The 72,089-nt window shown below is 42.6% G+C and overlaps 1 protein-coding gene across 1 annotated transcript; it reads right to left on the bottom strand.

The window, feature by feature from the left end:
• Positions 1-37,463: 37,463 nt before the first annotated feature.
• Positions 37,464-62,954, bottom strand: LOC311146852 (myosin heavy chain, fast skeletal muscle-like; the record flags this gene model as incomplete). Its single annotated transcript, XM_084183457.1, has 39 exons — positions 37,464-37,484; positions 37,813-37,944; positions 40,617-40,712; positions 40,807-40,911; positions 41,152-41,322; positions 41,463-41,588; positions 41,696-41,899; positions 42,095-42,403; positions 42,720-42,844; positions 43,140-43,305; positions 43,429-43,612; positions 43,737-43,933; positions 44,051-44,169; positions 44,366-44,492; positions 44,614-45,003; positions 45,290-45,380; positions 45,542-45,687; positions 45,778-45,954; positions 46,610-46,852; positions 48,443-48,698; positions 54,159-54,295; positions 54,676-54,799; positions 55,884-56,001; positions 56,117-56,204; positions 56,298-56,362; positions 56,579-56,882; positions 57,062-57,232; positions 57,327-57,476; positions 57,651-57,769; positions 58,009-58,147; positions 58,548-58,651; positions 59,000-59,098; positions 59,628-59,688; positions 59,864-59,956; positions 60,083-60,191; positions 61,213-61,240; positions 61,732-61,888; positions 62,089-62,232; positions 62,739-62,954. The coding sequence occupies 39 exons, from the start codon at positions 62,952-62,954 to the stop codon at positions 37,464-37,466; spliced, it is 5,811 nt and encodes a 1,936-aa protein (XP_084039583.1).
• Positions 62,955-72,089: the final 9,135 nt, after the last annotated feature.

Below are 72,089 nucleotides of genomic sequence, written 5' to 3'. Positions count from 1 at the left end.
TTTTCCCGTTTGGCAGTGCGTCGCCCATATCGCCCTATTGAACACACCGCCCATGTTGGTCACATGCGCCGAATACAACAGGTGCAGACATTACAGTGAAATGCTTACTTACAGCCCTTAACCAACAGTGCATTTATTTTAAACAAAAAATGTAAGAATAAAACAACAACAAAGAAAGTGTTGAGAAAAAAAGAGCAGAAGTAAAATAAAGTGACAGTAGGGAGGCTATATATACAGTAAAATAAAGTGACAGTAGGGAGGCTATATATACAGGGGGGTACCGTTGCAGAGTCAATGTGCGGGGGCACCGGCTAGTTGAGGTAGTTGAGGTAATATGTACATGTGGGTAGAGTTAAAGTGACTATGCATAAATACTTACTTAACAGAGTAGCAGCAGCGTAAAAAGGATGGGGTGGGGGGGCAGTGCAAATAGTCCGGGTAGCCATGATTAGCTGTTCAGGAGTCTTATGGCTTGGGGGTAGAAGCTGTTGAGAAGTCTTTTGGACCTAGACTTGGCACTCCGGTACCGCTTGCCGTGCGGTAGCAGAGAGAACAGTCTATGACTAGGGTGGCTGGAGTCTTTGACAATTTTGAGGGCCTTCCTCTGACACCGCCTGGTATAGAGGTCCTGGATGGCAGGGAGCTTTGCCCCAGTGATGTACTGGGCCGTACGCACTACCCTCTGTAGTGCCTTGCGGTCAGAGGCCAAGCAGTTGCCATACCAGGCGGTGATGCAACCAGTCAGGATGCTCTCGATGGTGCAGCTGTAGAATTTTTTGAGGATCTGAGGACCCATGCCAAATCTTTTTAGTCTCCTGAGGGGGAATAGGCTTTGTCGTGCCCTCTTCACGACTGTTTTGGTGTGTTTGGACCATGATAGTTCGTTGGTGATGTGGACACCAAGGAACTTGAAGCTCTCAACCTGTTCCACTACAGCCCCGTCGATGAGAATGGGGGCGTGCTCAGTCCTCTTTTTTTTCCTGTAGTCCACAATCATCTCCTTTGTCTTGGTCACGTTGAGGGAGAGGTTGTTGTCCTGGCACCACACGGCCAGATCTCTGACCTCCTCCCTATAGGCTGTCTCATCGTTGTCGGTGATCAGGCCTACCACTGTTGTGTCGTCGGCAAACTTAATGATGGTGTTGGAGTCGTGCCTGGCCATGCAGTCATGGGTGAACAGAGAGTACAGGAGGGGACTGAGCACGCACCCCTGAGGGGCCCCCGTGTTGAGGATCAGTGTGGCAGATGTGTTGTTACCTACCCTTACCACCTGGGGGCGGCCCGTCAGGAAGTCCAGGATCCAGTTGCAGAGGGAGGTGTTTAGTCCCAGGATCCTTAGCTTAGTGATGAGCTTAGAGGGCACTATGGTGTTGAATGCTGAGCTGTAGTCAATGAATAGCATTCTCACGTAGGTGTTCCTCTTGTCCAGGTGGGAAAGGGCAGTGTGGAGTGCGATAGAGATTGCATCATCTGTGGATCTGTTGGGGCGGTATGCAAATTGGAGTGGGTCTAGGGTTTCTGGGATTATGCTGTTGATGTGAGCCATGACCAGTCTTTCAAAGCACTTCATGGCTACAGACGTCAGTGCTACGGGTCATACACAGTGCGTGAGTTTCAAGTTTGGGGAAGATAGTTTTCACCATAAAAATTCACCTTTATCATAAAAGCATTACATGCGTAATCGCATTCGCGGTCACTTTTGAGAATGGTGCCATGTGCTGCGCTTATAATGCGAAGAAATAGCCTAACAGTTTATTACCATCTTAAGCTAAACGTTCCGATTGGTGTGTCAGCCTCATTGCTAAAAAAATGTTTTTTGATGCTAGTGTTTGTATTAATATGGGATCTATCCCATCCCACAACTGTCCCAGACTATGTTTGGAATATTTATTTCTCGCACAGAATAGGTCGACTTTTGTACTATGGCCTATGTCAGTCTACTATCCCCCATAGTAGAAAAGTTGATAGGCTAGTGCTTTTGCCGTTCATTAGGCCTACTCATCTTGTGGACAGTTCTTCCAATATCTCCAATATGCGCCTCAGAATTGGATAAGAACGTGCGCAGTTGCGTCCCTGATGTGTCTGTCTTCACTTGTAGCCTGTGAGAAAGGCCCGATCACGTGGCGGTCATTGGCCAATAAGAATTGAGAGAGCCATGTGAGTGAGAGGTGCTTCGGAGCACGCGTCCGGCAGAAGGGAATTATAATTATTATATTTGGCCCAAGAGCACAACGGCCACTGGCCGCAAAAGGCATGTTTATTTTAGGGGGCGTTAAGGCCACACAAAGGGGATGCCGCCGGGAAATTAGAGGCATTATCAAGTGCTTGTCAAATCAACTTGACTGATGAAGTGTGTGCAGCCTGCGCAAAATAATGCCTTTCATGCAACTTTTTTCAATTAATCATTGGAGTCGCATCATGCAGCCTTAGAATGTATTAAAAATCAAAACATATAGCCCAACGTTTGTATCACAACTAAAGTTGCACAAATAACTCTAAATTAAGCATATAGGAGGACCTGTTTCTTTATTAACCGCTCAACACAGAATAGCCGCATGTGCGCACTCCCTCAAATCGTTTGGAGAAAATATCCTTTCTATTTTATTCAGCTTCAATTGTATTCTTCATACTATAAAATAATATCAAATAATGCCACGGAATTCTAAGCAAATCTTGTCTGCTAAATGAACTAATGTAGCCCACAGCCAAATGCCATAGACAGATCAGGACCTAACATAAGGACAACTCAGAGTATGCTATTCTGTTCTTCTGAAATAGACTACATTTTCTTCATATCATGTTTCTTTAGACATGTCTAAAATAAATAATGGATTTATTGTGAAGGTGTAGGCGATATTACATGGATTTATTAGACTTTTTTAAAATGTAGATGTTCGAAAGTTCTGCATCAGTGCCTTGTAGTCTATGCATGGAAGCCAGGAGATGCTAAATGTGTTTATGTTAATTAACGGTCAGTTACCGTTAGTGATCAGATGCCACGGCCTTAGTTGATAACCAGTGGAGGCTCCTCAGAGGAGGAAGGGGAGGACCATTCTCCTCAGTGAATTTCATAAAAATAAAAATGGTAAAACATTAAAAAAGTTATCCTTTTTAGATAAAACTATACTAAATATATTCACATGTCACCAAATAATTGATTAAAACACACTGTTTTGTAATCAAGGTCTACAGTAGCCTCAACAGCACTCTGTAGGGTAGAACCATGGTGTAGCCGGAGGACAGCTAGCTTCCGTCCTCCTCTGGGTACATTGACTTCAATACAAAACCTAGGAGAATCTTGGTTCTCACCCCCTTCCACAGACTTCCACAGTAACTGTGACGACTTCCGGAGGACATCCTCCAATCTATCAGAGCTCTTGCAGCATGAATTGACATGTTGTCCACCCAATGAAAGGATCAGAGAATGAATCTAGTACTGAAAGCATAAGCTACAGCTAGCTAGCACTGCAGTGCATAACATGTGGTGAGTAGTTGACTCAAAGAGAGAGAAAGACAATAGTTAAACAGTTTTGAACAAAATGTATTTCTTCAAAAATGAAGGAGAAGTGAGAGAGAGATTTCGGTAATTTGTTTTCACTTTCAGATTCACAAAGCTAGCGAATGCAGCTAGCTAGTTTAGCCTACTCAAAACACCAGGCTCAAACAGAGGGATGCTATGTTAGCTAGCTGGCTATGAATATCCAACACAACACTGGAACTCTTCCAAGTCAAGGTAAGCTTTTGGTTTTATTAATTTATTTCTGCTGGTGTAACCGCTATACTGTTTAGTGACTGTAACGTCACTGCATTATTGTAGGGGGTTTACTAACGCATTAGGTCTATTAGCTATGTTGACTAGGACGTTACTTTAGCTAATATGGTGACAACAATGTAGGTTGTGTGTAGCGGTAAGGATACGGTTTGGCTTGAAAATGTTTTTTTCGCCTGGTCACATACTGCTGATGCGTTGTGCATTGAAGTCCACAAACGAAGGGAACTGTGTTTACGCCTGATCAGGGGGTGTGTATTCATTCCGCCGACTCTATTGGAAAAACGTTTCTTAAACGGAAGCAAAAGGAACGAAACGGGGAGAAACATTTCTGAATTTGTCCAATAGAAACTCTCGTTTGCAACTGTTGGACTAATGATTACACCCTAGATCAGCTAGATGCAGGCGGTATTGAATGTGACGCTGACTGTCACCTCAACATTTTCTCTCGACCTGAGTGCAGCTACTTGTAAACTTTCATTCATAGGCTAGGTTGTAACAACCTCATGATGGGTACAGGGACAATTTGAGTATCATGTAGTAGCCTAAACCTATCGATGTTACATTGAACTGGGTGAATGGAGTATGAATGACAGTCATCCAATATGCTGTAATAGAAATAAGGCCATGCTCATAAAAAAAATTAAATGTTTTGTCCTCCCTCATCATAAACAGCACTGACCGCCACTGGATCAGGTCCTAACATAAGGACAACTCAGAGTATGTTATTCTATTCTTCTGAAATAGACTACATTTTCTTCATATCGTGTTTCTTTAGACCTGTCTAAAATAAATAATGGATTTATTTTGACGGTGTAGGCTATATTACATGGATTTATCAGACTTTTTAGGTCTGCATCAGTGGCTTGTAGGCTACTCGTGGAAGCCTGGGGATGCTAAATGTGCTTATGTTAATTAACTGTCAATTACTGTGACACCGGCAGTTATTTGCTTGACAATCACCAGCTGACAAAATTTCATGACCACCACAGCCCTAGTTTATATTTAATGATGTCAGGGCGTGCTGTAGGTGCAATGGTGGAATCAAACGCAGGACTCAGAACGATATTCCAATCACTTGTATTACTGCCCATACATAGGCAAAAAGGACAACTAGGCCCGAAGGCGAAAATTACGCCCAACGGCGAAAAGAAACAGCGCACAAACAGGTGCGACAAAATGTAACCGCGCACAAACAGGTGCGACAAAATGTAACCGCGCACAAACAGGTGCGACAAAATGTAACCGCGCACAAACAGGTGCGATAATACTCCAGCGCAGTGGAGAGGAGCTCAACCGAGCAATACACCCAACTGACGGAAAAAACCCACCTTAACCAGATCAAGCAGCATGAAGAAGAGAGAGGATGGACTTGGGAGCAGTTGAGTAGGAGTCTCGACTGGGCCAAGCCAAGAGAAGAGGAGAGAGGTTGGACTTTGGAGCAGTGGGGTGATAGTCTGGCGAGAACGATGGAGGCCTGGTCCACGAAGAGGAGAGAACCCCAGAAAATTTTTAGGGGGGGGCTCACGACGTCGGACCAGCAGGAGGCCGCGATAGAGCGGTCCAGTGGGTTGCCGGAGGAGGCCGCCGGGTTACGGGGGCCACTGGTCGAAGAGGGGATGGAGGAAGTAGAGGCACGGCGAGAGGTACTGGCGTGTGTTGCCAGTCCGGTCCGGCCCGTTCCAGATCCCGGTGTAGGGCCAGTGGTGTGTGTCCCCAGTACAGTCCAGCCCATCCAAGCTCCCCGCACCAAGCCAGTGGTGTGCGTCGTCAGCCCTGTCCGGCCCGTTCCTGCTCTCCGCACCAAGTCTATGGTGCGTTTCGTCAGCCCGGTCCGGCTCAGTCCTGCTCCCCGCACCAAGACAAGGGTGCGAGTCGTCAGCCGGATTCAGCCTGTTCCTGCCACTCGCACCAAGTCAAGGGTGCGAGTCGTCAGCCGGATTCAGCCCATTCCTGCTACTCGCACCAAGCCAAGGGTGCGAGTCGTCAGCCGGATTCAGCCCATTCCTGCTACTCGCACCAAGCCAGGGATGCGAGTCTTCAGCCTGGTGAGGCCTGTTCCGGCTCCACGCACCATGCAAAGGGTGCGTATCGTCTGCCAGGTCCGGTCCATTCCTGCCTCACGCGCCAAGCCAGGGGTGCGCGTCGGCAGTCCTGATCCAGCTAACTGGGTCAGATCGGACTGGGGGCACTACGGGGGGATTGTAGTAGGGTGGTGGTCAAGCCCGGAGCCGGAGCCGCCTCCGAGGAGCAATACCCACCCAGCCCTTCCCTATTTGGGGTGTAGGCGCGGTCGGAGTCCGCGCCTTTAGGGGGGGTACTGTCACGCTCTGGCTCCGGGACTGTGTATTTTGAGCCAGGGTGTGTTCATTTGGTTGTGTTTGGTATTGGTTGTGTTGTGTTTCCTTGTTTGGTCGTGTGACTCCCAATCAGTGGTAACGAGTGTCAGCTGTCGGCTCGTTATCTCTGATTGGGAGCCATATTTAAACTGTCAGTGTTCACCTTAGTGTTGTGGGTTTTTGTTCCTTGTCAGTCATTATAACTGAGGACTTCACGATTCGTCGTTGTTTGTTGTTTTTTTGTAGTGAGTACTTTAATTTAATAAAGTCATGTTCGCTCAACGCGCTGCGCTTTGGTCTCCCTCATTAGACGATCGTGACAAATGACCGCCAAAGGCCCTAGTTGATATTTAATGACCGCCAAAGGCCCTAGTTGATATTTAATGACCACCACGGCCCTAGTTGATATTTAATGACCGCCAAAGGCCCTAGTTGATATTTCATGATCACCACGGCCCTAGTTGATATTTCATGACCACCACAGCCCTAGTTGATATTTTGTGACCGCCACACCCTGGTTGATATTTTGTGACCGCCAATGGACCTTGTTGATAATTTTTGACCGCCACCGACCCTAGTTGTCATCTGCCAGGCTGTTTGTGTCGCCACCACTCTCTCTCTTATCTCTCCTTCCCTAACCCCTTTATTACAGAATGAAGTGTGTCTCAGCCCTGCGCAACCCCTCTTCTCAACAGAAATTAGATTGGAAAGCGATTCTGAAGCCCATCTCGATGATTGATTCAACTTAATAACATTTCATCAGAAGCTTTGGAGAGCCCCTCTCTATTTGTTGCGCCCTCGATAAGCGCATGATAAAGATTAAACGTATTAACCAGTCGCAGTAAACAGGAGCCAGCCTAAAGGATCAAATGAAATTACAGATTGATTATATTGTTCTGGCTGGCACAGGGAGGAGAGAGAGAGAGAGAGAGAGAGAGAGAGAGAGAGAGAGAGAGAGAGAGAGAGAGAGAGAGGAGAGAGAGAGAGAGAGAGAGAGAGAGAGAGAGAGAGAGAGAGAGAGAGAGAGAGAGAGAGAGAGAGAGAGAGAGAGAGAGAGAGAGAGAGGGGAGAGAGAGAGAGAGAGAGAGAGAGGGAGAGAGAGAGAGAGAGAGAGAGAGAGAGAGAGAGAGAGAGAGAGAGAGAAAGAAAGAGAGAGAGAGAGAGAGGGGGAGAGAGGGGAGAGAGAGAGAGGGGAGAGAGAGAGAGAGAGAGAGAGAGAGAGCGAGAGAGAGAGAGAGAGAGAGAGAGAGAGAGAGAGAGAGAGACAGAGAGCAGAGAGACAGAGAGAGAGAGAGATGGATGTGATAGAGAGCGATAATTGCCTTCATGGTACAACAAGGGATATGAAATCTCAATGTTCTGTAATTCTATCCTTTAGAACCCCAGGGAAAACCCGTTAGAAGATTAAGTAGCCTTATTAGAATGTCGTTATGGATACTGAAGGGAGGGATAAAATAACATAAACACATTTCCAAATGTGCATTATCATTCACCCATTTCAGAGAAGGTTACCCCCTCCCAGGGTACATAGCCTATACAGAGTTAGTGGTAACCATGGTGACAACGCCAACGTGCGACTACACTATATATGTATACAAGAGTATGTGGACACCCCTTCAAATTAGTGGATTCAGCTGTTTCAGCCACACCCCCGTTGCTGACAAGTGTATAAAATCGAGCACACAGCCATGGAATCTCCATAGACAAACATTTGCAGTAGAATGGCATTACTGAAGAGCTCAGTGCCAAGCGTCGGATGGAGTGGTGTAAAGCTAGCCGCATTGGACTCTGAAGCAGTGGAAACGCGTTCTCTGGAGTGATGAATCACGCTTCACCATCTGGCAGTCCGACGGGACGAATCTGGGTTGGCGGATACCAGGAGAACGCTACCTACCCGAATGCATAGTGCGAACTGTAACGTTTGGTGGAGGAGGAATAATGGTCTAGGGCTGTTTTTCATGGTTTGGGCTAGGTCCCTTGGTTCCAGTGTAGGGAAATCTTAACGCTACAGCATACAATGACATTCTGTGCTTCCAACTTTGTGGCAGCAGTTTGGGGAAGGCCCTTTCCTGTTTCAGTATTACAATGTCCCTGTGTACAAAGCGAGGTCCATACAGAAATGATTTGGCGAGATCTGGCCTGCACAGAGCCATGACCTCAACCCCATCGAACACCTTTGGGATTAATTGGAACACCGACTGCTAGCCAGGCCTACTCGCCCAACATCAGTGCCCGACCTCATGAATGCTCTTGCGGCTGAATGGAAGCAAGTCCCCGCAGCAATGTAGTGGAAAGCCTTCCCAGAAGGGTGGAGGCTGTTATAGCAGCAAAGGGGGGACCAACTCCATATTGATGCCCATGATTTTGGAATGAGATGTTCAACGAGCAGGTGTCCACATACTTTTAGTCACGTAGTGTATCTCATGAACTTTCACACTTTTCAGTCCAACTCAACTCTTCCTCCAGCAGACATTTCCTACCACGTTGTGTGTGCTATCAAAGGGCTAATGTAGACCTGGGGACGGACGGACGGACAGACATACATACATACATACATACATACATACATACATACAGACAGACAGACAGACAGACAGACAGACAGACAGACAGACAGACAGACAGACAGACAGACAGACAGACAGACAGACAGACAGACAGACAGACATACAGACAGACAGACAGACAGACAGACAGACAGACAGACAGACAGACAGACAGACAGACAGACAGACAGACAGACAGACAGACAGACAGACAGACAGACAGACAGACAGACAGGCAGACAGAGGACATGCTGAGACAGGGCTAATGTTGTTTTGTTGTTGTTTTATTTTTACTTTTTTTGTAAATGCACTGTTGGTTAAGGGCTGTAAGTAAGCATTTCACTGTAATGTCTGCACCTGTTGTATTCGGCGCATGTGACCAATAAAATTTGATTTGATTTGATTTGATTTGATAATGTAGAGATGTAATGAACAAGAGGGAACAAGCAGTGCGAAGGCGTATACTGTACCTCTCGGGCTGCTGATAACATGAAGAACAAGAACAGGCAATGCACCCGCTTGCCCTGTAGGAGCAAGACTTAAGACACCTGGCAACCAAACAGACATGGCCTCTTACTCTCCCCCAGTCTGCTCCCGAAGCCAACACTTAAACACATTCACCTTCCAGCCATAGTGCTCTTTAGCCTGGTCCCAGATCTGTGTCTGCTGTCTTATGATTTATGACAGTGACCATAGGAGTGAGCTAGACAGCAGCACAAACAGATCTGGGACCAGGCTAATAGTCGTGTTCACGAGTGGCGCGGTGGTCTAAGGCACTGCATCGCAGTGCTGGCTGTGCCACTAGAGATCCTGGTTCGAATCCAGGCTCTGTCGTAGCCGGCCGCGACCGGGAGACCCATGGGGCGGCGCACAATTGGTCCAGGGTAGGGGAGGGAATGGCCGGCAGGGATGTAGCTCAGTTGGTAGAGCATGGCGTTTGCAACGCTAACTGTAAGTCGCTCTGGATAAGAGCGTCTGCTAAATGACTAAAATTTAAAAAATGTTCACAGCAGCCAGACGAAACGGTTAAAACCAGAGGAAACGGTTAAAACCAGAGGAAACTATTAAAACCAGACGAAACGGTTAAAACCAGAGGAAACTATTAAAACCAGAGGAAACTATTAAAACCAGAGGAAACTATTAAAACCAGAGGAAACTATTAAAACCAGAGGAAACTATTAAAACCAGAGGAAACTATTAAAACCAGAGGAAACTATTAAAACCAGAGGAAACTATTAAAACCAGCGCTGTTGACCTCAGACGGTTGTACTATCCTGACATCAGACACCCATGTGCTTCGTAATGTTTAATAAAAAAATGATAAGCCAATAAGAACAACAGCCTTTCTGCTTCCTGCCTGTCTTTCTCATAAAGATTAATTTCTTATTAATTTCCTCTCTAGGCCACAAAAGGCAGGCATATATATTTTACTGACCCCAGCGGAGAGGAGCTGAGACAGTATGAAAAAAATAATGTATGCACTCACTAACTGTAAGTCGCTCTGGATAAGAGCGTCTGCTAAATGACTAAAATGTCAAATGAAATGTAAGGGCACAGAGAGAGGCTGGATAGTTTAACCAGCAGAGAGGAGCTGAGACAAGGGCACGGAGAGAGGCTGGAGAGTTTAACCAGCAGAGAGGAGCTGAGACAAGGGCACAGAGAGAGGCTGGAGAGTTTAACCAGCAGAGAGGAGCTGAGACAAGGGCACGGAGAGAGGCTGGAGAGTTTAACCAGTAGAGAGGAGCTGAGACAAGGGCACGGAGAGAGGCTGGAGAGTTTAACCAGCAGAGAGGAGCTGAGACAAGGGCACGGAGAGAGGCTGGAGAGTTTAACCAGCAGAGAGGAGCTGAGACAAGGGCACGGAGAGAGGCTGGAGAGTTTAACCAGCAGAGAGGAGCTGAGACAAGGGCACGGAGAGAGGCTGGAGAGTTTAACCAGCAGAGAGGAGCTGAGACAAGGGCACGGAGAGAGGCTGGAGAGTTTAACCAGCAGAGAGGAGCTGAGACAAGGGCACGGAGAGAGGCTGGAGAGTTTAACCAGCAGAGAGGAGCTGAGACAAAGGCACAGAGAGAGGCTGGAGAGTTTAACCAGCAGAGAGGAGCTGAGACAAGGGCACGGAGAGAGGCTGGAGAGTTTAACCAGCAGAGAGGAGCTGAGACAAGGGCACGGAGAGAGGCTGGAGAGTTTAACCGCAGGCGTCCTATCTCTGCTCAGGCTTTCCTTAATGAATCCACCCACTCCAATCCATCTGTCTCCACTACCCACTGTCCTTCCTCCATGGCTCCTACAGTAGAATGGAGCTTGTGGTAAAGAAGGTATTTTCTAATGTATATTCCTTTAGCACTAGATTCTTAGAAATTTTTTATTCTAAGTGTGGATGTTGTGATTTTTCCTGTGTGACCAAGTGCTCCTGTGTTCTGTGTTCTTCCTCATCACCATCATCGTATCATGATTGTGACCATCATCATTATCATCATCATCAATGGCTGATACATTCCTTTAGCACTAGTTTTGAACTTGAATGCATTCTTATAAAGCACTGGATTTCTCCACTACACTGTTCTTCCTGGCTTTTATATAATGTTACATACCTTTAGCATTGGAGTTAGATTGTCTTAGGTCGTGGTGATGTTGTGATTATTTCCTGTGTGACCAAGCTCTCCTGTGTTCATTGACTGTGTTCGTCATCCTCCTCCTCCTCCTCCTCCTCCTCCTCCTCCTCCTCCTCCTCCTCCTCCTCCTCCACCCTACACCCTCCTCCTCCACCCTCCTCCTCCTCCTCCTCCACCCTACACCCTACACCCTCCTCCTCCTCCTCCTCCTTCTCCTCCACCCTCCTCCTCCACCCTCCTCCTCCTCCTCCTCCTCCACCCTCATCATCATCAAATAAGTTGTGTCTGTATACTGCAAATCAGTGTTAAGCTGCTAATGTGTACAAGATCAAATAAGCCTTTATATCATCACAGTCTATGACGCCTGAATCCTTGTAACAGGAACCCTCCTAGAGAGTTTAAAATGAGCTTTCAACTTTTCAGCTGAGACTTTTAACTGTCAGAGGGCTATATAGGCCACTTTCACAGCACTAGCTTTCACAGGAAGTCTCTGCTTAGATTTTAGGAAGTGACACGGTCAGTCGAGCCGTACTAACCTGGGCCGTGCTGTTTCTGCACCATTTGAGCCATCTGTGCAGAGAGAGAAGCAATATCATTCACACACACACGTGCACACAGACGCACGAACATGCACACGCGTGTTCGTGCGTGTAGAGGTTTTCTGTTTCTTACATTTCAACAGTAAGAGAGGGGACCTACAGATAAACATACAAAGGTGATGTACTGTGCATTACCATCCCACATATCTTAGACTTGTGTTGACAATAACACAACAAATAATACGTTGAATTTAAAGCGTCGTTAAAAAAAAATAAAAAGACACCTTAGAGCAAAAACAAGGAAAGAAAAACTACGAAGAAAGAGCTTCTCATTTCGCATCCATTCATACATACATCTATCCATTTATCACACGTCCATGTGTGTTTGTGTGAGTGTAACATTTCTCAGGCTATTGTAAATGTGTTGCTGTGGTTACATTTGACATTTACATTTACGTCATTTAGCAGACGCTCTTATCCAGAGCGACTTACAAATTGGTGCATTCACCTTATAGCCAGTGGGACAACCACTTTACAATGTTTATTTATTTTATTTTTTTATTATATTTTTATGGTGGGTTGGGGTAAGAGGGGGGTTGAAGGATTACTTGATCCTATCCCAGGTATTCCTTAAAGAGGTGGGGTTTCAAGTGTCTCCGGAAGGTGGTGTGTGACTCCGCTGTCCTGGCGTCGTGAGGGAGCTTGTTCCACCATTGGGGTGCCAGAGCAGCGAACAGTTTTGACTGGGCTGAGCGGGAACTATGCTTCCGCAGAGGTAGGGGAGCCAGCAAGCCAGAGGTGGATGAACGCAATGCCCTCGTTTGGGTGTAGGGACCCTCTCTGTGTGAAAGCAGTGAAGCAGTGCTGATCTTAACCCGAGGCCTCAAGTGTGGCAGAATCTGAAATGGGGTGGACAAGTGACAGAGAGAGCTGAATACACTAAACAGCATAACGTTTGGTAAAGAGACATCACTGGAGCGTTTGAGAATACAACTCAACAGTACTAGAGGCACATATCGCTCTCTTACCTGTTCTTCCACAGACACCCAGTCTACCCAGACATTCCTTATGAGCTCCAAGTCCACACTTAGGACAGAGATAGCCCTGGTTGAAGATACCCCTGGAGGAGACAGGAGACATTACAGGTGGGGTAAGTTGAGCCACCCTTGTTTCCAGTGGTGTAAAGTACTAAAGTACAAATACTTGAAAGTACTACCTAAGTAGTTTTTTTTGGGTATCTGTACTTTACTTTACTATTTATATTTTTGACTACTTTTACTTTTACTTCACTACATTCCTAAAGAAAATAATGTACTTTTTACTCCATACATTTTCCCTGACACCCAAAAGTACTCATTACATTTTGAATTCTTAGCAGGACAGGAGAATGGTCTAATTTACTAATCAAGAGAACATCCCTGGTCTGCCTCTGATCTGGCGGACTCACTAAACACAAATGCTTCGTTTGTAAATGATGTCTGAGTGTTGAAGAGTGCCCCTGGCTATCCGTAAATGAAACAAAACAAGAAAATGATGCCGTATGGTTTGCTTAATATAAGGAATTTGAAAATATGTATACTTTTACTTTGATACTTAAGTACATTTAAAACCAAATACTTTTAGACTTTTACTCATTGAGTATTTTACTGGGTGACTTTCACTTTTACTTTAGTCATTTTCTTTTAAGGTATCTTTACTTTTACTCAAGTATGACAATTGGGTACTTTTTCCACCACTGCTTGTTTCTAGGAAACCGTATACAAAATTAATCATTTTACCAAATATTTAGGAAGAGGTCATCATTTCATTAAGTCTGTGAGGGAAGAAACCAAATTGAAAAAGTGGTAAGCAAGTTAGGTTAAAAAAACAGATTTTCACCAAGTCAAACGCATTTATTGTTAGAGCAGGGGTGTCAAACTCATTCCATGGAGGGCCTGGTGTCTGCTGGTTTTTGGGTTTTCCTTTCAATTAAGACCTAGACAACCAGGTGAGGGGAGTTCCTTACTAAGACCTAGACAACCAGGTGAGGGGAGTTCCTTACTAAGACCTAGACAACATTTACATTTACATTTACGTCATTTACCAGACGCTCTTATCCAGAGCGACTTACAAATTGTTGCATTCACCCTATAGCCAGTGGGTTAACCACTTCACAAATGTTTTTTATTTTGTTTAAATTTTTCCTCTTTTTTTATCTTTTAAATGTTTTTTACTTTTTTTTTTTTTTACTTTATCCTATCCCAGGTATTCCTTAAAGAGGTGGTGTTTCAAATGTCTCCGGAAGGTGGTGAGTGACTCCGCTGTCCTGGCATCGTGAGGGAGCTTGTTCCACCATTGGAGTGCCAGAGCAGCGAACAGTTTTGACTGGGCTGAGCGGGAACTATGCTTCCGCAGAGGAAGGGGAGCCAGCAGGCCAGAGGTGGATGAACGCAATGCCCTCGTTTGGGTGTAGGGACTGATCAGAGCCTGAAGGTACGGAGGTGCCGTTCCCCTCACAGCTCCATAGGCAAGCACCATGGTCTTGTAACAGATGCAAGCTTCAACTGGAAGCCAGTGGAGTGTGCGGAGGAGCGGGGTGACGTGAGAGAACTTGGGAAGGTTGAACACCAGACGGGCTGCGGCATTCTGGATGAGTTGTAGGGGTTTAATGGCACAGGCAGGGAGCCCAGCCAACAGCGAGTTGCAGTAATCCAGACGGGAGATGACAAGTGCCTGGATTAGGACCTGTGCCGCTTCCTGTGTAAGGCAGGGTCGTACTCTCCGACAACCAGGTGAGGGGAGTTCCTCACTAAGACCTAGACAACCAGGTGAGGGGAGTTCCTTACTAAGACCCAGACAACCAGGTGAGGGGAGTTCCTCACTAAGACCTGGACAACCAGGTGAGGGGAGTTCCTTACTAAGACCTAGACAACCAGGTGAGGGGAGTTCCTTACTAATTAGTGACCTTAATTAATCAATCAAGTACAAGGGAGAAGTGAAAACCTGCAGACACTCGGCCCTCCGTGGAATGAGTTTGACAGATGTGTGTTAGAGGTTTTATGATGCTTACATCTAAACCAAAGTTTTAAGATTGTTCTATACATCAGTTGGGGTCTCTATAAGCTTCAATATGAGGTCCTAAATCCTTGTAGCTGTAAAATATTTGCCTTGGGGTAAGATGAGCCAATGGCCATGGGGTAAGTTTAGATGATGGTTTAGCCAATGGCAAGTTGAGCAATTTGAAGTGTTTTCTTCCCAGGTGTAATGCAAGACATTATCACTGGGATATGAGGAAACAACATGGCCAATGTTAAAAGTGTTAAGAAAAGTACAGTGTTTGTTAGATGTTAAGCCTGTGTTAAAAAATGCTATACGCTTTGAACACACCGACAGCATCATTGCATTTTTGTTCACCAGAAAGAAGTACATTCAATTCCAATTAATTTCTGCGTTTGCCTTGCAGCATTGCATTGCAGAGGCAGTTGCAGTGCGTTCTGTGTGGTGCATACATTGGATTTATCGAACGTATGTGTCAAACCGTATGCGTAAATGGGTTTACAGAAATGGTAGCAGAAGGTGAATGTTGAACATTTGTTGCGCACATATCTAGATGATGCCTCATACTATTTTGTGCAATGACGCAGTCGATGTGTTCAAAGCGTTCAATTATCAAAAGACAAAAAAGTGATTGTGAAAGACTCTTAGAAAGAGTTACATACCTTTAGCATTGGACTCTTAGAAAGAGTTACATACCTTTAGCATTGGACTCTTAGAAAGAGTTACATACCTTTAGCATTGGACTCTTAGAAAGAGTTACATACCTTTAGCATTGGACTCTTAGAAAGAGTTACATACCTTTAGCATTGGACTCTTAGAAAGAGTTACATACCTTTAGCATTGGACTCTTAGAAAGAGTTACATACCTTTAGCATTGGACTCTTAGAAAGAGTTACATACCTTTAGCATTGGACTCTTAGAAAGAGTTACATACCTTTAGCATTGGACTCTTAGAAAGAGTTACATACCTTTAGCATTGGACTCTTAGAAAGAGTTACATACCTTTAGCATTGGACTCTTAGAAAGAGTTAGATACCTTTAGCATTGGACTCTTAGAAAGAGTTACATACCTTTAGCATTGGACTCTTAGAAAGAGTTAGATACCTTTAGCATTGGACTCTTAGAAAGAGTTAGATACCTTTAGCATTGGACTCTTAGAAAGAGTTACATACCTTTAGCATTGGACTCTTAGAAAGAGTTACATACCTTTAGCATTGGACTCTTAGAAAGAGTTACATACCTTTAGCATTGGACTCTTAGAAAGAGTTAGATACCTTTAGCATTGGACTCTTAGAAAGAGTTAGATACCTTTAGCATTGGACTCTTAGAAAGAGTTAGATACCTTTAGCATTGGACTCTTAGAAAGAGTTAGATACCTTTAGCATTGGACTCTTAGAAAGAGTTAGATACCTTTAGCATTGGACTCTTAGAAAGAGTTAGATACCTTTAGCATTGGACTCTTAGAAAGAGTTAGATACCTTTAGCATTGGACTCTTAGAAATAGTTAGATACCTTTAGCATTGGACTCTTAGAAAGAGTTAGATACCTTTAGCATTGGACTCTTAGAAAGAGTTAGATACCTTTAGCATTGGACTCTTAGAAAGAGTTACATACCTTTAGCATTGGACTCTTAGAAAGAGTTACATACCTTTAGCATTGTACTCTTAGAAAGAGTTAGATACCTTTAGCATTGGACTCTTAGAAAGAGTTACATACCTTTAGCATTGGACTCTTAGAAAGAGTTACATACCTTTAGCATTGGACTCTTAGAAAGAGTTACATACCTTTAGCATTGGACTCTTAGAAAGAGTTAGATACCTTTAGCATTGGACTCTTAGAAAGAGTTACATACCTTTAGCATTGGACTCTTAGAAAGAGTTACATACCTTTAGCATTGGACTCTTAGAAAGAGTTACATACCTTTAGCATTGGACTCTTAGAAAGAGTTACATACCTTTAGCATTGGACTCTTAGAAAGAGTTACATACCTTTAGCATTGGACTCTTAGAAAGAGTTACATACCTTTAGCATTGGACTCTTAGAAAGAGTTAGATACCTTTAGCATTGGACTCTTAGAAAGAGTTACATACCTTTAGCATTGGACTCTTAGAAAGAGTTACATACCTTTAGCATTGGACTCTTAGAAAGAGTTACATACCTTTAGCATTGGACTCTTAGAAAGAGTTACATACCTTTAGCATTGGACTCTTAGAAAGAGTTAGATACCTTTAGCATTGGACTCTTAGAAAGAGTTACATACCTTTAGCATTGGACTCTTAGAAAGAGTTACATACCTTTAGCATTGGACTCTTAGAAAGAGTTAGATTGTCTTAGACCGTGGTGATGTTGTGATTATTTCCTGTGTGACCAAGCTCTCCTGTGTTCCTCCTCCTCCTCCTCCTCCTCCTCCTCCTCCTCCTCCTCCTCCTCTTCCTCCTCCTCCTCCTCCTCCACCCTCCTCCTCCTCCTCCTCCTCCTCCTCCACCCTCCTCCTCATCATCATCGAATAAGTTGTGTCTGTATACTGCAAATCAGCGTTAAGCTGCTAATGTGTACAAGACCAAATAAACCTTTATCAACATCATCATCGACATCATCATCATCATCATCATGACAGTCTATGAAGCATTAAAAGTTTCGTTGAATTGTGTTTGGGAAATAAAGATGGACATGTTTAAAAAGAAGAAGAGGTAATATTTCATTCAGTACATACATTTTGTAGGCGGCTTAACTTACCCTGTCCTGTGGCTCAACTTACCCCATACCCGGGGTAAGTTGTGCCAAGAAACCACTTTCTTTGGACAAGCTACCCACTGGGCACACACAGGTTGAATCAACGTTGTTTCCACGTAATTTCAATGAAATGGCGTTGAACCCAGTGGGTGTTTTCAAAACTGTAATGTTTACATGAATTTTGATTATTTCCAGGGATACACAACATCCTGAAATACAGTAGACGAGTGGAGGAAGGGGAGGACCATCCTACTCAGTGAATTTCATATTTTTTTTTAATTAGGGAAACATAACAAATCTATCATTTTTTAGATAAAACTATACTAAATATATTAATGTCACCAAATAACTGATTAAAACTCACTATTTTGCAAAGAAGGTCTACAGTAGTGAGATATTTTTTATATCTCCTGAGGATTTTGTTCACTTTCACTTACTTAGCTAGCTAATTTAGCCTACTCAAACACCCGGCTCAAAACAGAGAGGAATGATATTTACGTTAAGCTACCTGGCTAAGGCTATCCAACACTGGAACTCTTCCAAGTCAAAGGTAAGTTTACGGTTTTATTCATTTATTGCCACCAGGGTCCTCCGGTGTAACTGCTAACCTGCTTGCTGCTGACTGTACACTGTACCGATTGTAGCGGGTTTACTAACACATTAGTTCTAGTAGCTATATATGATGTTAGCTAATATGGTGACAACGATGTAGGCTGTGTGTAGAGGTTTGCGGTTATGGTATGAAGGTTTGGCTTTGAGAGGTTTTTTCATCTACAGTGTTGTGCACTGAAGTCTACAAGCGAAGGGAAAAAGTGAGAGGACGCCACTGATGTGGATATCTTTGTTAGAAATAATAATATATTTCTCTTGATGGAGTGATGCTGAAGGTAAAAAAAAAAAAAAAACTTACCCCACTCTCCCCTAAAGCATCTATCTAAAGGATACATCTAAAGAGAGGGGATGGTGTGTGTGTTTGTGTGTGTGTAGCTGTAGAGAAGTCAGAATGACATATATCCAGGTCTACAGCGTGTCACTACAGCTAACTGCCAAAATTAAGGAAACGCCAACTTAAAGTCTCTTAATTGGCCATTGGGGCAAGCCAGAATAGCTCTAATGTCTCTTAATAGGCAGTTGGGCCACTGCAAGCGAATCAAATCAAAATCAAATAGTATTTGTCACATGCTTCGTTAAACAGGTGGACTAACAGTGAAATGCTTACTTACGGGTCCTTTTCCAACAATGCAGAGTTAACGACAGCAAATAATACAAATCAATAAAATGAAAGTGACATGAGGAATAAATACACAGTGAAAAACGAACAGCAATAACAACAAAAAATAACATGGCAGGGAGTAACAGTACTGAGTCCATGTGCAGGGGTACGAAGTAACTGAGGTAGATTTGTACATATAGATAGGGGTAAAGTTGACTTGGCAAAAGGATAGATATACATATTAATAATAACAGACAGTAGCATCAGTGTATGTGGTGAGTGTGAAAGTGTGTTTTGTGTGTCTGGGCGTATGTAGTGTGTTTTGTGTGTCTGGGCGTATGTGGTGTGTTTTGTGTGTCTGGGCGTATGTGATGTGTGTCTGGGCATATGTAGTGTGTTTTGTGTGTCTGGGCGTATGTGGTGTGTTTTGTGTGTCTGGGCGTATGTAGTGTGTTTTGTGTGTCTGGGCGTATGTAGTGTGTTTTGTGTGTCTGGGCGTATGTGGTGTGTTTTGTGTGTCTGGGCGTATGTAGTGTGTTTTGTGTGTCTGGGCGTACGTAGTGTGTTTTTTGTGTCTGGGCGTATGTAGTGTGTTTTGTGTGTCTGGGCGTATGTAGTGTGTTTTGTGTGTCTGGGCATATGTAGTGTGTTTTGTGTGTCTGGGCGTATGTGGTGTGTTTTGTGTGTCTGGGCGTATGTGGTGTGTTTTGTGTGTCTAGGCGTATGTGGTGTGTTATGTGTGTCTGGGCGTATGTAGTGTGTTTTGTGTGTCTGGGCGTATGTAGTGTGTTATGTGTGTCTGGGCGTATGTAGTGTGTTTTGTGTGTCTGGGCGTATGTAGTGTGTTTTGTGTGTCTGGGCGTATGTAGTGTGTTGTGTGTCTGGGCGTATGTAGTGTGTTTTGTGTGTCTGGGCGTATGTAGTGTGTTTTGTGTGTCTGGGCGTATGTAGTGTGTTTTGTGTGTCTGGGCGTATGTAGTGTGTTTTGTGTGTCTGGGCGTATGTAGTGTGTTTTGTGTGTCTGGGCGTATGTAGTGTGTTATGTGTGTCTGGGCGTATGTAGTGTGTTTTGTGTGTCTGGGCGTATGTAGTGTGTTTTGTGTGTCTGGGCGTATGTAGTGTGTTATGTGTGTCTGGGCGTATGTAGTGTGTTTTGTGTGTCTGGGCGTATGTAGTGTGTTTTGTGTGTCTGGGCGTATGTAGTGTGTTTTGTGTGTCTGGGCGTATGTGGTGTGTTATGTGTGTCTGGGCGTATGTAGTGTGTAAAATAGTCAACCTGGAGGCAAAAAAGGGAAGTATGATTAAGATGCTCCAACTGATTATAGGCCAATGACTTGCAGCTGCTCCACAGAGTTTTGACAAAAACAGTGGAGAGAAAATAACATATCTGATAATCACACGCTGCTTTCTGTTGCTGACCAGCAGATGTCAGTGATGTGCGTTGTGAAAAGATAATGAAGCTCAGAGTATTGAACCGTTTTTCGGCAACAATTTGGAGAACGTGCCGAAGCCTTCAGAAAGCCTTGGTTTCCCATCACTAGCTAGAATGTCCCCAGTCTTGCGAGCAGCATGATGGATGATGTCTTTAACTCAGTGTCTGTGGTGTCCCAAGTCCTGAGGACACCCATGGACTTGCTAATATTAGGATAAAGTAATCCTTCTACCCCACCTTACCCCACCCCAAAGAAAGAAAAAAAATATATATTGTAAAGTGGTTATCCCACTGGCTATTAGGTGAATGCACCAATTTGTAAGTCGCTCTGGATAAGAGCGTCTGCTAAATGACGTAAATGTAAATGTAATGCTAATCCTGTCTGCTCAGTCAAGTTTGGACCCAGGGCCTTCAAAAATGACTTTGTGAAGTTGTTGAGGTGTTCGAGGTGAAAGTCAAAGGATGTTATATTTCCCTTCCCATTACAGAACCTGTTCCAGGTAAGACTGCCAACCGAGGGGGAAAAGTCAGACAAGGACCAAAACGAGACAGGTGGGGGTTCTGAAAGACACGCGTGGGAGTGTCCACTGAAAGTTGACTAGGGAACAACAACTGGAACCTAGAAGACACCCACCATGAACACCCACTAAATTTGCCCAAGAACAGATAAACGAAATAAACCCCCACACCAAACTTAAAGTCAGGAAGCAAAAAGTGGATCAAAACAAAAACAGTGAAGATCAGATAAAGGATTGTTTAAAAAAAAAAAATCAAATAGGGAGAGACAACTAAAGGTGTTAACCCTCCACATCTCTCAAGACAACTAGAGTGCTGCACCAGCCGCTCTTAAATATCACCTATTCCTGCACAGGTGTAACACCTTCTGAATAACGAGATGTCAAGCGAGCACAGGTGTAACACCTTCTGAATAACGAGGTGTAACACATACTAACAAGGTATTTATTTATTATTATACATTTTTTCATTTTAGCAGACGCTCTTATCCAGAGCGATTTACAGTTAGTGAGTGCATAATTTTATTTTTTTTCCATACTGGCCCCCCCGTGGGAATCGAACCCACAACCATGCCGTTGCAAATGCCATGCTCTACCAACTGAGCTACACGGGACTATGACACAGGTGACACCAATCGACGCACCCAACGTGCTAATGTCCAACCTTGAAATATAAATGGAAAAACCAAAGCCTGTAACACTTGCAAGGTCAGTAGAAGGGTACTATGGTCCTCTGTAGCTCAGCTGGTAGAGCACGGCGCTTGAAACGCCAAGGTAGTGGGTTCGAGCCCCGGGACTAAACATACACAAAAATTTATGCACGCATGACTGTAAGTTGCTTTGGATAAAAGCGTCTGCTATATGGCATATTATTATTATTATATTGGTTGTGACCATAGATAGGTTAGAATGGAGTCAATGTAATGGTATCAATCACATGGAAACCAGATGTTTGATGAGTTTGATACCAGAGCATATGAGCGGAGTGGAGCGGGAGCGAGCGTGGAGCGTGAGCGGACGGATTTTGAACAGAGCGCAGAGCGGCATTTTTAAAAGGACGGAGCGTCGCCCTATGTCCCGCTCCAATTTCGCTCGCTCACACCACGAGTCTGAAGCATGCTCAAGCCTGACCCAGAATCCATCTGTTTAATTTAATTTGTGTCGTCCATGAATTTGTATTTTATAGAGCGAGAGGAGCAGCAGCAGCAACAAGAGAAAAGGGTTGAGGAATTCAAAAGTTTATTCACTGCACGCAAAGGCCCAACCATAACAAGGGAGAGAAAAAGAGAGCTGGATGTAGCATTTTTTGAAATTATTTTCATGGACTATGAACCGCTGAGTAAAGGAGAACGCGAAGGTATGCAACACTTCGCCAGCGCAGCTCAACCGGGCTACACCCCCCCAAGAAACTATGATAAATCAGTACTTTACTTTGTCAAATTTACATCTGAGATGCCCCATTCACATGCTTCAGCTGGCGATCAAAAACGCCTTTAACGAGCACGACAACATTAATAGGCTGTTAGTGAAAGTCGGGCACCTGGTGAAAAGTGTACGCAAGAGCACAGAGGAAACCGACCAATTAGGTGTCCGCCCCACAAATGCCTGCGCCATTCGATGGAGCAGCCAGCTGCGGATGATTCAGTCGTTCATCTGGTTGTTCCAAAAAGACCCGTTATGGCAAAACAAACTCAAGTCTAATGTTGCTAACATCACCCTGAATCAAGTACGGCAGCTGACGCACCTTGTCAGTGTGCTGACACCACTAGCAGATCTCACAGACAAAATGCAGAAGGAGCTGGGGAACCTGGGGATGATCCTCCCTGCTGTCACAGAAATCAAATCCCTGCTCACCGATTACACTCACGCTGCACTTCCAATGTGCATCGCTGCTTTTGCAGAAACATTGGCAAACAACGTGTCAATTCGCTATGGAATATACTATACTGATTAACATCTCATTTTAGCGTCAGTGTTAGATCCCCGTTTCAAGACAGAATGGATAATCCGGGAAGATAAAGTAAGGCTGTGGTTTAAGCTAAAAGTGAAATACATGCAGATTTTGTTCCTTTTTTGGAGTGAGCGGGGGGCGATTTGAGTGGAGCGCGATGCAAACTGCGTTGAGCGCTGAGCGATAATGAGCGGACTGGCCTGATGTGGCTTTGAGCGGGGGGAGCGGAGGGGTGAACAGCTCCGTGAGCGAGGAGCTGAGATTCTCACCGCTCCACTCCGCTCATATGCTCTGTTTGATACCATTTAATTGTCTCTATTCTACCCATTATTATGAGCCATCCTCCCCTCAACTGCCTCCACTGATACAGTGGGGGAAAAAAAGTATTTAGTCAGCCACCAATTGTGCAAGTTCTCCCACTTAAAAAGATGAGAGAGGCCTGTAATTTTCATCATAGGTACACGTCAACTATGACAGACAAAATGAGAAAAAAAAATCCAGAAAATCACATTGTAGGATTTTTAATGAATTTCTTTGCAAATTATGGTGGAAAATAAGTATTTGGTCAATAACTAAAGTTTCTCAATATTTAGTTATATACCCTTTGTTGGTAATGACACAGGTCAAACGTTTTCTGTAAGTCTTCACAACGTTTTCACACACTGTCGCTGGTATTTTGGCCCATTCCTCCATGCAGATCTCCTCTAGAGCAGTGATGTTTTGGGGCTGTCGCTGGGCAACACGGACTTTCAACTCCCTCCAAAGATTTTCTATGGTGTTGAGATCTGGAGACTGGCTATGCCACTCCAGGACCTTGAAATGCTTCTTACGAAGCCACTCCTTCATTGCCCGGGTGGTGTGTTAGGGATCATTGTCATACTGAAAGACCCAGCCACATTTCATCTTCAATGCTCTTGCTGATGGAAGGAGGTTTTCACTCAAAATCTCACGATACATGGCCCCATTCATTCTTTCCTTTACACGGATCAGTCGTCCTGGTCCCTTTGCAGAAAAACAGCCCCAAAGCATGATGTTTCCACCCCCATGCTTCACAGTAGGTATGGTGTTCTTTGGATGCAACTCAGCATATTTTGGTTTCATCTGACCACATGACATTCTCCCAATCCTCTTCTGGATCATCCAAATGCACTCTAGCAAACTTCAGACGGGCCTGGACATGTACTGGCTTAAGCAGGGGGACACGTCTGGCACTGCAGGATTTGAGTCCCTGGCGGCGTAGTGTGTTACTGATTGTAGGCTTTGTTACTTTGGTCCCAGCTCTCTGCAGGTCATTCACTAGGTCCCCCCGTGTGGTTCTGGGATTTTTGCTCACCGTTCTTGTGATCATTTTGACCCCACGGGGTGAGATCTTGCGTGGAGCCCCAGATCGAGAGAGATTATCAGTGGTCTTGTATGTCTTCCATTTCCTAATAATTGCTCCCACAGTTGATTTCTTCAAACCAAGCTGCTTAACTATTGCAGATTCAGTCTTCCCAGCCTGGTGCAGGTCTACAATTTTGTTTCTGGTGTCCTTTGACAGCTCTTTGGTCGTGGCCATAGTGGAGTTTGGAGTGTGACTGTGTGACGTTGTGGACAGGTGTCTTTTATGCTGATAACACGTTCAAACAGGTGCCATTAATACAGGTAACGAGTGGAGGACAGAAGAGCCTCTTAAAGAAGAAGTTACAGGTCTGTGAGAGCCAGAAATATTGCTTGTTTGTAGGTGACCAAATACTTATTTTCCACCATAATTTGCACATAAATAAATTTAAAATCCTACAATGTGATTTTCTGGAATTTTTTTTCTCAATTTGTCTGTCATATTTGACATGTACCTATGATGAAAATTACAGGCCTCTCTTATCTTTTTAAGTGGGAGAACTTGCACAATTGGTGGCTGTGTCATGAACCCTGCGTCCTGAGTCGGTTCCTGCCTGTGTTGCCGTTTTTCTGCTCTGAATCTCCTGTTTCCTGAAGGTTCTTGAACGCTCCCTGCCTGGTTGCCGGGCGACGTTGCTAGGCGGGAGATCTCCCGATTACCCACACCTGCATCTCATCAGCTATCTGCACACCTGGTCCTGATCATCACCCTTCATAAGCTCTGACCTGACATCCATTCCCTGCCGGATCGTTAGCGATGAACAGTATGTTTGTCAGCGTATCAGCCTCTGAGTTACTAGCGTTAGTTTTGTTGTTTTGCACCTTGTTGGCTTGCCGTGTACTTACCTCCGTTTCTTTCTATCTACAGTCATTCTCCCGGAACCTTCACCCAACCCCTGCCTGGTTGTCGGCGGCTGCCGAGCCATCATTGGATCTGCCACTTCACCTCCACCAACTCATCTCCGCCGCCCGCTCTGTCCCCTGGATTATTCTGCATCGTTTTCTGAATCTGTTAATAAATACTCACCTTCGGTCCACTCACCTCGTCCTGGTCTGCTTCTGGGTTCTGGCTTAGAAAACCGTGACAGGCTGACTAAATACTTTTTTACCCCACTGTATATATATATATATATATATATATATATATATACAGTGAGGGGAAAAAAGTATTTGATCCCCTGCTGACTTTGTACGTTTGCCCACTGACAAAGACATGATCAGTCTATAATTTTAATGGTAGGTTTATTTGAACAGTGAGAGACAGAATAACAACAACAAAAATCCAGAAAAACACATGTCAAAAATATTCTAAATTGATTTGCATTTTAATGAGGGAAGTAAGTATTTGACCCCTCTGCAAAACATGACTTAGTACTTGGTGGCAAAACCCTTGTTGGCAATCACAGAGGTCAGACATTTCTTGTAGTTGGACGCCAGGTTTGCACACATCTCAGGAGGGATTTTGTCCCACTCCGCTTTGCAGATCTTCTCCAAGTCATTAAGGTTTTGAGGCTGACGTTTGGCAACTCGAACCTTCAGCTCCTTCAACAGATTTTCTATGGGCTTAAGGTCTGGAGACTGGCTAGGCCACTCTAGGACCTTAATGTGCCTCTTCTTGAGCCACTCCTTTGTTGCTTTGGCCGTGTGTTTTGGGTCATTGTCATGCTGGAATACCCATCCCATTACCCATTTTCAATGCCTGGCTGAGGGAAGGAGGTTCTCACCCAAGATTTGACGGTACATGGCCCCGTCCATTGTCCCTTTGATGCGGTGAAGTTGACCTGTCCCCTTAGCAGAAAAACACCCCCAAAGCATAATGTTTCCACCTCCATGTTTGACCGTCGATATGGTGTTCTTGGGGTCATAGGCAGCATTCCTCCCCCTCCAAACACGGCGAGTTGAGTTGATGTAAAAGAGCTCGATTTTGGTCTTATCTGACCACAACACTTTCACCCAGTTCTCCTCTGAATCATTCAGATGTTCATTGGCAAACTTCAGACGGCCCTGTATATGTGCTTTCTTGAGCAGGGGAACCTTGCGGGCGCTGCAGGATTTCAGTCCTTCACGGCGTAGTGTGTTACCAATTGTTTTCTTGGTGACTATGGTCCCAGCTGCCTTGAGATCATTGACAAGATCCTCCCGTGTAGTTCTGGGCTGATTCCTCACCGTTCTCATGATCATTGCAACTCCACGAGGTGAGATACATTTACATTTTAGTCATATAGCAGACGCTCTTATCCAGAGCGACTTACAGGAGCAATTAGGGTTATGTGCCTTGCTCAAGGGCACATCGACAGATTTTTCCCTCCCTTTAAGAGTGTGCTCCTAATCTCAGCTCGTTACTTGTATAAAAGACACCTGGGAGCCAGAAATCTTTCTGATTGAGAGGGGGTCAAATACTTATTTCCCTCATTAAAATGCAAATCAATTTCTAACATTTTTGACAATGGTTTTTCTGGATTTTTTTGTTGCTATTCTGTCTCTCACTGTTCAAATAAACCTACCATTAAAATTATAGACTGATCATGTCTTTGTCAGTGGGCAAACATACAAAGTCAGCAGGGGATAAAATACTTTTTTTCCCTCACTGTAGGTGTGGCCTTGTGTTTGAGGTTAATTGTCCAACAGGCATGAATGAAGAATTGTTAATGAAGTGTTTTTCTGGAACAGGTTTATTTTCACTTATTGGTGTTCGATACTCCCATCTAGTGGTCTCTCTAACTCTGTACTCTAGTACAATCTTGTGTTATTTATGCTGAGATGTTCAGATGGTATATGTAAAAGCAATAACTGATTATATTTCTCTCTCTGCTTTTGAATATTTTGTATATAATCTAGATTATTGCACATTATATTTGCACTAGGTACTGATTCATAGATTTTCTGATGTATTTTCTTGACATGCACTTATCCTTGAAGACATGCACTTATCCTTGAAGTAGAAGCCAGGTGTGTGTGCCGACGATTTACAGTGATGATGGCCTGAAGACGAAACATTTCATTTATGAAAATGTCTCCCATTAAATTGAGTGTCATTTAAGTTATTTTCAATTGGAGATTACATTAAGTACAGAGCTTGAACACCGTTTGATACCACATCTTAGTTCATGACTAGAGAACAAGGCAGTTTATTCAACAGTTTTCTTTCTTCACACAGCATGGGTTTACAATTTCAATAATTCATTTCTTTATGACATTTCTTGCACTATGGTTTTTTGGGCACCATGATATTTTAATAAACATCTTTATTTTGCGTTCAAGCCTCAGTTTTGGATTTATTCATTTTTTTAGACAGTGTGCGGGTCTCCAACTCTTCCAGCTAAATACACTTGGCATGCAGTTCAACACGTTGGAGTCAGTCAGCTGCTCCGCCAAGACTCAAATCTGTCCAGTTCCTTTGAGATCTGAGCTTTTGTTCTCCTTTATAAAAGAGGCTGCTGAAAAGGCAACCAGCCCCCAAAGAAACCAAAACAAATAATGGCAGGTCATTTCACAGTTGAACAAAGAGGAATTGAAGTACAAGGCTATACTACTGCTATGATGAATAACTAACTTTGATGAGATTAGCCCAGGGACAGGTGTGGACTGGCAGGCACTGTTTCTCTAGAACCAAACCTCTGCGCCTCCCCTCTGCCCCTCCTCCATCCCCTCCCCTTTCTCCCTCTCTCTTCTCTCCCTCTCTCTTCTCGCCCTCTCTCTTCTCTACCTCTCTCTTCTCTTCTCTCTCTTCTCTCCCTCTCCCTCTCTCTTCTCTCCCTCTCTCTCCTCTCTCTCCTCTCTCCCCTCTCCTTCTCTCTCCTCTCTCCCTCTCTCTCCCTCTCTCCTTCTCTCTTCTTCTCTCCCTCTCTCTTCTCTCCCTCTCTCTTCTCTCCCTCTCTCTCCTCTCTCTCCTCTCTCCCCTCTCCTTCTCTCTCTCCTCCTCTCTCCTCTCTCTCCTCTCTTCTCTTCTCTTCTCTCCTCTCCTCTCCTCTCCTCTCCTCTCCTCTCCTCTCCTCTCCTCTCCTCTCCTCTCCTCTCCTCTCCTCTTCTCTTCTCTTCTCTTCTCTTCTCTTCTCTTCTCTTCTCTTCTCTTCTCTTCTCTTCTCTTCTCTTCTCTTCTCCTCTCCTCTCCTCTTCCTCCTTCTCTTCCTCTCCTCTTCCTCCTTCTCTTCCTCTCCTATCCATTTATTCTGTTTTCTTCCCCTCTTCTACTCTTCTCCTCCACACGGAAGTGCAGAAAGAGATAAGAGGTGTGGTGTATGTCTCCCCATAGTGGTCATCTATGACATGATCTTGTCCCAGTGGATGTGAGTGTATCTGTACACAGTCTGTGGTAAACAAACAGTTGATGTCGGAAGTTTACATACACTTAGGTTGGAGACATTAAAACCCGTTTTTCAACCACTCCACACATTTCTTGTTAACAAACTATAGTTTTGGCAAATCGGTTAGGACATCTACTTTGTGTATGACACAAGTAATTTTTCCAACAATTGTTTACAGACAGATTCTTTCACTTATAATTCACTGTATCACAATTCCAGTGGGTCAGAAGCTTACATACATTAAGTTAACTGTGCCTTTAAACAGCTTGGAAAATTCCAGAAAATTATGTCATGGCTTTAGAAGCTTCTGATAGGCTAATTGACATAATTTGAGTCAATTGGAGGTGTACCTGTGGATGTATTAAAGGCCTACCTTCAAACTCAGTGCCTCTTTGCTTGACATCATCGGAAAATCTAAAGAACTCAGCCAAGACCTCAGAAAAAAAATTGTAGACCTCCACAAGTCTGGTTCATCCTTGGGAGCAATTTCCAAACGCCTGAAGGTACCACGTTCATCTGTACAAACAACAGTACGCAAGTATAAACACCATGGGACCACGCAGCTGTCATACCGCTCAGGAAGGAGACGCGTTCTGTCTCCTAGAGATGAACGTACTTTGGTGCGAAAAGTGCAAATCAATCCCAGAACAACAGCAAAGGACCCTGTGAAGATGCTGGAGGAAAACTCAGTCTGGTTATGGAGCAGTGGCTTCTTCCTTGCTGAGCGGCCTTTCAGGTTATGTCAATATAGGACTCGTTTTACTGTGGATATAGATACTTTTGTACCTGTACATAGCTAGCTCAAATACCTTATTAATATCTATCCTGATGCCTAGTCACTTTACTCTGCCTTCATGTACATATCTACCTCAAATACCTTATTAATATCTATCCTGATGCCTAGTCACTTTACTCTGCCTTCATGTACATATCTACCTCAAATACTTTATCATAATCTATCCTGATGCCTAGTCACTTTACCCTGCCTTCATGTACATAGCTACCTCAAACACCTTATTATTATCTATCCTGATGCCTAGTCACTTTACCCTGCCTTCATGTACATATCTACCTCAAATACCTTATTATTATCTATCCTGATGCCTAGTCACTTTACCCTGCCTTCATGTACATATCTACCAGTTTCTGTTTTGCCCTGTTTATCAAAAGTGTTGGAAAAACCTGTCAATAATCAACTGATTGGCTTTCTTGATGTCTATAGTATTCTCTCTGGTATGCAATCTGGTTTCCGCTCAGGTTATGGATGTGTCACTGCAACCTTAAAGGTCCTAAATGATGTCACCATTGCCCTTGATTCTAAGCAATGTTGTGCTGCTATTTTTATTGACTTGGCCAAAGCTTTTGATACGGTAGACCATTCCGTTCTTGTGGGCCGGCTAAGGAGTATTGGTGTCTCTGAGGGGTCTTTGGCCTGGTTTGCTAACTACCTCTCTCAAAGAGTGCAGTGTATAAAGTCAGAACATCTGCTGTCTCAGCCACTGCCTGTCACCAAGGGAGTACCCCAAGGCTCGATCCTAGGCCCCACACTCTTCTCAATTTACATCAACAACATAGCTTAGGCAGTAGGAAGCTCTCTCATCCATTTATATGCAGATGATACAGTCTTATACTCAGCTGGCCCCTCCCCGGATTTTGTGTTAAACGCTGTACAACAAAGCTTTTTTAGTGTCCAACAAGCTTTCTCTGCCCTCAACCTTGTTCTGAACACCTCCGAAATAAAGGTCATGTGGTTTGGTAAGAGGAATGCCCCTCTCCCCACCGGTGTGATTACTACCTCTGAGGGTTTAGAGATTGAGGTAGTCACCTCATACAAGTACTTGGGAGTACGGCTAGACGGTACACTGTCCTTCTCTCAGCACATATCAAAGCTGCAGGCTATGGTTAAATCTAGACTTGGTTTCCTCTATCATAATCGCTCCTCTTTCACCCCAGCTGTCAAACTAACCCTAATTCAGATTACCATCCTACCCATGCTAGATTACCGAGACGTAATTTTCAGATCGGCAGGTAAGGGTGCTCTCGAACGGCTAGATGTTCTTTACCATTTGGCCATCAGATTAGCCACCAACGCTCCTTATAGGACACATCACTGCACTCTATACTCCTCTGTAAACTGCTAATCTCATTATTATTTTTACCCAATTGGTAGTTACAGTCTTGTCCCATCTCTGCAACTCCCATACGGACTCGGGAGAGGCGAAGGTCGAGAGCCGTGCGTCCTCCTGAACACAACCTAACCGAGCCGCACTGCTTTTTGACACAATGCCCGCTTAACCCGGAAGCCAGCCGCACCAATGTGACGGAGGAAACACTGTACACCTGGTGACCGTGTCAGTGTGCACTGTGCCCGGCCCGCCACAAGGAGTCGCTAGTGCGCGACGGGACAGGAACGTCCCTGCCGTCCAAACCCTCCCCTAACCAGAACGACGCTGGGCCAATTGTGCGCTGCCCCATGGGTCTCCCTGTCACGGCCAGTTGCGACAGAGCCTGGACTCGAAACAGGATCTGTAGTGGCACAGCTAGAACTGCGATGCAGTGCCTTAGACCACTGCGCCACTCGGGAGGCCCTGTAAACTGGTCATCTCTGTATACCCGTCGCAAGAGCCACTGGTTGATGCTTATTTATAAAACCCTCTTAGGCCTCACTCCCCCCTATCTGAGATACCTACTGCAGCCCTCATCCTCCACATACAACACCAGTTCTGTCAGTCACATTCTGTTAAAGGTGCCCAAAGTACACACATCCCTGGGTCGCTTCTCTTTTCAGTTCACTGCAGCTAGGGACTGGAACGAGCTGCAAAAAACACTCAAACATGACAGTTGTATCTCCATCTCTTCATTCAAAGAATCAATCATGGACACTCTTATTGACAGTTGTGGCTGCTTCGCGTGATGTATTGTTGTCTCTACCTTCTTGCCCTTTGTGCTGTTGTCTGTGCCCAATAATGTTTGTACCATGTTTTGTGCTGCTGCCATGTTGTGTTGCTACCATGTTGTTGTCATGTGGTGTTGCTACCATGCTGTGTTGTCATGTGTTGCTGCCATGCAATGTTGTTGTCTTAGGTCTCTCTTTATGTAGTGTTGTGGTGTGTCTCTTGTCGTGTTGTGTGTTTGGTCCCCCGTCCCCCGTCCCGCATGAGGCCTTTTGTCTTGTGGTAGGCCGTCATTTTGTAAATAAGAATTTGGTCTTAACTGAAATAAAAAAATACCTCATACCTAATTATTATCTATCCTGATGCCTAGTCACTTTACCCTGCCTTCATGTACATATCTACCTGAAATACCTCGTACCTCTGCACATTGATCTGGTACTGGTACTCCCTGTACATACAGTAGCTCCATTGTTTTGTATTTAATTTTATTCCTCTTGTGTTAGTTACTATTTTATTTGTATTGTTATTATTCAACTCTGCATGGTTGGGAAGGGCTCATAAGCAAAGCGTTTCACGGTAAAGTCTACAGTTGAAATCTACACCAGTTGTATTCGGTGCATGCGTCAAATACAAATTGATTTGATGGTACCAATGTTGATAACCTCAAAGTCTGGGTTCACATAGAATTGATTAATGATGTAACCTCAAAAAGTAATGCCGAGTTGACGATTAGTGCTTTCGACCAAAAAATATGGCTTTAGTTTTCTTTATTTACTTACCCCACCGCTGGTGAAAACAGTGGGAGGGTCAATGTCATGATGATTACAAAAGCATTATCAAACCCTCAATGTCACTTCTAACCTAAATACCATATCAAGTTGCACATATAGAATAATAATAATAACAATAATAATAATAATAATAATAATAATAATAATATTGGAGGATATTATAGGAATTCTAGTATTTATAATACATTTCCTGTATAATACATATTTTTTCAGAGGATACACATCAAAACAGCACTATGTGTACATTTTAGAGTCTAGCAGGTTTCTGTATTACAGTTCTACCAAGTATTCATACCACTAACAGACTTGTATGAGCTTTTATATGTAAGGTAATTTTGATTTTGTTCACGGTTCATACCTAGTTATAACCATAGGCGAGTACATAAGGTGCTCTATCTCTGCAGGTGATCTGTCTATCTGGTCAAAATCACTGACACAGGTCCCCCTCTACCCTCTGATAATATGTATAACTGAATATTCTGTCTCCAGAGAAACCTGGATTCAAATAAAGACTTTATTAGATTTGCCCTACTTCTCAGAGAATACGCACCAGTACAGCTCTCTGTGTAGATTCAGAGTGTGTCTGAGTTCTGTATTGCAGTTCTGTCAAGTATTTATACCAGTGGGAGATTTTTATAAGGAATTTTGGTTCTGTACACAGTCATGTGATACACGGTATAGAAAAGTCCAATCTTAGGGATAGCTACAGTACCAACTCTGCAGATGATCTGTCTATCTGGTCAAAACCCGTGTCATGTCAGTGTTAGGGGAAGCTACTCTGAAAATATAGTTTACCAAAGCTACCTTCACACTGGAAGAAGTTCAGCTACACTATATGGCCTGTTAAACAAAAAAACAAAAAACGATGTTTCAAGTGATAATTAGGCAGGTCTGATCCCGAAAGATAAAGGAAATTATTGTCTAGTAGTTATCTACACTGCTACATGGCAAAAAAAAGTTATTAACTACAGAAAACACTACCAAGATTTGAATTCAACTACCACCAAGCTACTGCAAAATGTAGTTCAATTACTAGTTGAACTACATGTAGTTCACTACTCCTCTACACTGTCATGGTGTATGGGACGTGAAATGTCATCCTTAATTATAGAAAGCTGATGTATGGCGCATCATTGGATATAATTGTGTTTGTGTGTGTGTGTGTGTCTGTATAAGAGATCCTTTATGATCTTAAAAATGTTAAGGTAATAATGTCCGACGATACCTTTTTAATTATATGCGCTACACATTTTGCTAGAATTTTTGCATCACAACACTGAAGTTTAAGGGTCCTCCAATTTTTTTAATGGACTGGATCTTTATATTTCCCACTTGTATCCTGTTTCAGTAATAATGAAATCAGACCTTCTTCTTGAGTGTCTGATAATCTACCATTTACATAGGAGTGGTTAAAACATGCTAATAATGGTTCTCTGAGTATATCAAAAAAGGTTTGGTGGACCTCGACTGGTATGCCATCCAACCCTGGAGTTTTCCTGGACTTAAAGTCTTTAATTGCATCCAGAAGTTCCTCCTCTGTAATTTCACCTTCACATGAGTCTTTCTGTATGGCTGTTAATTTCATATTATCAATAGAAAAAAATATCCCTACAATTAGCTTCAATTAGAGGAGATGGAGGCGACTGAAACGAAAACATATGCTTAAATTACTTTGCTTCCTCCTTCAAAATATAATTTGCTGAATCATGGGTGACTCCGTCATTTGTAATCCGTTTTCAGTAAATTCGAAATGGTATAAACATAACTGCATTTGTCAAATAGAAACTCTTGTTTGCAACTGTTGGACTAATGATTACACCCTAGATCAGCTAGATACAAGCAAGAGTATGTATTGAATGTCTGTCGCCTTGATTTCTCAAAATTATCTTGACCTGTGCACCTACGTTGTAAACGTTAATTGATAGAGTTTAGCAACCTCATGACGGGTACAGGGAAAGTGTTGTATCATATAGTAGCCTAAACCTATCGACGTTACATTGAGCTGGGTGAATGGAATATGAACGTCAGTCATCCAATATGCTGTAATACGATAATATATGTTTACGACGCATGTGACACACACAGACTGTGACCTGGAACCCAGTCAGCCTGGCCCATAGAGATGTAAAGAGATCGCAACGTTAATGCCAACACTCAAAACATCCACAAAAAAAAATAAAAAATGCCAACAACGACTGATCCTCCGGCGCAGACTGAGACAACTGAAAGTCAACACCAGGATACTGTCCAACTACTACAGCAGGCTGAGACAACTGAAAGGCAACACCAGGATACTGTCCAACTACTACAGCAGACTGAGACAACTGAAAGTCAACACCAGGATACTGTCCAACTACTACAGCAGACTGAGACACCTCAAAGTCAACACCAGGATACCGTCCAACTACTACAGCAGACTGAGACAACTGAAAGTCAACACCAGGATACTGTCCAACTACTACAGCAGACTGAGACACCTGAAAGTCAACACCAGGATACTGTCTAAGTACTACAGCAGACTGAGACAACTGAAAGTCAACACCAGGGTACCGTCCAACTACTACACCTGCCATGTAGATTGTGCTGTCTTTCTGATGATAAAAGGACAAGGCCAAGAGCATCATAGAGGACCCCAATCATTACACAATCTTGCCCAATGTTTTGAGCTGCTGCCCTCTGGAAGGAGATTAAAGGTCCCACTGTTCAGCCAATTTTCCTGACTCTTCAATACAGGAACGTTACCAAAACTACTTCGCATAAACTCATTACATCCATGACTCTCCGAATGATGTTTTAAAAGAGGAAGCAAAATATTATAAGCAGATGTTTTCTTTTCAGTCTCCTCCTCACACACTGAATCACGATTATAGTAAGGATTTATTTCATAATAACAATAAAATAACAAATGCACAAAAAGATCAGTGCGAAGGCCAAATTACAGGAATCACTTTTTTGAGGCTATTAAATCCTTTCAGTCGGGAAAAACCCCAGGGCTTGATGGCATACCTGCAGAGGTATATCAAGCCCTTTTTATGTACTCAAAGTTCCATTATTAGCATGTTTTAACTACTCCTATACAAATGGTAGTCTGTCAGGTACTCAGCAAGAAAGTCTGATTTCACTATTAATAAAATAAGATCCAGATGGTAAGTACAGTATAAACATCCAGGCCATTTCAGAAGCTGGAGGCCTCCTACACTTCAATGTTGTGATGCAAAAATACTAGCAAAATGCATAGCGCATGGAATTAAAACGGTTTTTACCAAGTACACTACCAGTCAAAAGTTTGGACACACCTACTCATTCAAGGGTTTTTCTTTATTTTTACAATGTTTTACTTTGTAGAATAATAGTGAAGACATCAAAACTATGAAATAAAACATGTGGAATCATGTAGTAACCAAAAAAGTGTTAAACAAATCAAAATATATTTTAGATTTGAGATTCTTCAAATAGCCACCCTTTCTCTTGATGACAGCTTTGCACACTCTTGGCATTCTCTCAACCAGCTTCACCTGGAATGCTTTTCCAACAGTCTTGGAGGAGTTCCCACATACGCTGAACACTTGTTTGCTGCTTTTCCTTCACTCTACCGTCCGACTCAACCCAAACCATCTCAATTGGGTTGAGGTCGGGGGATTGTGGAGGCCAGGTCATCTGATGCAGCACTCCATCACTCTCCTTCTCAGTAAAATAGCCCTTACACAGCCTGAAGGTGTGTTGGGTCATTGTCCTGTTGAAAAACAAATGATAGTCCCACTAAGCCCAAACCAGATGGGATGGCGTATCGCTGCAGAATGCTGTGGTAGCCATGCTGGTTAACTGTGCCTTGAATTTTAAATAAATCACAGTTTCACCAGCAAAGCACCCCTACACCATAACACCTCCTCCTCCATGCTTTACGGTGTGAAATTCACATGCAGATATCATCCATTCACCCACACCGCGTCTCACAAAGACACGCCGGTTTGAACCAAAAATCTTAAATTTGGACTCCAGACCAAAGGACATATTTCCACCGGTCTAATGTCCATTGCTCGTGTTTCTTGGCCCAAGCAAGTCTCTTCTTATTGGTGTACTTTAGTAGTGGTTTCTTTACAGCAATTTGACCATGAAGGCCTGATTCCCACAGTCTCCTCTGAACAGTTGATGTTGAGATATGTCTGTTACTTGAACTCTGTGAAGCATTTATTTGGGCTGTAGTTTCTGAGGCTGGTAACTCTAAAGAACTTATCCTCTGCAGCAGAGGTAACAATGGGTCTTCCATTCCTGTGGCGGTCCTCATGAGAGCCAGTTTCATCATAGCGCTTGATGGGACATTTTCCATATTGACTGACCTTACTGTCTTAAAGTAATGATGGACTGTCCTTTCTCTTTGCTTATTTGAGCTGTTCTTGTCATAATATGGACTTGGTCTTTTACCAAATAGGGCTATCTTCTGTATACCCCACTACCTTTTCACAACACAACTGATTGGCTCAAACGCATTGAGAAGGAAAGAAATTCCACAAATTAACTTTTAAGAAGGCACACCTTTTAATTTAAATTCATTCCAGGTGACTACTTCATGAACCTGGGGTGGCAGGTAGCTTAGTGGGTAAGAGCGTTGTGCCAGTAACCGACTAGGTGAAAAATCTGTCGATGTGCCCTTAAGCAAGGCACTTAACCCTAATTGCTCCTGTAATTCGCTCTGGATAAGGGCGTCTGCTAAATTACTAAAATGTAATGAAGCTGGTTGAGAAAATGCCAAGAGTGTCCAAAGCTGTCATCATGGCAAAGGGTGGCTACTTTGAAGAATCATATATATAAATATATTTTGATTTGTTTAACACTTTTTTTGGTTACTACATGATTCCATATGTGTTATTTCATCGTTTTGATGTCTTCACTCTTATTATACAATGTAGAAAATAGTAAAAAAAATAAAGAAAAACCCTTGAATGAATAGGTGTTCTAAAACTTTTGACCGGTAGTGTATGTCCAAGTTAATGTTTTTAAATGTATGTCAATTGTTAAGTATTTTTTGTCTATAATGTGTTCTTCGTTTTGTGTCAGACCCCTAGGAAGACTAGCTGTCGCTATTGGCAATGGCTTATGGGAGTCTCAATAAATGCTTAAAGTCTATGAATTTGATGGTGGTTACATTCCTCCAGCCTCATCCCTCAGCTGTTTACCAAAAAGGTGACAGCTTAAGTTTGTTGGTCTGACCACTTCATTGTTTTAGGAATCCCAGATACTTAAATTAAAATGCAATATTTTGATGGTATGAAAAAGCTTTTTGCTGAGTAATAAGTCCACAGTCACAAAGGAAGTGTATGTAGGTCTACATGTTTTTAATCAATGCTCATTTTCACCATGAAAATCATATTTTATGCAACACAGGAAAAGGATATAAGACTTTCGTCTTGTTTATTCAGCAACTTCTTTGCCCTGTAAGAAGAAAGAAAGAATATAATGGATGAGTATTAATAATGAACATGCTAAATATATTAATATATGTACATTTGGAAATAATGTAATGGGATCAAACATTTAAGGCTCAGTGTTAAGCTTAGATTTTTCAATTTTTAAGTACCAACTTTGAATTAATCTATTTATTTTTTGCCCTACCTGAAATGTCCTTCTTAGAGATCTTAAATACATTTTGAGTTTGTGTGAAAGTTTGGTATTGACCTCTGTGAAGACTGAATCATAGGTGGTGTTGATGTGGCCATATGTAATCATTTAGTCAGGTACAGGTTCAGCAGCAGCTCTGTACCTTTCCAGTGTCGCGGGCCTTGGCTCTGAGCTTGTTGACTTGAGTCTCAGCGATGTCAGCACGCTCCTCAGCCTCCTCCAGCTCATGCTGAACCTTCCTGAACTTAGACATGTGGCTGTTGGCTTGTTCCTCCTGGGTGAGGAAAAGCATTCAACGTTTCAAGTAGCAAATTAATAGTATTTTTTTTAAAGGTATTTTAAAGTTGTTGTTTTTTATTGACAGATTTAGGATAGCAATGTAAATAGGGAGATAGATGATACAGCAGAGAAACTGAGTGGTGAAATGGGGGATCAAACTGCTGCCTCCATACAGTGTCTATCATAAGTATTCACCCACCTTGGATTACTTCCCATTTTGTTACAAATTGGGATTCAAATGGATTTAAATGTATTTTCTTTTTTTTCAACAATCTACACAAAATACTCTGGAATGTCAAAGTGGAACATTTAAAAAATAATGTATGAAAAATAATGATGTTAAACACTATTATTGCACACAGAGCTTATGTGATTTGATAAGCAAATGTTTACTCCTGAACTTATTTAGGCTTGGCATAACAAAGGGGGTGAAAACTTATGAGAGGCACAGTATGTGATCCAGGAGCACTACCACTAGACCAGTCCCCAGTACAGCACTACCACTAGATCAGCCCCCAGTACAGTACTACCACTAGACCAGACCCCAGTACAGTACTACCACTAGACCAGCCCCCAGTACAGCACTACCACTAGATCAGCCCCCAGTACAGTACTACCACTAGATCAGCCCCCAGTACAGTACTACTACTAGACCAGCCCCCAGTACAGTACTACCACTAGACCAGCCCCCAGTACAGCACTACCACTAGACCAGCCCCCAGTACAGTACTACCACTAGACCAGCCCCCAGTACAGTACTACCACTAGACCAGCCCCCAGTACTACCACTAGACCAGCCCCCAGTACAGTACTACCACTAGACCAGCACCCAGTACTACCACTAGACCAGCCCCCAGTACAGTACTACCACTAGACCAGCCCCCAGTACAGTACTACCACTAGACCAGCCCCCAGTACAGTACTACCACTAGACCAGCCCCCAGTACAGTTCTACCACTAGACCAGCCCCCAGTACAGTTCTACCACTAGACCAGCCCCCAGTACAGTACTACCACTAGACCAGCCCCCAGTACAGTACTACCACTAGACCAGCCCCCAGTACAGTACTACCACTAGACCAGCCCCCAGTACAGCACTACCACTAGACCAGCCCCCAGTACTACCACTAGACCAGCCCCCAGTACAGTACTACCACTAGACCAGCCCCCAGTACAGTACTACCACTAGACCAGCCCCCAGTACAGTTCTACCACTAGACCAGCCCCCAGTACAGTTCTACCACTAGACCAGCCCCCAGTACAGTACTACCACTAGACCAGCCCCCAGTACAGTACTACCACTAGACCAGCCCCCAGTACAGCACTACCACTAGACCAGCCCCCAGTACTACCACTAGACCAGCCCCCAGTACAGTACTACCACTAGACCAGCCCCCAGTACAGTACTACCACTAGACCAGCCCCCAGTACTACCACTAGACCAGCCCCCAGTACTACCACTAGACCAGCCCCCAGTACAGTACTACCACTAGACCAGCCCCCAGTACTACCACTAGACCAGCCCCCAGTACAGTACTACCACTAGACCAGCCCCCAGTACTACCACTAGACCAGCCCCCAGTACAGTACTACCACTAGACCAGCCCCCAGTACAGTACTACCACTAGACCAGCCCCCAGTACAGTACTACCACTAGACCAGCCCCCAGTACAGTTCTACCACTAGACCAGCCCCCAGTACAGTACTACCACTAGACCAGCCCCCAGTACAGTACTACCACTAGACCAGCCCCCAGTACAGTACTACCACTAGACCAGCCCCCAGTACTACCACTAGACCAGCCCCCAGTACAGTACTACCACTAGATCAGCCCCCAGTACAGTACTACTACTAGATCAGCCCCCAGTACTACCACTAGACCAGCCCCCAGTACAGTACTACCACTAGACCAGCCCCCAGTACAGTACTACTGCTAGACCAGCCCCCAGTACAGTACTACCACTAGACCAGCCCCCAGTACTATCACTAGACCAGCCCCCAGTACAGTACTACCACTAGACCAGCCCCCAGTACTACCACTAGACCAGCCCCCAGTACAGCACTACCACTAGACCAGCCCCCAGTACAGTACTATCACTAGACCAGCCCCCAGTACAGTACTACCACTAGACCAGCCCCCAGTACAGTACTACCACTAGACCAGCCCCCAGTACAGTACTACCACTAGATCAGCCACCAGTACAGCACTAGATCAGCCCCCAGTACTACCACTACACCAGCCCCCAGTACTACCACTAGACCAGCCCCCAGTACTACCACTAGACCAGCCCCCAGTACTACCACTAGATCAGCCCCCAGTACAGCACTAGATCTGCCCCCAGTACAGCACTACCACTAGACCAGCCCCCAGTACAGTACTACCACTAGACCAGCCCCCAGTACTACCACTAGACCAGCCCCCAGTACATTACTACTACTAGACCAGCCCCCAGTACAGTACTACCACTAGACCAGCCCCCAGTACAGCAAATGAATATTCCTCTCTCCTTTAAGTTGATAACACATAGGCATAGGAGGCGCTCAGAGATGTGCAGAAGTTCTTCAGCAATGACTTGCACTAACTTACTTCAACTTTTAATGTCTACTAAGGAAATAACATGTTTTTGAATGTATGCTTTCAGAGTATTTGACTAAGTATGTGACTCACCGCTTCCTCAGTCTGCCTCTTGTAGGCCTTGACTTTCATCTGCAGCTTATCTACCAGGTCCTGAAGTCTGCTAACGTTCTTCTTATCCTCCTCAGTCTGTGGGAGAAGATCAAAGAATCAATGCCCCATAGTTTATACACAAACCTGTCTGTGTTAGTGTCAAGTTTGTGAAGAAGGTACTTTCTCTTACCTGGTAGGTGAGTTCCTTGACTCTGCGCTCATACTTGCGGACTCCTTTGACTGCATCTGCACCTCTTCTCTGCTCAGCCTCCACCTCATTCTCAAGCTCACGCACCTTCGTGGAAAAAAATGTACGTAGGCATTTGTTTGAGAATGTCAAATCAGATTGTCTGTTCCTATGTACTTTTACAATTTTAATTGAAGGGGGTCTGTAATGATAACAACATCTTTTCATTCTCTAGGTGAGATAAAAAGTCATTACTCAATGCTCCTGTGTATTTGTATATAATCAAATACATTTCCAGCAATCAGTCTTTCAATCTCTAATCTCTAATCCACCCTGCTATTAACTCACCCTGGACTCCAGTTTCTGGAGCTGCTTCTTGCCTCCCTTCATGGCCAGATTCTCAGCCTCATCCAGGCGGTGCTGCAGGTCCTTGATCGTGACCTCCAGGTTCTTCTTCATCCTCTCCAGGTGAGAGCTGGTGTCCTGCTCCTTCTTCAGCTCCTCAGCCATCATGGCCGCCTGGAATGGTAGTTTGTTTAATTTATTGGCAATAATCATAACGTCCCTGTGAGATCTTTGCTGTGGTAAACCAGCCCAGCTACCATTGGCCCTTGGATATAAATCAAGTTGCTGTAATTGAATAGATCATAAGGACTCACGTCAGTGATGGCCTTCTTGGCCTTCTCCTCTGCATTCCTGGCCTCCTGGACGATGTCCTCCACCTCTCCCTGCACCTGCACCAGGTCAGACTCCAGCTTCTTCTTGGTGTTCAGAAGGCTGGTGTTCTGGAGGAGGGAAGACAATTTTCTTGAATCTCAAGAGAACTTTCAAGTCACAAGGCAGAAACGGTATGCTTGGTTTAGCTTCATTATTAATGGCTTTTGACCCGTACCTGAGAGTGCAGCAGTCCAACACGCTCGCTGGCATCTACCAGCTCAGTCTCAGCCACTTTGCGGCCTCTCTCTGTCTGCTCCAGAGCAACTCTCAGCTCCTCGATTTCAGCCATCATCAGACCGTTTCTGCGCTCCACCATGGCTGCCTGCTCCTTCATGTCCTCTGCGGCGCGGACGGCGTCATCAAGGTGCAATTGGGCATCCTGGGGTTCACAATGACATAGGTTCATTAGGACTTGTGGAAGTAGAGGTGATAGGATGGGTGATAGAAATGCTCATTGGTAAGAATTTCCCCAATATCCCTACCTTTTCTACAGCATATTAGTTAACTCTATTAAATTCCTCTGTGCTATAATTTTCTACAGATTTACAAGCAAATCCCTCCCCAGTCCCTTTACCTTGAGCTGTCCCTGGACGTTCCTCAGCTGTTTCTGGGCCTCAGCGGCCTGCCTGTTGGAGTGGCTCAGCTGGACCTCCATCTCGTTCAGGTCTCCCTCCATCTTCTTCTTCACCCTCAGGGCGTCATTCCTGCTCCTGATCTCAGAGTCCAGGGTGCTCTGCATGGAGTCCATCATCCTCTGGCTGTTCCTCTTGATCTGCTCCATCTCCTCGTCCTTCTCAGCCAGCTTCCTGTCCACCTCACCCTTGATCTGGTTCAGCTCCAGCTGCACACGCAGAATCTTGGATTCCTCGTGTTCCAGTGTGCCCTGGACAAAGAGAAGCAGTCAGGCAAATTGTGATCAATACATTTGGATGTGTATAACACAAGGAATTAAATATATATGACTACAATAAACACCAATACAGGGAGTGTTGGACTGTAGCTGGCATTGGCTAGTGTACCACTTTAGTTGTATTGTTTGTATATCGTATTTTAAATTTGTGTGACTGTCCTTGTCTATCAGTGTTTTGTTACTTGTCATGTTTTGTGTTTTTAGTGGACTCTAGGAAGAGTAGCTGATGCTTCTGCAATAGCTCATGGGGATAACACTATTTTTCCAATCAAACAGCTGTAGTTTGTACCTCAGCCTCTTCCAGAGCGGTCTGGATCTCAGACTTCTCTGTCTCCACGGTCTTCTTGGCCTTCTCCAGCTCATGGATGCTCTTGCCAGTCTCTCCGATCTGCTCAGTCAGGTCAGAGATCTCCTCTGCACACACAAACACAGGAGCAGTTTAGACTTGTGAGATTTTCAGTGGATACCGCCATTACACTGAAGTTGACATTGAATCATACTAATTAATTAATCAGCATTTCATACGGTCTTGCAAATCTAAGTGCTGCTACATCCTTGGGTTGTTCAAAGGAATACCGATTACAAGTTCAAATAATAAAGTAAGTATAATACTGTTCTAAAATGGTGTAATAAATGTTGATTACAGTTCCCTTCATTTTTAAAACACTAGTCAAACATGAGTCCAATAGAACTGCTGTCAAATGCTCACGTTGCAGGTTCTTGTTCTCTCTCTTCAGAGTCTCCAGATGATCCAGAGCCTCCTCGTAGGAGTTCTTCATCTTGAAGAGTTCAGTGCTCATAGAGCGAGCCTCCTTCAGAGCTCCTTCCAGCTCAGCCTGACCCTCCTCATACTTCTGCTTCCACTCTGCCAGAACCTAGGGAAATCCATTAGAAGTCATTGATGAAGTTTGGAATCAGAAATATGTTACGATTATATTACAATTGATCATATAGCAGACAGAAAATATCACCCTAGAGTGAGGTTTATTCATTTAAACCTTGTCAAAGTTCCTCTGCTTCTTGTCGAGGTTGGCAGCCATTGCGTTGGCTCTCTCAACATCAATCATGAGGTCCTCCACCTCTCCCTGCAGCCTCTGCTTGGTCTTCTCCAGGGAGGCGCACTTGGAGTTTGTTGCCTCAATGGTCTCCTCAGCCTCCTGCAGACGCTGGGCCAGCTTTTTCCTGTTGGACGACAGAGGGTGTACAAATGCTAAAATACATATCAACGTAATATTTTCTAAGAGCCCCCTACCACCCTCACCATCCACACCGTATGTTTGAGTTGTTGCTGTTGAGTGCGACTCACTTGGCCTCCTCCAGCTCCTCTGTGCGCTGGATGGCATCAGTTTCATACTTAGTCCTCCACTGAGCCACCTCACTGTTGGCCTTGGACATGCCGCGTTGCAGCTCTACCTTGGCCTCCTGCTCCTCCTCAAACTGCTCCCTCAGGAGGTCACAGTCATGGCGGGCAGACTGTACACCGTGGGCCAGTGCGTTTTTAGCCTGTAAGAGAGAAAAGGAGATAAATTACAAATGACAAAGTCTCTGAGGGTGGCGTAGTCACCGTCTATATGAAGCTCTAAACTCTGTAGTCGGTGATGTCCGTTTTGAGTCCCTTACCTTGACCTCCTCCTCAATGTGCCTCTTCAGCTCCTCCACCTGCTGAGTGAAGGCCTGTTTTCCTCTGGTCAGCTGAGACACCAGGGATTCCTTCTCCTCTAGCTGGCGGCCAAACTCACCTGCAGGGAAAGAGGAATGTCTTGTTAATGTGGTCTCTGTTCTCTAAGATTGAACATGTATTTTAAGGTATCGTATGGCAATGTTAGGTGTTGAATAGTCCAGTAGAAACTGTGGACTGGATACAGCCCCCAACCCATGTTATTGTGTTTTACAGAAAGAAAGCATTGGTTTGTTGTTCATTGTTGATGATGGTACCATTTTCTGTCAGGAGTCTGGCCCTCTGTCCACTGATGTCGTTGATCTGGCGAACATTCTCATCATTCTTAGTCTTGATCTCGCTCAGCTGGTCCTCAAGAGTACGGCACATCTTCTCCAGATTGCCCTGTTAGTGAAACATGTTCCATCATTACTTTATATATGGGACTCCTGTCAACTTCAGTTAACTTGAATGGTAATGTAGTTGACCCTCCTCAACACTGCTTGATCAAAGCATCACTACTCACCTTAGCCTTGGCGACAGCCTCCATGTTGCTGGAGAGGTCATCAATCTCCATCTTGTACTCACTCTTCTCCTTCTCCAGCTTCTGCTTGACGCGCTGCAGGTTGTCGATCTGCTCCCCGAGCTCAGCCACACTGTCGGCCTGCTTCTTGCGCAGAGCGGCGGCTGTGGACTCGTGCTGCAGGGTGGACTCTTCAAGATCACGACGCAGCTTCTGGAACTCAGCCTCACGCTTCTTGTTCATCTCAATCTGTGCAGCAGTGGCGCCTCCGGCCTCCTCCAGCCTCTCGCTGATCTCCTCAAGTTCCCTGGAGAGATCGGCCCTCTGTTTCTCAACCTTAGCCCTGGCAGCACGCTCAGCCTCAATTTCCTCCTCCAGCTCCTCAATCCGGGCCTAGAACAGGGGGCAGGAGCAGGGAGGGATGAACACTACAATACATAAAATAATAATAGTATGTATATTTTTCATAAATGTGTTCATTCAAAGCCAGTTACACTAATATAATAAGTAAATAGTGTCCCATGCGGGAACCAAAACCATAACATTAAGAAGCACCAGCAAGAAGCACCATTTTCCAACCTACAAGCCACCAGGAAAAATGTGTGCTACCAGAATATTTTTTTATGAAATGTTTCAGGTGTGTGCTTTCCTGTACAGGAGCTTAGGTACTGTACTGTACCTGGAGTTCCTTGATCTTCTTCTGCAGCTGAGCTCCCAGACACTGCTCATCCTCAATCTTGCTGAGGAGCTGGGAGGTCTCAAACTCCTTCCTAAGAAACACAAACACGTCGATTGCAAAGATGGTTTTGGTCCGATAGGGTAAAGAGAGAGTATCATATGTAAATGCTATTTCATAATTTCAAGAATTAGTCAAGAACAACCATTATGATCAAGATGGCAGGTAATACTGTGTTAATTTATTTGTGTTTACTTCTTGATTTTCTCATCAGACTGCTGCTTGTCATTCTCCAGGTCCATTATGGACTCCTGGGTCAGTTTCAGATCTCCCTCCAGCTTTCTCTTGGCTCTCTCTAGGTCCATACGGAGCTTCTTCTCTTGCTCCAGAGAACCCTCAAGCTACAAGATAAAAACACACATGTATTTTTCTTATGTAAACAACTGAAGATAATATCATCTTACATACTATCATGGCCAAACTCCACTCACGTCGTCCACTTGCTGTTCCAGCTTGGTCTTGGCCTTTGTCAGAGTGTTGACTTTGTCCTCCTCTGCCTGCAGGTCGTCCAGTGTCTGCTGGTGGGCCTCTTGGAGGGCTTTCTTCTCCTTGGTCAGCTTGGCAACACTCTCATCCAAAGACGCCATCTCCTCTGTCAAGTTTTTAACCTGAAAACGGCCACACCAAAATTAGCCTTTGGTCACTTCACCATGAAGGGGAGAATTGGTTTGATATGTATTTCATTCAGATTAGAAATGTCAACAAGTACTGTTCTATAGAGTCAACACTAGATGGCAGTGAACTCAATGCCAGTGTACTGAATGGAAGTCATAAACGAGGGGGATCTGAACATACAATTACTGTAGGGAGAGAGGGGTGGTGAGAGAGAGAGAGGAGAGAGGGGAGGAGAGGAGAGAGGAGAGAGGAGAGAGGAGAGAGGAGAGAGGAGAGAGGAGAGAGGGGAGGAGAGGAGAGAGGAGAGAGGAGAGGAGAGGAGAGGAGAGAGGAGAGAGGGTAGGAGAGGAGAGGAGAGAGGAGAGAGGGGAGGAGAGGAGAGAGGAGAGAGGGGAGGAGAGGAGAAAGGAGAGAGGAGAGAGAGGAGGAGAGGAGAGAGGAGAGAGGGGAGGAGAGGAGAGAGGAGAGAGGAGAGAGGAGAGAGGAGAGAGGGGAGGAGAGGAGAGAGGAGAGAGTACCACTATTCTACTATTTTGTGTCTTCATTTTTCCTGCACACACAATATAACTGTAATTCCATTTCTGTTGAGCTATTTTATGTTTTGAGTTGATTATTGTTTGGTTAGACTGTCTATGGAAGACACAAGACCTTGTTTTCAGTTGCGTGCTTCTCCTTCTCCACTTTGGCCAGGGTGAGCTCCATGTCATCAATGTCCTTCTTCAGCTCAGAGCACTCATCCTCCAGCTTCCTCTTCTTGGCAGTCAACTCAGCATTCATCTCCTCCTCATCCTCCAGCCTCTCAGTCGTCTCTTTGAGTTTGGCCTCCAGCTGGATCTTGCTCTTGATGAGCCCCTCGCACCTTTCCTCAGCATCGTTCAGATTCTCTGATTCCTGGTTTCAGAACAGGAGAAAAATCAGCAGCCTCACTTTGTGTATCAGCATATAGATTTGATTTAGTCAGAGGTCAGAGCAAATCTATAGAAATTCATGAAATATATATATATATATATAGTACCAGTCAAAAGTTTGGACACACCTACTCATTCCAGGGTTTTTCTTTATTTTTACTATTTTCTACATTGTAGAATAATAGTGAAGACAACAAGACCATGAAATAACACATATGGAATCATGTAGTAACCAAAAAAAGTGTTAAGCTAATCAAAATATATTTTATATTTGAGTTTCTTCAAAGTAGCCACCTTTGCCTTGATGACAGCTTTGCACACTCTTGACATTCTCTCAACCAGTTTCATGAGGTAGTCACCTGGAATGCATTTCAATTAATAGGTCTGCCTTCTTAAAAGTTAATTTGTGGAATTTCATTCTTTTTTAATGCATTTGATCCAATCAGTTGTGTTGTGACAAGATAGGGGTGGTATACAGAAGATATCCCTATCTGGTAAAAATCCAAGTCCATATTATGACAAGAACAGCACAAAGAAGTAAAGAGAAATGACAGTCCATCATTACTTTAAGACATGAAGGTTAGTCAATAGGGAACATTTCAAGAACTTTGAAAGTTTCTTCAAGTACAGTTGCAAAAACCATCAAGCGCTATGATGAAACTGGCTCTCATGAGGACCGCCACAGGAATGGAAGACACAGAGTTACCTCTGCTGCAGAGGATAAATTCTTTAGAGTTACCAGCCTCAGAAACTGCAGCCCAAATAAATGCTTCACAGAGTTGAAGTAACAGACACATCTCAACATCAACTGTTCAGAGGAGACTGCGTGAATCAGGCCTTCATGGTAGAATTGCTGCAAAGGACACCAATAAGAAGAAGAGACTTGCTTGAGCCAAAAAACACAAGCCATGGACATTAGACCGGTGGAAATGTGTCCTTTTGGTCTGGTGTCCAAATTGGTGATGTTTTGGTTCCAACCGAAGTGTCTTTGTGAGAATCTCAAATATAAAATATATTTTTGATTTGTTTAACACTTTTTTGGTTACTACATGATTCCATATGTGTTATTTCATAGTTTTGATGTCTTCACTATTATTCTACAATTTTAAAAAATAGTAAAAATAAAGAAAAACCCTTGAATGAGTAGGTGTGTCCAAACTTTTGATTGGTGCTATATATATATATATATATGTGTGTGTGTGTGTATATATATATATATATATATGTATATGTGTGTATATATATGTATATGTGTGTATGTATATATATGTATACATATATGTATATTTGTGTATAAATGTAAATATGTATATGTGTGTATAAATGTATATATGTATGTGTGTATAAATGTATATATGTATATGTGTGTATATATGTATATGTATGTATATGTGTTTATATATGTATATGTGTGTATATATGTATATGTGTGTATATATGTATATATGTATATATATGTAAATATGTGTGTGTGTGTGTGTGTATATGTATAACATGGAGAATAAAAATGTGTGCTCATCTGTGTATTCTTGTGTATGTAAATGTGACCTTATGAGGATCATTTCTCACTCACAGATGCAACTTGGAGTGCCAGGTCATTCTTCTCTTGCGTAATAGACACCATCTTCTCCTCCAACTCCTTCTTGCGGGCCAGAGCCTTGGCCAGGTCTGTCTTCATCTTGTCGAAGTTCTCCTTCATGTTAGCCAGCTCCTTCTCAGTCTCGGCACTCTTCAGCAGGGGCTTGATCTTGAAGTACACCTTCATCCATGGCCAGGTTTTCACATTCATGAATGAGCGGATGTTGTACTGGATGGTGAAGATGGCATCTCTGGTCAACAGAAAGGACAGAGTGGCATGGTGAGTGACATGCTTAAAGGCCCAGTGCAGTCAAAATCATGATTGTCCTGTGTTTTATATACATTTCCACACTATGAGGTTGGAATAATCCTGTGAAATTGTGAAAATAATGAGAATGCCCTTTTAGCGTAAGAGCTGTTTGAAAAGTCTGCCTGAAATTGGTGGGATGGCGTTTTGACCTGCCTGGTGACATCACCAGGCAGTAAGTTAGTTAATAGACCAATAAGAAAGATTTCCAAACCTCTCTACCAATAAGAGCTAGTTCTCAATTTTCACCTCCCCACTAAGACCACTCCCAGACAGTCATAGCTAAATTCTTGCTTGAGAAATTGCTCTTTGCTAGGAAGCTATTTTTGTTTCTTTTTCACTATTTTAATTTTGAAACAATCTTCGTAAGGTACTTAATTGTTACCCATAAATTATTTGATATTGAGATAAAAACAGCTGCATTGGACCTTTTTTAAAGCTACATTCAGGAATGCAAGGACTTACAGGTCATGCTTAGCTCATGAGGCATTTTATATTCTTTAAGAATGAATGGGTCAATAGTTTATTTATTTATTGTCCTATCATGATTGAATGGTCCCCAACCCTATATCCTAGACACCCACCTGAGCGACCCACACACTAAGGAGAAGTCCTTATCTGTTTTATAGGCCTACTGCAAGTAGCCTATACACAGCCGAGACTGAAAGAAAGATCACCGCGGTCAGAGACCCACTAAAGCAGCACTGCCCCCTCAAGTTTCTGAGCCTGCCTGGCAGGGTTGGTCCACCAAAGCCAAAGCCTCCGAATGGGTGAGCATAATATACAAGGAAATTCTCAAAGCTTGCTAATGAGAACCTTGACGACCTCGTACCTAGCCGGTGGGGATTCCGGTGGAGTACCCCCACCCAGGTAGTGGCAGTGCTGGCAACACTGGCTGCAGTAACCCATGGGGAGGGGGTCAAACTCGGACAATCAAAGAGGGGGCAAATTATTGTGGCCCTGGCGGCACAAAATAATCAAATGGTCTGACTGCTCGGAGATGCTTGGGAAAATGCTCACAACGGGGGACCAGTGTCTGTGTGTGTGTGTGTGTGTGTGTGTTTCAGGGTAGGGGGGTGTATCTAAGCTCCATCAGCTAGGACTTGACATTGGTTAATCAAATCTCCCCATTCTTGCTCAATTTTTGCAGGCCTTCTCAAACAGCTACAACAGTAAATGCATTCACACGTCAAGCCTTCTCTTGAGTTGGGCTCCGGGATGGAACAACTGTTGAACATCTGAGCTTGTGGTTGTTTGTTGGGGGAAGGGTGGGGAGAGTGTGTGTGTGTGTATGTATCCCACATCTGTTGCTATGGGGTAATGATGTTAGTGGTAGGTTGAATCACAATAATAGCTTGCCAAAAATGTGATTTTTGTAATGCCAGTCCTGGTTATAGGTAACAATCCTTCATAGGAAGTGCCTACATCATTACGCGGTATTATTCATTAATTGTGGAATAAATAAAGATATTCAATAATTTTTTATAAATATATAAAATAACTATTCAATATAATGGAGGTGAGTGCGTTGGAAATGCCTTTGGCTGTTAATCTGCTGCTGTTCTGTGGGTGCCACTGTGTGCTCTTTCTAAAGGATGTGTCCCTATCTCTCAAAGGCCCTAGGATCCAGGGGGACAGGGGTGGTCTGCCAGTCATGGGGACAACAACCCAACTTGGGATGGGGGGAGGGTTTTAGCGGATGGAATAGTGGATATTGGAGAACAATTGGAGATTTACTCAGTAGCAGTTCAAATATCATGGTACAGCTATATGGATACACAACCATCATGGTACTTTTTAATGGTAAGTTTACAAACATATATTAGCATAAATATAATTAAAACTTGTATCTCGTTATGGTAAATGGTGAAATAAGTATAGCCAGTTATAATTGTAATGGCTTAGCAGATAATATGAAAAGACATTCAGTATTTACCTGCTAAAAGAGAAGGAATATAATATATATTGTTTACAGGAAACTGATTCAACAATTTTTTATGAAGTTGTATGGAAAAAGGACTGGGGGGGGGGGGATATACTTCTCCCATGGGCAAAGAAAATCAAAAGGGGTGATGACATTAATTAATAATAATTTTGATCCGAATGTGCAAACTGTCCAAACAGATCAGCAAGGTAGACAGATTTTTTTAAATATGTTATTGGACCATAAACAGATTTGGCTCATTAATCTATACGGTCCAAATAATGATGATCCACGCTTCTTTGAAAATAATTTTCTTTCAAGCCTACAAGCAATACAATACTTTATTATTATGGTGGGAGATTATAATACGGTTTTAAATACCTCAATGGACCCTCATGCACTTAAGGAAATTACAAATATCATGGATATATTGGAACTAGTGGATATATGGAGGCTTAAATATCCTGACCTAGTGAGATATACATTGCAGAGGCTAAATCAAGCTAGTCGTCTTGACTACTTTCTTATGTCATTCTCGCTGGCACCAAAAGTTGAATCAAAAAATTGGCATGTACATTACTCTTGCTGAATTTCCAAGTGGGCGAGGATATTGGAAATGTAATCAAAGCCTATTGGATGACAACTAGTTTTTAACCAAGACAGAAGAATTCATGACAGACTTTTTCCAACATAACATAGGTACAGCAGATCCCCTTGTTGTATGGGATCCTTTTAAATGTGCCTTTAGAGGCCATGCAATTCAATACTCATATTTAAAACAAAAGAAACGTAGGTGAAAAGTGTTCATATTAACAAAGGAAATAGAGGGACTAAGAGTACAGATAGATAGCAATACAAACTGTACTAGAGAGGCACAGAATAAGTTAGAGGAAAAACAAAAAGAACTGGAGGACCTTATTCAAGAAAGATCAAGTCTAATATATTATAAAAAATAAAGCGAACTGGATGGAATATGCAGATCTTCAAAATAGAAATGCTACCAAAAATAATTTACTGAAATTTGTTACAAATTAAGTCACCCCATGATCCACCAAACAATATTTTGAAAGAGGAAGCAAATTACTTTAAGCATATGTTTTCGTTTCAATCTCCTCCATCTCCACTAAACTAAGTTAATTGCAAGGATTATTGTTCAATTAATAATGTCAAATGAACAGCTGTACAGAAAGAGTAATGTGAAATCCAAATTACAGCGGATGAAATTCTCGATGCAATTAAAGCCTTCAAGTCCGGGAAAACTCCAGGGCTAGATGGTATACCAGTTGAGGTATATCAAATATTTTTCAATGTACCAAAGGTCCGTTATTAACATGTTTTAACCACTCCGATAAAAATGGTAGACTATCAGATACTCAACAAGAAGGTCTGATTTCACTATTACTGAAACAGGACCCAGGTGGTAAATGTGAAGATCCAGTATAAAGATGCAAAAATTCTAGCAAAATGCATAGCGCATAGAATTAAAAAGGTGTTAGATTTTATTCATGGACGATACATTGGAGATAATATAAGACAAGTACAAATCTGGGAAACCAGGCCTACTATTCATAGCAGACTTTGAAAAGGCTTTTGATAAAGTATGACTGGAATTGATATATAAATGCCTGGACTATTTTAATTTTGGAGAATCTCTTATACAATGGGTTAAAGTTATGTATAGTAACGCTAGGTGTAAAATAGTAAATAATGGCTACTTCTCAGAAAGTATTAAATTGTCAATAGGAGTAAAACAATGTTGTCCATAATTGGCATATCTATTTATTATGGCCATCGAGATGTTAGATATTAAAATCAGATCCAACAATAATATCAAAGGGGCTAGAAATCCAGGGCTTAAAAACAAAGGTGTCATTGTACGCTGATGATTCATGTTTTCTTTTAATACCACAAGTTGGATCCCTCCACAGCCTCAGAGGATCTAGATAATTTTTCTAAACTCTCTGGATTACAATCGAATTATGATAAGTGTACCATATTACGTATTGGATCTCAAAAAATGTTAACGTTTACATTAACGTGTAGTTTACCAATACAATGGTCAGACGGTGAAGTGGACATACTAGGTATTTATACCCTGAACAAAAAATAAACGATCTCACTACAATACATTTGAATAGAAATTAGACAAGATTTTGCTACCATGGAAAGGACAACAGCTGTCTATTTGTGGGAAAATCACCCTGATTAACTCTTTAGTCATATGCCAGTTTACCTATTTACTTATGGCCTACACCCAACGACTTGTTTTTAAAAATGATATGAGTCAAAAATATTCAATTTTATTTGGAATGGGGAAGCGAGACTAAATTAAACGGGCCTATTTATATAATGAATATGAATTCGGAGGGCAGAAACAATTAAATATTAAAGCGTTAGACGTCTCACTCACTAAAGGCTTCAGTCATACAAAAGCTACACTTAAATCCGAACTGGTTTTCTTGTAGATTAGTAAGAATGGCTCACCCCGTGTTCAAGAATGGCCTGTTTCCCTTTATTCAGATTACAACCTCTCACTTTCGGTTAATTGAAAATGAAATCATTTCCAAACTATCGCTATTTTTAAAACAAGCAATAGAAAGTTGGCTGCTATTTCAGTTTAATCCACCAGAAAAGACCAAACAAATATTACAAGAAATATTATGGTTAAACTCAAAAATACTAATTGATTATTTATTTATTTTTTAAATCAGAAAAAAGAGTATAATCTTTGTAAATGATATCACAAATAGGACTGGTGACATGCTGTTAAAAAAAATATATGGAAATGTCTTCTCTATCCAAAATTACAACCAACTGATTGCAGCATTACCGCAGTGTAAAGGGGAAAAGGTAAGGAACTTGTCTGTCGGCATTAAAGACCAAAATTGCCTAAAGCAAATCGTGATGAATAAAAAAGTTTAATCTAAGAACCAAAAAATGGACAGCTGCGCCATACATGTTGCAACATAGTTGGGAGGAGATTTTCGATTTTCAATTCAATTCAAAAGTTTGTGAAAGACGCCAGATTCAAAACTAAAATTATTACACATTATTCTTGCAACCAACAGAATGTTATATGTATGGGAGATACAACCATCTAAACACTGCAGATTTTTCTGCGAAGAGACAGAATCATTAGATCACTTGTTTTGGTACTGCCCATATGTAGCTTGTTTTTGGTCGCAGGTTCAGGAATGGCTGAAAAATTGCCACATTTACTTGGAGCTAACTCTGCAAAGTCATAGTCAATCGATCAATAAAATAATAATACTCTTAGCAAAACATTATATCTTTAATTGACAATCTGTAGAAACTATGAGACTAGAAAGGTTCAGGACTTTTGTGAAACCGCATAGTTAAAAAATATATGGCTAATAGAAATCAAAACTGGATGGCGTTCAGAAATAGATGGTATGGGTTGAGGGGAGCTGAATGGTGAAAAAACAATGAAAAAAAAAAAATAAGTCTACTATTCCTCACCTCCTCTCCATCATCTTGGTGAACTCTTTCCTCATGAGGAATCCACGGCTGAGAGCCTGGACCATGCCGATCAAAACGGCCAGCTTCTCATCTCTCATCTCCTCCAGGACACCCAGCAGACCGGCTTTGAAGAACACCTGAGGCACAGGTAAACATGGAACATTGGAACCACAGTCAGATGGTTACAGATAGAAAGGGTTGGATCAAAACAGGGCAACAACACCACTGGATTGATTTGAACAACATAAACATTGCATAAGCTGTTTCTAAGTTGTAAGTTATTGTACAGTTGCAGATGAATAATGAACACAGATACAGATAACTGCAACCAAATCACTCTAAACCAATGCAACATGATAATGAGTTGAGTTTCTATACTTAGATGTGAGTAAAAATAGTTTTCCAACCTTTTTCATTAGTTAAATGAAGATACTGGTGAGATGTTGAACAGTTAGGGTTGGAATTATCATTGAAGTTGTGTTTTGTTGTCAGCTTTTGCTGGGGGTATTTGACTGACCTTGGTGTGTCCAAACTTGTAATCGTCGTGATTTATGTCAATGGACCCAAGCAGCTTCTCAGAAGCCTTCTTGTTGTCCATGAACTGGCCCTCGGGGATGACACTGGCATTCAGTACTTTGTACCTGAATGAGGAGACATTTTTAACTTATGTGAAGTTGTAATAGGTTGGTTATACAGTGCATTCGGAAAGTATTCAGACCCCTTGACTTTTTCCATATTTTGTTACGTTACAGCCTTATTCTAAAATGTATTCCAAAAAATATTGTTCTCATCAATCTACACAGAATATTCAATAATGACAAAGCAAAAATTGTTTTCAGAAATGTATGCAAATGTATTAAAAATAGAAAAAACAGATGCCTTATTCACATAAGTATTCAGACCCTTTAATATGAGACTCGAAATTGAGCTCAGGTGCATCCTGTTTCCATTGATCATCCTTGAGATGTTTCTACAACTTGATTGGAGGGCACACACCTGTCTATATAAGGTCCCACAGTTGACAGTGCATGTCAGAGCAAAAACCAAGCCATGAAGTCGAAGGAATTGTCCGTAGACCTCCAAGACAGGATTGTGTCAAGGCACAGATCTGGGGAAGGGTACCAAAAAATGTCTGCAGCATTGAAGGTCCCCAAGAACACAGTGGCCTCCATCATTCTTAAATGGAAGAAGTTTGGAACCACCAACACTCTTCCAAGAGCTGGCCGCCCGGCCAAACTGGGCAATCGGGGGAGAAGGGCATTGGTCAGGGAGGTAACCAAGAACCAGATGGTCACTCTGACAGTGCTCCAGAGTGCCTCTGTGGAGATGGGAGAACCTTCCAGAAGGCACCTAAAGACTCTCAGACCATGAGAAACAAGATTGTCTGGTCTGATGAAACCAAGATTGAACTCTTTGGCCTGAATGCCAAGCGTCACGTCTGGAGGAAACCTGGCACAAACATTTCTAAAAACCTGTTTTTGCTTTGTCATTATGGGGTATTGTGTGTAGACTGATGAGGGGAAAAAATCAATTTTAGGATAAGGCTGTAAAGTAGCAAAATGTGGAAAAAGTCAAGGGGTCTGAACTTTCCGAATGCACATGAAATAGCTATTCTGATGCTGGGAAAACTCTTGGAGCAGATCTTTCTGTGTGTGTGTGCGTGTGTGTGTGTGTGTGTGTGTGTTGTTGTTGTGCGTGTGTGCATTTGTGTTTGTGTGTGTGTACCTCTGCTTGAAGTCAGCGTAGATGATTCTGCTGGGGAAGCCCTTTCTGCAGATCCTGATACCCTCCAGAACACCATTACACCTGAGCTGGTGGATAACCAGGAAGTTCTCCATCAGACCTGGTAAAACAAACCAAGTCTCTTTTAATACACATAAACAGATTAAATATTGGATTCATTAAGGTTACTCATACTGTATTGATAAGATGTAATATTTAACGCAATATTTTGGGACCTGGAGTCTTTGACTCGTTGGGGATCAGGCAGCGCACAAAGTGAGGATGAGTGCTCCTCAAGTTGGTCATCAGCTTTTGTAAGTTCTCCTGTAAGAGGGTTACAAACCATTTTCTCATAAATAATTTATGATAATCAATGCACCTTTTGAAGGACTGAATATACACATTTCAAGAGCTCACCCTGAACTGGGAAGACACAGTCTGCATGGAACCACCCTTCTTCTTGCCTCCTTTCTTGGTTGTATCTGTTCAAATGTGGAAAAGTAAAATATAATTATAAATAAGAGAATCAAATGCAAACACTACCAATGAGATTGTGTAAAATAACACCTATTGTATGTGTAAATTAACCCAGTGAATAACCCTGAGAAATTGTGATACATTCAAAGGCATTAAAGACAATGTGGGTCTGAGTTGTAACTAGGGCTTAATTAAATATGTTGACGTGATGCTGGTCTTACCCTCAGGTGGGGCAGCAGGATACAGGGTAGCCATCAGTTTGACTGAGGACTTCCCGTACATCAGAATAACTGAGTCGTTCAGGGGGTCCTTGTTCTTCTCCAACCAGCCAGTGATGTTGTAGTCCACAATGCCGGCGTAGTGCACCAGGGAGAAGTGGGCCTCTGCCTTGCCTTTGGCAGGCTTGGGCTTCTCATATGCCTTGGTTTTGCCAAGATGTTGGTCGTTCAGCTTGTTCTTGAAGGTAGTGTCTGACGCCTTGGGGAACATGCACTCCTCTTCAAGGATGGAGAAGATGCCCAATGGCTTTACAAAAAGAGATGTATATCAAATGATTGATATTTACATTTAGGATCACATTTATTCCTTTTGCAAACATGCTTTTATAGGATTCTATTCATTTAGGGGCACAAAATAGGAAACCTATTGAGTTCTCAACAGTCAGATACATTGTACCACTGTGAATATATCTCTCGATAACTTACCTTCTCAATAAGCTCAATGCAGGCAGCCAAGTCCATGCCGAAGTCAATGAAGGCCCAGACGATTCCCTCCTTCTTGTACTCCTCTTGCTCCAGGACGAACATGGTGTGGTTGAAAAACTGTTGCAGTTTCTCATTGGTGAAGTTGATGCACAGCTGCTCCATGCTGTTGTACTGTTGGTGGAATTTCAAAAGGGATAATTTCATTATACAAGGCTGTAATCCTTCTTAATCACAACTAATTGTCTTGTTCTGGTCTCATACTCACATCAAAGATCTCAAACCCGGCAATATCGAGCACACCGATATAGAACTGCCTTGGATTCTTGGTGTCCAACATCTCGTTGATACGGATGACCATCCACAAGAACATCCTCTCGTAGATGGACTTGGCCAGAGCCATGACTGCGTTATAAACCTGCAATGATAATAACTCAAATTATTACAGGAGATATTGGCCATGTCTAGTGATAAGGCGATAAGCGCTTGGGAAAACAACATTACTATTTTTAGAAAGCAATGCACTCATCCCCAAAATAATTCAGGTCGTTAGAAAATGGTAGATGTTTGATGCTGTGTTTGACCGCCTTACCTGAGGCACAGTCTGTCCCTTGGTCACGTACTCGTTGCCGACCTTCACTCTGGGGTAGCACAGACATTTCAGCAACTCAGCTGAGTTCAGGCCCAGCAGGTAGCCGATTTTATCAGCAACTGGAGAGAGAGCCAACAACAACAGATCACTTGTTTCTGATGTCAAACTGACAAAATAGTTTGGCCAGCTCTTTTGTAGGTTAGGTTTAGATTTGAACCCACATCTATTATTTAAAATCATTTTCCGGGGGTTTGAGTTTTTATCTCATGCCTGTCTGTCTTATGTGTTCTATTTATATGTTTGGGACTGGGAAAGGGACTAATGCTTTCCATATTGTATATCTTTGAGTGGGACTCACCCTCTGTGCCGTCTGGCTCGGCCTGCTCCTCACGCTGCTTCTGCTTGAATTTCAAGTTGCCATGGTGCATTACAGCTCCTGTCAGCTTGTAGATGGCCATCTTCTCATCATTAGAGAAGCCCAGGATTGTAATGGCATCCTGGCATTAGAGAGGAAGTACAACCGTGAAGAACTGAACGGCAGTTTGCTCAGTTACAGTACACTACCGTTCTGTGTTCAGTCCAGAACAAATGGGATGGATACAATTGACTGGCTTCTCTGTTCCACATGATTGCTCTTGGCCAACACACTAGTATATGGCAGCACAAAATTAGTTTTACACAGTTCCACAGGGCATATAGTGGCAGTCTCTTGTGGATGTCTTACAGGTATGTGCCTCAAGGCGAAGAGTGAAGGCATGAAGAGTGCCTTGAAGCACGTGCCTAACTAACACAAGGTGCCCAGCTGCCACCAAGTTGGAATTGCACAGTGCATTCAGTGTGTATGGTGATCCTACCCATTCCATATCTAGAGTTTGGTTAACACTTTGTATGACTCACATCTGTGGCATCCAGCTCGACCTTGTCGTCGATGCTGGCCACAGTGACCTGACCCTGGCTGATCATGGGGAAGTCGTAGGGGTTGGTGGTGATGAGCGTCATTTCTGTGGACAACGGAGAATGGTTTGTCAGTTAAATCTCTTAGAATTGTGCTGTCCTACCTTTACAGTATCTCTCCCTCCTTTACTCAATAGATGGACTCAAGGATACATGTAGTATATAATACATAGCATCAAAAGAGGGGACTGAGGCTCCAGGACTAGTGCATCACAGTGCATTACTTGATAGATCTTTCCCATGAAAGACCTTGAAAGACCTGACCCATGTTTAGATGCCTTGTTACCTTGGATGTAGTCATTGTAATAATATTAACAGTGTGGAGTATGAAAATGTTTAATAAGTTCCACAGATGGGGGTGGGAACAATTCACCTAAACCTCTACTTTGCCTTACCAACTAGCTCAGGTTTGTGGTTGGTCATCATCTGGTAGAAGATATGGTAGCCTCGCTCAGCGGGCAGCTGGAAGGCCACTCTGGACTTCTCCAGCAGGTCTGAGAGAGAAAGAGAACAAGTGATAGAAAAATATTATATCTGATGATGTGATCTCCTCGAAATATGCTGTGTGAATTAAAAAGATTCTCCGGTACTTTTGCATACTTTATAGTCAGTAGTTCTGAAAGTATCGCTCACGAGTCAAAAATGGTCCCCGAAAATTACGTACTACCTCACATATGTGCAGATATGTGCACCAAGTCATTACTCTCTCTTTCGCTCTGCTGTGTGTGCAACTTGCTAGCTGTCACTCAAATGGCGAAGGGCTGAAGCTCATTGGCTGAAACTTGAATTGCTAGGGGGCTGGCCCACCTGGGGGAAAATGTAGGGAAAATGGCGCTTCCAGAAAACAGTCACTTTAAAACTAGGGATTTCCTGGCTAATTAAGTTAAGACAGATTGTGCATGTATAAACTACACATTGACACATCCAGTCCAAAGCGCGAGATTTAAAAAATACTTCCTAGTCTTCAAAGTTCCGGAGCAAGTCTTTAAGGAAAGCATTTAGAAACAATCAAAACCAACTCACAGGTCTCAATGTCAGCTTTAGCCAGTTTGCCTCCTTGGAAGTGAATCCTGATGAATTTACCCTATAGTAGAGCATGGGGGTTAGAAATAGGTCAAATAAATACATCTACCATTTTACTTTGATAGACCCCTTGAAATGTTACAGTTCGTTGGACATCTATTGATACAACTATAGGGAACTACTGACATTTTTCCACCCAATATAACGTACTTCCACAGTCAATTCTTCATACTTACGAAGCGAGACGAGTTGTCGTTCCTCACTGTCTTGGCATTACCGTAAGACTCCAGCAGAGGGTTAGCTGCAATGATCTGATCTTCAAGAGACCCCTGATTTGAGAAAAAACACAAGTTGCTCAGAAACTGGGAAACACTTTACTTAAAACAGTATTCAGCACTTGAATTTTTTTTTACACAGCCCACCAAACTGAAATATGTTAAAAAGGCATAACCTACCTGCATTTTGGTGGGGTCTACTTCCTTCTTGACACCAGAAACTGCAATGGTGGCGAAGTACTGGATGACACGCTTGGTGTTGACAGTCTTTCCTGCACCGGATTCTCCACTGGTTTATATGACCGAGAATGATGGGTTTAAGTGTCATATTGGCTTTTCCTAAGAAATAGCACTGACAAATACACTGTTCACCTGTTTTCTAACATAAGTTAGAATATTTCCACTCATCGACTCATTATTACGCACAGTCTAATCCATTCATAATGCCATGTATACTGAACAAAAATATAAACGCAACATGCAACGATTTCAACGATTTTCCTGAGTTACCGTTCATATAAGGAAATCAGTAAATTGCAAAAAAATGAATTAGGCCATGGGTGGACCTTGGAGGGCATAGGCCCACCCACTTGGGAGCCAGGCCCAGCCAATCAGAATGAGTTTTTCCCCACAAAAGGGCTTTATTACAGACAGAAATACTCCTCAGTTTCATCAGCTGTGGCTGGTCTCAGAAGATCCCGCTGGTGAAGAAGCCGGATGTGGTCCTGGGCTGGCGTGGTTACACATGTGGTCTGCTGTTGTGAGGCCGGTTGGACATACTACCAAATTCTCTAAAACTTGTTGGAGACTGCTTATGGTAGAGAAATGAACATTAAATTCTCTGGCAGCTGCTTTGGAGGGCATTTCTGCAGCAGTCAAAATGCCAATTGCACACGCCCTCAAAACTTGAGACATCTGTGGCATTGTGTTGTGTGACAAAACTGCACATTTTAGAGTGACCTTTTATTGTCCCCCAGCACAAGGTGCACCTGTGTAATGATCATGCTGTTTAATCAGCTTCTTGATATGCCACACTTGTCAGGTGGATGGTTTATCTTGGCAAAGGGGAAATGCTCACTAACAGGGATCTAAACAAATTTGTGCACAGAATTTAAGAGAAATAAGCTTTTTGTGCGTATGAAACATGAGACCTACACTTTACATGTTGCGTTTATATTTTTGTTCAGTATATTTTCATCACACCCAAGTGACCTAATCCATTCATAATGTCATGTATTTTATAACACCAAGTGACCCAACATATTACAATAGAAACATCTTCTCAAGTGGAATTATAGTAAATAACTTACGTAATCAGGACGGACTGGTTCTCCTTATCTAGAACCAAAAAACATGTTCCTTATTATACTCAAGCAACATTATGGGTACATAATTGCATTCATAAGCATCATCATGAATTTCATTTTTTGGTACATTTTCCATTCAAGTCTAGTGAAATCAAATATTTCCAGCAAACTGCTTTAACTAGAAAACAGTGAATACCATCCATCCATGCATCCATCCATGCATGCATCCATCCATCCATGCATCCATTTACATTTTACATTTTAGTCATTTAGCAGATGCTCTTATCCAGAGCGATTTACAGTTAGTGCATTCATCTTAAGATAGCTGGGAGTGACAACCACACATTACAGGCATAGAAAGTACATTTTTCCTCAATAAGGTAGCTGTCAGTAGAGTCAGGGCTAGAAGTACTGGTTAAGTGTTATTTTTTTATATATATTTTTTCGCATCCATCCATTCATTAATTTATCCATCCATCCATCCATCTATCTATCTATCCATCCATCCATGAGAGCTCGTACCAATCATCATGAACTGAAAGGCGTTGTCAGAGACGGAGAAGATATGGGGTGGAGCCTCCATCCTCTTCTTCCCTCTGTAGGCGTTGACAACATCTTCGTCATACACGGGGAGCCACTTGTAGGGGTTCACCGTGGCACAGAAGAGCCCAGAGTAGGTCTGGATGAAAGGGATTCAATGAAATTAAGGGATTTATGTGAGGATGAGGGTGTGCTTTGATATACTAATGTGGATCTACTGTATTGGTATGTTTTGGTTTCTACCGTTCATTTCTGTGTAGTACTGTTTGTGTGTTCATGCATGTGGGAATTTCTTATGTTCATTTACAGTATGTGTGTATGTTTATGCAGGTTTCTTACATAAATCATCCATGCTGCATAACGCTCTTTGAGGTTATACAACACAGAGGCTTCATTCAGGTAGGTCATCATGGCCATGTCCTCAATCTTGTCGTACTTAGGGGGGTTCATCTGGTAGATGTCTGCTTCTTTGAACTCTTTATCCTGAAACAGTCAGAAATCTAGATTACACACGGATCAAACTGGACATGACTGAATGCTTTTTGCTCATTAAATACAAGTTCAATCTTGGTCCCGTGTAGCTCAGTTGGTAGAGCATGGTGCTTGCAACGCCAGGGTTGTGGGTTCGATTCCCACAGGGGGCCAGTATAAAAAAATAAAAAATAAATTAAGTCGCTCTGGATAAGAGCGTCTGCTAAATGACTAAAATGTAAAAAAATGATTTTTTAAAATCCCCACTGACACATACATGGTGATTCTTGACTAGTCAACATCAATAACTCCATGCCGTTTTTAAATAGTTCAATAAAATTGTTTTGTTTGAGGGTTAAAAATATTCTGTTAAAAAAAGAAAAATGCTTCTTAATCTTTTGTTAATGATTTCATATTGACTTTTGGCATGTTTTTGATCATTTTGAAATATATATATATTTTTTTAAATAGTGTAATTGCACAAACTTGAATTTGAATACTTTTCAGATTGGACTTACCATTGTAGTGCCGTCAGGATTCGTGACTTTTACAGTACACTTTCCCTCTGTCCTGCCAATGATCAGACCCTTAAGGTACAGCTCCTTGACGTCTGTCACATAGCAGGCGTTCTTTGAATCAAAGGGTGCGGCTTGTGCCTCAATCCTCTCCCTCTCGGGTTTACGAAGGTACATGGCAGCCTTGCCGTAGATTTGCATCTCCGCGTCCGTACTCATGGTGACGGATCACTAGGAAAAAGATGAAACAAGAGACATGATTGACTCTGTGGTGCATTCCTCCCCAGTCAATAGAGTGAGCGGCATCTCACACAGAATATTTTTATCACATTTTATGTGAAGACTCAAACCATGTCTCACCTTCTTTTTCCACTCCTACAGATGAATTTGTACGTCTTGGAGGACCCTGTGAAACATCAGGGTGTTGTGAATACGCATATCTAAAGCATTATAATTTAGCCCCCGAAGGGCTAGAAAACATTTTGAATGGCATCATTCAACTTCATCATTACATCCAATTCGACTACAGGTGCAACTGGAAACGTTCATCTCAAGACTTCAAATAAATACCCCTGAAAACCCAGTTACATTCTAGACCACCCCCTCAATTTAAAAAACAAGAGCAGGAATACCACTTTTTACCGTGAATGAAAGTTACACTTTACAATTTAAGTAAAACACATTTAAACTAAAACATTTTAAATCAATGCCACTTGATTGCATATTGTAAAATCATACAAAAGACATGTAAAAAAAATAAATGCTGAACTCAAACAGTGTAGTTAGTTACTGCCTCAGATGCTGAGCGCAAATATGAAACTGTATGTACAAATCTAAGGAGGCGGAGAGAGACTTACCACAGAGGAAGAAGGTATCTGACTTAGGAATGCTGGGGCCTCAGCCTCCTTATATCTGGTTGGAAGTGCCAAGCAAGCAAAAGTTAATTATGGACCACTCTGGTAAAGGAAATAGATTGGATGAGAGACCTCTGTGTGTCTGTGTCTCACTAGCCCCACCCACTTCCAGGAGAACCACACTCCTTATTCTTTAACCATTGATTGTTCTAGACTACGTTGAGACCTTGAGGAGGATCAGGTTACCTACTGCAGGAATGTCTGCATATGACATGTCCATCTAACCTGCTACGAGAGTAAAGCTCTGTGGCTGACCTTGAGCTGTTGTACTTATTAAACTTGTACAAACTGTAATTTACATAAATCAAATACAGGGCTTTAGTTTAGAACTCAACCTACTGCTTGAATGTAAATATCAGACTGGGATAAATTGACGTTCGTGATCTCCCGCTATCTGCAAGTGTGGCCAATGGCATAACACCTTATTGACATGAAATTCAACCAACCAATCTTAATACATAAACATTAGAATACATATTTCTCTTTAATATAATATAATATTTGTCTCAATTAAATTTCACAGAATTTACGTAAATGAGAGATGTCATAAACTAATAATTAAAAGTTTGATTTATCAAATGTATTACAATGTCATTGCCCCTCAAATACTGTAATGGAGTGAGTCCATGTTGTCCCAAACCTATTATAATTCTTTATATATATATAATATAATCTGACCTTATTTAGTTGAATTTCAGTGGCATTAATCCTTATCAAGAACTATATATATATTTTCCCCCCCTTTTTTTTCTTCATATTTCTTTTTTTTTTGCTAGTAAACACGTGAACTGTCTCCTCACCTCATTGTGATGGAGTTGGCCATTACCTTGTGCTTTGCTTGGTTTGATTTATCACTCTGGTGAAACCATATTAAACACATATTTAAAAACTAGAACAGACACATTTAGGGTTTAAATTATAGCTGATAATGTGTAGTTATTAATCTACAGTGTGAAGAAGCTTAAGGTGCTAAAACAGTCCAGTAGGATTCTTACGATTTAAGGTTAGAGTTAGAATTCCTATGACCCATGACACCAGTACAGTATTTCATTAATCTTATCCACTCATATGGCTGAGGGAGATATAATACAGCTGCCTCAAACTTTTATGACTTTTATTCTGAAGTAAATCGCTTATCAAAAGGCTATTTATACTTTATAAATACTTCATAAAAGTTTTGAGTGACCAGTCTAATTTCTCACAAAAACATGGAAAAGCCATAGGTAGAGATTCCAGATATACAGTTGAAGTCGGAAGTTTACATACACCTTAGCCAAATACATTTAAATTCTTTTTTTTTTCACAATTCCTGACATTTAATCCTAGTAAAAATTCCCTGTCTTAGGTCATTTAGGATCACCACTTTATTTTAAGAATGTGAAATGTCAGAATAATAGTAGAGAGAATAATTTATTTAAGCTTATTATTTCTTTCATCACATTCCCAGTGGGTCAGAAGTTTACATACACTCAATTAGTATTTGGTAGCATTGCCTTTAAAATTGTTTAACTTGGGTCAAACGTTTCAGGTAGCCTTCCACAAGCTTCCCACAATAAGTTGGGTTAATTTTGGCCCATTCCTCCTGACAAAGCTGGTGTAACGGAGTCAGGTTTGTTTCAGTTCTGCCCACAAATGTTCTATAAGATTGAGGTCAAGGCTTTGTGATGGCCACTCCAATATGTCTTGAGATGTTACTTCAATATATTCACATAATTTTCCTTCCTCATGATGCCATCTATTTTGTGAAGTGCACCAGTCCCTCCTGCAGCAAAGCACCCCCACCTCATGATGCTGCCACCCTGTGCTTCACGGTTGGGATGGTGTTCTCCGGCTTGCAAGCGTTCCCCTTTTTCCTCCAAAAATAACGATGGTCATTATGGCCAAACAGTTCTATTGTTGTTTCATCAGACCAGAGGACATTTCTCCAAAAAGTACGATCTATGTCCCCATGTGCAGTTGCAAACCGTAGTCTGGCTTTTTTATGGCGGTTTTGGAGCAGTGGCTTCTTCCTTGCTGAGCGGCCTTTCAGGTTATGTCAATATAGGACTCGTTTTACTGTGGATATAGATACTTTTGTACCTGTTTCCTCCATCTTCACAAGGTCATTTTCTGTTGTTCTGGGATTGATTTGCACTTTTTGCACCAAAGTATGTTTAAATAAAATAAAAATATGTCATTTAGCAGACTCTTTTATCCAAAGCGACTTACAGTCATGCGTGCATACATTTTTGTGTATGGGTGGTCCCGGGGATCGAACCCACTACCTTGGCATTACAAGCGCCGTGCTCTACCAGCTGAGCTACAGAGGACCACAACGTTCATCTCTAGGAGACAGAACGCGTCTCCTTCCTGAGCGGTATGATGGCTGCGTGGTCCCATGGTATTTATGCTTGCGTACTATTGTTTGTACAGATGAACGTGGTACCTTCAGGCGTTTGAAAATTGCTCCCAAGGATGTGGAGGTCTACAATCTTTTTTCTGAGGTCTTGGCAGATTTCTTTTGATTATCCCATGATGTCAAGCAAAGAGGCACTGAGTTTGAAGGCAGGCCTTGAAATATATCCACAGGTACACCTCCGATTGACTCAACTGATGTCAATTAGCCTATCAGAAGCTTCTAAAACTATGACATCATTTTCTGGAATTTCACAAGTTTTTTAAAGGCACAGTCAATTTAGTGTATGTACACTTCTGACCCACTGGAATTGTGATACAGTGAATTATAAGTGAAATAATCTGTCTGTAAACAATTGTTGGAAAAATTACTTATGTCATGCACAAAGTAGATGTCCTAACCGACTTGCCAAAACTATAATTTGTTAACAAGAAATTAGTGGAGTGGTTGAAAAACGAGTTTTAATGATTCCAACCTAAGTGTTAATACATTTCCGACTTCAACTGTACATGTGTTTTGAATGTTGCTATGAACGGTACAACAACATTTACTTAAAGGTGTTATGAATGGTTTCACAGAAGTGTTATGAACGCCTTTATGTGTATCACCTTCAGATAAAGTAAAAGTAATAACGTGTCACCAAAAGAATCACAAATCCTGAAACAATTCCTGTCTTTCTCCACATTGGAGATTTTATCTGAGATTTATCCTTAAGGTTTGATATACATTTACATTTACATTTACGTCATTTAGCAGACGCTCTTATCCAGAGCGACTTACAAATAGGTGCATTCACCTTATAGCCAGTGGGATAACCACTTTACAATGTGTATTTATTTATTTATTTTTTATTTATTTTTTTTGGGGGGGGGTGGGTTGGAGTAAAGGGGGGGGGGGGGGGGGGGGGGGGGGGGGTAGAAGGATTACTTTATCCTATACCAGGTATTCCTTAAAGAGGTGGGGTTTCAAATGTCTCCGGAAGGTGGTGAGTGACTCCGCTGTCCTGTCGTCGTGAGGGAGCTTGTTCCACCATTGGGGTGCCAGAGCAGCGAACAGTTTTGACTGGGCTGAGCGGGAACTATGCTTCCGCAGAGGTAGGGGAGCCAGCAGGCCAGAGGTGGATGAACGCAGTGCCCTCGTTTGGGTGTAGGGACTGATTAGAGCCTGAAGGTACGGAGGTGCCGTTCCCCTCACAGCTCCGTAGGCAAGCACCATGGTCTTGTAGCAGATGCGAGCTTCAACTGTAAGCCAGTGGAGTGTGCGGATTTGTATTTGTTAAGAGACATAGGTTCATGGTATCAATCAACACTTTTTCTTTCAAGTCAATCATTTCACAGCTTTTAATATCCATTGAATCTTTTCTGTCAAACGTCTGCAATCAATTGTTGTGTAAAAGTTATTTATTTCCAATTGGTTCAGCTAAATTAATGTGGCATTTTGTTTTATTCAATCGTGCGTCTCATCCGATCCCCTACTAGCAGAATAAAGTTGTCACAATGTTCTCCCAACCTATTTGCAACAATGTGACAATGTCATGTATTAATTAAGCCACTGTTGGAAACATCATAGGGGGCGCTGCAGGAGTCATGTTGAGTAGGCAAGGCCAACAGTCTTTTAATTTCTTGAGCTATGCTATTCTCATCTCAGCAGTCGAGGCTTATTGTTTTAAGCCTTTGTAGTGATTGAGTATCGGCCAACTCTTCCACACAGCTGCCACAACATATTTTCTGGATGCGTTTGTGGATAGAGAGAGTTCTTCATACCATGCAGATTATTCAAATGGAGTTCATTACATTCAAGATATTTTAATGGGAAGGTGTGTAGATATCTTTAAATTATATTTAACATTTGTCATGGTATCAGCGGGACATGTTTCTCTTAGATCCACAATTGGGCATAAGCTTTCCTTAGAATCAGCTTACCAAGTCCTCAACTTAACCATTACGGGGGAAAATACAAAACAGATGTTAGATCAATGTCAAAGTAATTCTGTGCTTACCTGGTACTCCAAGCTAGAGGGCACACCTGTACACTTGGCCACAAAGGCCAAAGCTCAGGATTCTCATAATGGAGTGAGCACTGTAACGGAGTGGTAAAACGGTACCTGGACAGGAAGGGGTAAAGGTGTGCTGTAGATGAATGTAGCGGACCAAGCCCAGGTCTGGAGACCTGCTGGCAGTGTGCACAGGCTTTGTTCACTAACACATCTGATTGATTTGAATCAAGACTATGAGCAGTTGATTAGCTGAATCAGCTGTGATAGAGCTGACACGCCTGATTGATTTGAATCAAGACTATGAGCAGTTGATTAGCTGAATCAGCTGTGATAGAGCTGACACGCCTGATTGATTTGAATCAAGACTATGAGCAGTTGATTAGCTGAATCAGCTGTGATAGAGCTGCGGTGGAACAAAAGTTCTGCACACCTTGCAGCTGTCCAGAACCGTTGCCAAACCCTGATGGTAACATCACAATGACATCGATGACATCACAGAGTGGCAGGAAGCTTAGTGGATAGAGTGTTGCGCTAATAATTGAAAGGTTGCTAGTTCTAATCCCCGAGCTGACAAGGGTTTCTTAGGGGGATATGCAAAAAAATAAATATATGTATTTTTTTTTACATCAGACCAACTCCTTCAATGGCCTACTCGTTGAAGTTCGCAGTTGTCTAAAAAACACAAATTTTGCTCAAAACGTTTTACCCTTAAGTGTGTGTACATTACTGTATTCATACCTGGGAAATTGTTTTTCAACAGGAAAAGTAAAAAGCCTCTTTAAGGGTGCTGTAACTACGCTCACATGTTATTGTGACAGGCGTGAGTTGCCTGCGAGTCCCCAGCCGTTGGCTCACAACAGCATTTTTTTGTAACATGATTTAATCCATTACAATGTCCCCCCACGGTAAAGGTCTAAATTGGGATGTATAATGTCACATGCAGTGGCAGGGATCCATATAACAGTCCTGGTCCCCTTTGAAAGACTTGGAGTGGCCAGAGCAAGGCTTAGCTCATTCAGAGCTTATTTTCCATACAGGCCACATATAATAATAATATAATAATATGCCATTTAGCAGACGCTTTTATCCAAAGCGACTTACAGTCATGCGTGCATACGTTTTTGCGTATGGATATCTCAGTGGTAAATATATTACAGTAGCCAATGTCACCAATGTGAGGACAGGGTTGACTAAAATGGTCAAAAATGCTGTTCTGCACCCGATACCTCTGTGTCCACAGTATCGGTTGTCAGGGCTTTTACTTTTGCAGCAAGTCTATGAAAGGCTGAAATGTCTGATTTTAAACATATTGCATGTAAGTATAAATAAATGAATCCAAAAGGTGAGTTATTGTGTCTTTTCAGCAAGATGTGCATCTCTATAACCACCCAATCAAACAGATCTGTTAAACCTTAGAGGGGGAAACATAACCATTCTCTTAGAACTCCAGTTCAATGTCCTGAAGTCAAAGACAGAGTTACAAAAGCAGTAGAACGAAAACAGGATGATTTACAAAGCCCTATCAGTGACCTTGTCTTCAATAGGGCCATGTTCACAAACTGGGGTGTCAGAAGTAAATGTAACCGCCACAGCACAATCGTTCGGCATGGCTTCATCACCCCCCCCCCCCCCCCCGTGATGAGTAATAACCCAGATCTACTGCCATTTGAGCTGTGCACCAGTGGGATATGGCCATATACAGAATAGACGTGGCCAAAGACAGACCAGTGTCAAATACGCGCTTCTTTTTTGGACAGCTATATTTTTAGATGTTCACATGTAATGACAACACATATAACTGGGAAGACGAAACAGTTTAAGACAGGACAAGTTCATAACAAAAGAGAACATTGATGAAAGCGGTAATTCCATCCCCTCCCCTTCAAGGGTTAGGGTTGTACTGCAGCTGTTGAGTGTACATGCATCTTGGGTAGCAGGGGACTGGTCCAGACCAGCCTTAGGAAAGAGTGACATCACTGTCCCCTGGAGCAGCGGTTACCAAACCTCCCCAACCCCCCAAAAAAAAGATATATACACTACCAGTCAAAAGTTTTGGACACACCTACTCATTCCAGGGGTTTTCTTTATTTGTACTATTTTCTACATTGTAGAATAATAGTGAAGACATCAAAACTGTGATCAACAAATCAAAATATATTTGATATTTGATATTATTCAAAGTAGCCACCCTTTGTCATGATGACAGCTTTGCACACTCTTGGCATTCTCTCAACCAGCTTCATGAGGTAGTCACTTGGAATGCATTTCAATTAACAGGTGTGCCTTTTTAAAAGTTAATTTGTGGAATTTATTTCCTTCTTAATGAGTTTGAGCCAATCAGTTGTGTTGTTACAAGGTATACAGAAGATAGCCCTATCTGGTAAAAGACCAAGTCCATATTATGGCAAGAACAGCTCAAATAAGCAAAGAGAAACGACAGTCCATCATTACTTTAAGACATGAAGGTCAGTCAATCCGGAACTTTGAAAGTTTCTTCAAGTGCAGTCGCAAAAGTCATAGACACATCTCAACATCAACTGTTCAGAGGAGACTGCGTGGATCAGGCCTTCATGGTCGAATTGCTGCAAAGAATACACTACTAAAGGACACCAATAATAAGAAGAGACTTGCTTGGGCCAAGAAACACGAGCAATGGACATTATACTGGTGGAAATCTGTCCTTTGGTCTGATGAGTCCAAAGTTTAAATTCTTGGTTCCAATCGCTGTGGCTTTGTGAGACACAGAGTAGGTGAACGGATGATCTCCGTATGTGTGGTTCCCACCGTGAAGCATGGATTGTCAGGTGTGATGGTGTGGGGGTGCTTTGCTGTTGAAACTGTCTGTGATTTATTTAGAATTCAAGGCACACTTAACCAGCATGGCTACCACAGCATTCTGCAGCGATAGGCCATCCCATCTGGTTTGGGCTTAGTGGGACTATCATTTGTTTTTCAACAGGACAATGACCCAAAACACACCTCCAGGCTGTGTAAGGGCTATTTTACCAAGAAGGAGAGTGATGGAGTGTTGCGTCAAATGACCTGGCCTCCAAAATCACCCGACCTCAACCCAATTGAGATGGTTTGGGATCAGTTGGACCGCAGAGTGAAGGAAAAGCAGCCAACAAGTGCTCAGCATATGTGGGAACTCCTTGGAAAAGCATTCCTCATGAAGCTGGTTGAGAAAATGCCAAGAGTGTGCAAAGCTGTCATCAAGGCAAAGGGTGGCTTCTTTGAAGAATCTAAAATATTAATCTATTTTGATTTGTTTAACAATTTTTTGGGTTACTACATGATTCCATATGTGTTATTTCATAGTTTTGATGTCTTCACTATTATTTTACAATGTAGAAAATAGATAAAATAAAGAAAAACCCTTGATTGAGTAGGTGTGTCCAAACTTTTGACTGGTACTGTAAATACAGTGTATATATATATATTTGTTTTTTTAAAGGAACTCAGTCCGGCTTTAAACTTACTGTTGAACGTTGTAAAAGTAGAATGCACAAGGTGCAATTTATAAATTAGGTAGTATATCATCAGTTCCTCTTGTCATGTTAGTCATTGCAGACCTTAGAGAGCTATTTATAACTAAAAAATCAACTACCCCATGTCAGCTAATGTTTTATTTTTATATATATAGGTTTTTTAGTCCATAGATATTGTTGACATTTTATGGTCACTCAAATATCACATGAAAACATATAAGACATGGGAAAATGTATAGAATAGCAAGAAAATGTGCTTTAAAACTGCAAAATGTTCTTTGCACCACATGAAAAAATGTGTAGAATTGCAGGAAATAAGATTTAAACCTGCTAAATTCTCTCCACCATCAAGAAGGGGTGTGAACAGTTTGTGTCATGAACAGTGCTTGTGCCCATAGAAATAGACGTGGAGCGTGTGCGTGCGCAGGTGGGTCACGGGATGTTCCCCAATGCTGGAAGGGGGAACCCCTGCCCTAGAGTATAGCATCTTGGGTAGCAGGGTACTGGTCTTAGTAAAGAGTACATAAATGTTAACGTCTCTGTCTAAGATGGGAAAAAAAT

This window comes from Coregonus lavaretus, assembly GCF_964263955.1.
Source record: "Coregonus lavaretus genome assembly, chromosome: 19".
In the NCBI taxonomy this organism is placed as follows: domain Eukaryota; kingdom Metazoa; phylum Chordata; class Actinopteri; order Salmoniformes; family Salmonidae; genus Coregonus; species Coregonus lavaretus.
The sequence above is the reverse complement of the archived record's forward strand: the minus strand, read 5'-3'. Positions and strand labels throughout refer to the sequence as shown.